Source organism: Nematolebias whitei, chromosome 22 (genome assembly GCF_014905685.2).
Source record: "Nematolebias whitei isolate Nwh7 chromosome 22, NemWhi1, whole genome shotgun sequence".
NCBI lineage: Eukaryota > Metazoa > Chordata > Actinopteri > Cyprinodontiformes > Rivulidae > Nematolebias > Nematolebias whitei.
The window spans coordinates 22,243,972-22,315,701 of NC_056519.1; the positions used below are offsets into that span (position 1 = coordinate 22,243,972).

The 71,730-nt window shown below is 41.2% G+C and overlaps 3 protein-coding genes and 1 long non-coding RNA gene across 4 annotated transcripts in view; 2 read left to right on the top strand and 2 right to left on the bottom strand.

Moving 5' to 3' along the window:
• Nucleotides 1-8,544: 8,544 nt before the first annotated feature.
• On the bottom strand, nt 8,545-37,934 carry pik3cg (phosphatidylinositol-4,5-bisphosphate 3-kinase, catalytic subunit gamma). Its single transcript, XM_037695666.1, has 24 exons — nt 37,929-37,934; nt 33,385-33,600; nt 33,104-33,275; nt 32,637-32,899; nt 29,838-29,924; nt 29,651-29,751; nt 29,372-29,541; nt 29,111-29,298; nt 27,965-28,072; nt 26,271-26,355; nt 25,768-26,191; nt 25,587-25,685; nt 25,383-25,518; nt 19,111-19,176; nt 18,774-18,917; nt 17,955-18,036; nt 17,776-17,879; nt 17,508-17,654; nt 17,338-17,428; nt 15,433-15,563; nt 12,351-12,462; nt 12,123-12,280; nt 9,064-9,145; nt 8,545-8,808 (listed from the first exon to the last, which is right to left on the bottom strand). Exons 2-24 carry the CDS (start codon nt 33,595-33,597, stop codon nt 8,609-8,611), a joined length of 3,363 nt encoding a protein of 1,120 aa, XP_037551594.1. The 5' UTR covers nt 33,598-33,600; nt 37,929-37,934; the 3' UTR covers nt 8,545-8,608.
• A 3,253-nt stretch (nt 37,935-41,187) lies between these two features.
• LOC119428024 lies at nt 41,188-42,690 on the top strand. The gene is made up of 3 exons (XR_005187682.1): nt 41,188-41,225; nt 42,142-42,229; nt 42,656-42,690. It is a non-coding gene; the product is annotated as an uncharacterized LOC119428024 (long non-coding RNA).
• A 707-nt stretch (nt 42,691-43,397) lies between these two features.
• Nucleotides 43,398-50,746, top strand: LOC119428540 (HMG box-containing protein 1-like). The gene is made up of 12 exons (XM_037696222.1): nt 43,398-43,476; nt 43,772-43,876; nt 44,000-44,204; nt 45,789-45,918; nt 46,006-46,117; nt 48,611-48,720; nt 48,807-48,963; nt 49,033-49,177; nt 49,974-50,084; nt 50,258-50,425; nt 50,513-50,654; nt 50,729-50,746. Exons 1-12 carry the CDS (start codon nt 43,398-43,400, stop codon nt 50,744-50,746), a joined length of 1,482 nt encoding a protein of 493 aa, XP_037552150.1.
• Nucleotides 50,747-58,609: 7,863 nt separating this feature from the next.
• Nucleotides 58,610-71,730, bottom strand: part of ptprz1b (protein tyrosine phosphatase receptor type Z1b) — a 58,597-nt gene continuing 45,476 nt past the window's right edge. Inside the window, exons 18-31 of the mRNA XM_037696223.1 lie at nt 66,570-66,666; nt 66,403-66,485; nt 66,200-66,334; nt 65,980-66,111; nt 65,732-65,889; nt 65,097-65,232; nt 64,817-64,963; nt 64,638-64,731; nt 64,010-64,083; nt 62,549-62,677; nt 62,316-62,468; nt 60,149-60,291; nt 59,938-60,073; nt 58,610-59,850 (exon numbers count right to left, since the gene is read on the bottom strand). Of these exons, the coding sequence (XP_037552151.1) occupies nt 59,707-59,850; nt 59,938-60,073; nt 60,149-60,291; nt 62,316-62,468; nt 62,549-62,677; nt 64,010-64,083; nt 64,638-64,731; nt 64,817-64,963; nt 65,097-65,232; nt 65,732-65,889; nt 65,980-66,111; nt 66,200-66,334; nt 66,403-66,485; nt 66,570-66,666 (1,761 nt within the window). The 3' untranslated portion in view covers nt 58,610-59,706. The remainder of the gene's footprint in view (nt 59,851-59,937; nt 60,074-60,148; nt 60,292-62,315; nt 62,469-62,548; nt 62,678-64,009; nt 64,084-64,637; nt 64,732-64,816; nt 64,964-65,096; nt 65,233-65,731; nt 65,890-65,979; nt 66,112-66,199; nt 66,335-66,402; nt 66,486-66,569; nt 66,667-71,730) is intronic.

The window sequence follows — 71,730 nt, forward strand, 5'->3', positions numbered from 1 at the left end:
TGGTTAACTGGACATCATTAACTTCACGCAGACTCTCTCACTGGTATATTTTCATCTTTAAATCACTTCTTGGTCTGCTGCCTTCATACATCTCCTACATGTCTCTGCGTGAGTGCAGCTACAGCGTGCGCTCTCAGGACATTATTACCTGCAGTGTTCCCTCAGTGAGGACTGAACTAGGCAAAAGGGTCATCTCCTACTCCGCTCCTGTTTCCTGGAATATCTTGTAAAACAATCTGAAGCTCTCGACCTTGACCTCTCTAAGTGGCTTCAAACATCTGTTAAGTTCATGGCAAGAAACAACGCAGACATGTTCCCGTTTTTAGTTTTCTACATCACTTTATAATGTAGCTGTTTTTGTTTTGGGTTTTTTAAATATAATTTTCAATTTATTTTTCAATTTATATGCTTTCTTTTATGATTGTCTACTGTTGTCATCACTCTTTGTTTAAAACAGGTCGGTCTTGTAAATGAGTCCTCAAGGCTCAATGTATATAACCTGTGTAAATAAAGGTTGAATGGAAAAAAACAAAAAAGTCCCGACACGACAAAGACAAAGGTGAATCTTAAAACAAGCCCATTCTCAAAACCTTCATGCTGCTTCAGAAATATTTACACCGCCATTTATTTCACATTATACTGTTCACAATTAATCTATGGTTATTTGAAAGAGCAGACAATGATAGCAATAGCTAGCGGTAACACTTCCAGTGTAGCGTGGGGCACTTCTGGCAGGAATTTAAAAAAAAAAAAAACCTAAGACAGGTTGACTATTTTTTATTCTAACAAAACTTCTTCGCATTTATTTCCCCTTAAATGATGCCACTGTTGTTAGGAAGATAAGACCCACAAATGTGGCACCATTGAAGGAACAACAGTTCCAACAAGAATTATTTTTTTTGTTGCCAAGATGAATAGTTACAGCAAAGAAACAATCAACCAAACACAAGTGTCCTTACTTTTTGTGCTGTTTATTTCTGCTTTAACATCCATGTCATGCAAACTGGGCAACAATGTAAAAGTTAAAATTATAGCAAATGCGTTAATTATGAAACTTTAAAGATTGGAGTTGTTTTAAGGTTACATCTGCGTTTAAAATGTGCTGCTCAGATAAGCCAATATTTGCATTTTAATTAAGTTGTCATGAACCAGAGGCCGGATCGCAAACAACAACAACAACCACTGAGAGGGTTAAAAGATTTATTGTGAAATAAAGTAAAACTCTGGAGTAGGTCCGGTTCTGGGCTGGTTCCGATCTTCTGATTGGTAGTTCGTGATTGGGTAGTGTTGTAGTGGCGGGCTGCCAGTAGAAGTAGAACTGATGTTAAGGTCCACTGGAACGGAGTCCAACAGGCTTGCAACTAAAAAGATAAAGGTTAGTAGATGCAGGGGGAAAGAGACTAATTGGGGAAATGAATCTGTGGGAATCAGATTCAGGGGTAAGGATAAGTCCGTGATACAGAATGAGCTTGACCTTTAATCCGTGATCCAAAAAACAGTCAGAAGGGAAAGGCAGAGTTCATACCGTGAAGTCAGTTGTTCAGCAGAAGTATCCAGTACGTGATCCAAAAAGAGAGTCAAAAAACAAGAGCATGAGTCGGTACCTGATCAGATGAGCAAAAGCAGACGAGGGCTGAGGCAAAAACGTGGTCGTGGTCAAGGCAAGGGTCATGAACGTGATGAGTCAATCAATGGAATGCTGGAAAGTCTACTGCTGATGAGACAGGATAGAGAATCTGGCCCAGACTGAGAGGAATGAGTGAGCTTAAGTACTGACTGGACCAGGTGGTGGAGCTGTGGGATAATGAGCGGTGACAGGTGACATGAGTTGAGTGATTACTGAGTGTGCAGCATGACAGAGGAGCTGACAGAGAGCAGAGCTATGACATAAGTCTGAACAAACTGCCAAAGCAAAATTTTGTCACAATTTTTTTAAAACCAGTATTTACAATTTCTTATCGTTCAAACATCATTTTTGGTTTCTGAGTTCTGCAGAGGTGTGAAATACTCTGCAGATGTGTCCAGGTGGCTGCAGTCCAAAGTTTATCTGCTCTAACAACACTTATAATAAATGGCAGAGAGCAGAGTGTTTTTGTTTATGCTACTCACCTGTTTTCAGCTTGTAGGAGCAAAACAACAACATCCTTGGTCCAAAGGAAAGTTCCTATATTCACCAGTTTAAATGTAAATGTGATCATGCTGATACCTCATGTGCGCTGCATGCAGCTCGCCTGGCATAAGGGTTGCCAGATAAACATAATTGTGTTTTTTACCCACTCCTTTTTTTGTCCACATGCGCACCAAACACAACACACCTCATCTCACAACACCCTGTGACAGTTTGGGTCATAAGACAGTGCAAACGTTAATTTATCTGGCAACACTACTTTTCTATCTTCTTTTTTTGTGTGTGTATGTATGTTTGCCCCAATAAACATAGAAAAACTAACATTTCCAGAGGTTGTAGGGCCTTGGTTGACCCAGGGGGAGTCCTGTTTCACCTGACACTGCTACCACCTAGTGCTACATCTGTGTTTCTTATGTTTACATGTATGGTGTCCCACTTCTTGTTCTGAAGTAGAGGGAGGTTGAAGTGGTTGTTATCTGATTATCTATAGCCATATTGTAAACCATGTAGCCCAGCTCTGTGCAGCTTTAGTGGTTCCTATAGACAGATCTCTGAAGAAGCTGCCACATCCATCATGGCCTCTTGTTGCTTCTCAGATTAATGTTCAAACCATGAGTTTTGGTGGACACCCCTCTCATGTTAGGTTTCCTATGATGGCGTCATCATTCTATATACCATATTTTTCGGCCTATAAGTCGTAGGTTTTTGCACAAATTGCACGCCCTGCTAATTATATACCAAAGCGACTTATGTTTTTTCCCATATTTATAAACCAATTTTTGCCTGAGATATTTTCATTCATTCTGACTGTCACTATCATTTTCAGCCACTAGATTGAACTCGAGTAGTATGGTATGCTGTTGTCATGTAATCGGTAAAAATGGCTATTAATGACACAATCGGCTTGCCATACAAAACCGCCTTCATCCGCCTGGAGCAACCGTCAAATCAATTTCATTTCGCTGCACCGCCCCAGAGAAATGCAGCTGATTTGATTATTAAAGTGCATTTATTAAGTAAAAGTTCAACTGAGACACACCTTTACTATAATGTCGAGCAAACAAATAATTGTTTTTGAGTGTTAATCATGTTAAAGTCCTCCCGTGCACGCTCCTGCGGCCTCCATTTGGCAGTCCATTGATTTTTGGCCCACATTTCTGGGTGGTCAGCGGTGACGCACAACAGATGCAACGTATACAGCGAAGCGACATATTTAAGTTTTTTTCCACTTTATTAGACATATTTGGACTGATGCGACTTATAGGGCGGTGTGACATGTACGGCAGAAAATACGGTACTAATAATGGATTTATTGGTGTTTCGTGCTTTGTAGGTCCTGACCTGGTTTGGTGGTGATGCTGGTTTTATGCAGCTGTTAGTTTTTCTAACAAGTGTTGGAAAAATAAAGAAGCAAAAAAGCACAAGAGCAGGCGCTCACTTCACACTTTCACTGACTGCAGGAGGAAAGCATTACATCTGTATTTAATGTCTTCAGGCCACTTAAAGACACCCACCATAAACAGAGTGAATCCCACCCACACACTATCAGATACACACAGAAACACATTTACCGTCGATTTGCACAAACGCCTCTCACAAGCCTCGACCTTTATCCCAACCTGGCACCTAAAGCCACAACACGAGCAGCTCTAATTAACCTCAAACCAGGTCCTAACCTGAAAATAACCCCGTGGAGATGTCAGGTCAGGACAAACACACACCTCCGAAGATGTTCAAATCCCCAAAACCGATGTTTAACACACACACACACACACACACAGGCAGTGATTTCCCTCGTCGTCTGATCTGGTTCACGTCTTCCTGGAGAGGAACTACAGATAATAAAGAAATTAATCGATTCTGGATGCTCCAGTTCCCTCCCACACCAACCACACAGTCCTGTCACGACTGAGGGAGGAATTCTCCAACAGCTGAAGCTCATTTCTGCAAAGAACTAAAGAGAATCTAACAAATCTATGGAAAAACGGCCTCTTTTTAGATGTCCAATAACCCTTACGGTCTGGAGATGCTAACTTTAGCCACATTGTTTCACCTGAGTCTGGAAACAGCTAAAGGTGAATTTTGATTTTTGATTTTCAGAACAGCAACACACTGAAACCAAACGTTTGTCTGACTGTGAGAGAGCAGCGTCAGTGTCAGGCTTCCACACACAGTCCATCAGCAAGGTAACAACTAACGTCATGGAAGGCCTCACAGGAGCGCGGTTTAATCCACATCCACCCTCCACACTGAACACATGCTGCAGTTTGCAGCGTGCAACGTTCTCTCACACCCACTCTCTGCAGGAGGAGACGGAGGGGCTGAGGAGGAGAAAGGAGGAGGTGGGAACTATGAAAGGAGGAGGCAGAAACCAGTGGAGGTAGACTGATGGGACGAGCTTGTATCACTGCGCCATCTTGTGGACAAAGTTCGTACTACTGTTGAAAATGCATGCAGGGTCAATTTAGAGAAAAATTAGAACCAGTAAAACCTGATAAACTGGTTTAACGTAAACCATTTGAATTTAGAACTCAGACAGGTGAAGTACTTAAACTTTTAGATTGAGTCAAAGTAACTAAAGTTACGTAATTTACTTTTATGTAGTTTATTTTGGACATTTCTAGGAATACGTAACTTCACTAAGTTATTGTCCCCCCCCCCCCCACACCACCACCACCAACCCCCTTGCAGAGCAGAGGTGGAAGTGGAAATACCCACCATCCATCCATACATCCATCCTTGCATGTTGTGAGTGTGATAACTTGAAAAATAAGTGACATACTGACTTCCATTTTGGTGCGTGTCTACATCTACGTGTAAGAAAGATTTATTTGAACAAGTGGGTTGCAACGTCGCAGCACAGTGGCTCAGTTGCTAGAGCTGTTGCCTCTCAGTGAGAAGGTTACCCTGGTTCAAATCTTGGTTCGGGGGCCTTTCTGGGTGGAGTTTGCATGTTCTCTCTGTGCATGCGTGGGTTTTCTCCAGGTACTCCCGTTTCCGTCCACATAAACATGCATGTTAGACTGATTGGTAACTCTAAATTGTCCCTAGGTGAGAGTGAATGGTTGTTTGTCTTGTCTCCGTGTCCCTGTGATGGACTGGAGACCGGGGTGTCCCCCGCCTCTCGCACAGTGACTGCTGGATGTGAGATCCAGTGACCCCTGTGACCAGAAAGGGAAGAAGCAGGTAAAGATAATGGATGGATGGATGGATGGATGAATGGATGGATGGATGGATGGATGGATGGATGGATGGATGGATGGATGGATGGATGGAAGACTTGGTTGCAACATCAAAATTCAAGATGGCCACCACCAATCAAACCAACCGCCCCAATCATGAGGAAAATATGCTTTATAGTTTTTCTATTGCATAAAAAATATATGTATATGGGTTTTTTTTCTCTTCTTCTTGTTCTTTCGGCTGCTCCCTGTGTTAGGGGCCGCCACAGGTCGCATGAAGACTTGACAGTTATTTTTACGCTGGATGTCCTTCCTGACACAACCACAGACACTGAGCTACCACAGCCCTCTGTGTGGAGCAGAGAGCTGCTGTCTAGGACACCCACAGGAGCGGATGGTGGGGGTTAAGGGCCTTGCTCAAGGGCCCAGAGTGGGACGAATGAGGGTGGGGACAGGTGTGGATGCTTCACCTACCCCACCCACATTTTTGATGTCGATACCAGGGTTCGAACTGGCGATCTTCCAGTCACAGGCCCACCTTGTCTAACCTCTGCGCCACCACTCCCCACTAGTGCCTAAAAATATAGTTTCCTTAAATGAGCGAGGTGGCCAAAGATTAATCTACGGAGGCCAAGGCCACCATTGGCCACCCCCTGGCTCCTCCACTGCACCTGGTGGTGGATACATCTCTCTCCATTCATCAGGATTGTCACTCTGTGATGCTTCGGACAAGAATAAAAATAATCATAATAATAATAATAATAATAATAATAAAACACCTGCCTCTGTTCTTCTCCAGTGTAACAACTACCCACTTGAATATCTTGAACCATTAAAGGTCTACTTCATTCTCTGTTCAGTTCCAGTCCAGAAAAACACTCGTCTTGAAAACTACAAACATTCACTGTTTGAATCCCTCAGCGACGGGGACATGGGCACACCGATTGTTTACGTAGTATAAACTGAAAAACTTTACATTGTAAACATTTTTTCTTTACCTAAATGTTGTTTAAGTAGTTTTCCTTTCGCTCATAATCTCCTACAGTCTAGAAGAGACGACGTGAACTCTGCTAACCCTTCAGGTTTGACTTCACGTGGTTTCAATAACTGGCAATGTTTCAGGGTTTTGTTTTTAAGTCACAAAAATGAAACGAACGTCTTTTTATAGAAATAATAAAAATCATTGCTTATACAGAGCACCACCTGATTTTATTTTATTAGTTTGTTATAGGTCATCAAAACTTAAAAATATCCCCAAAATGTAGTCACACGTAAAACATCGACGTTAATTCTACAAAATACGTATTTTAATAAAACTTATTTGTAGATTGAAGCTACTCCAACCTTTTCTAAATAATTGAAGTTTTACAACTTTATTATTTTACGAAGTGGTGCTGTTTACAGCGTAGACTTGTCGAACGGTCTTAAACAAACACAAAGAAAATGTTTTTCTGTAAACGTATTGTTTCGATTTAATAAAATGCATTAAGAAGCTTGGAAAGACTAAATGAAAAATAGTGAAGGAAAACAAAAAACTTTTAAGTAAAATTAAAAATATATCTTTTTAATTGCTCAAACTTGGACAGAACTCATTAATGAAAAAAACAAACATTTAGAAGAATTCACATCAAACTTCCAGTTTTATTTTTACATTTTACCTCATTTAAATGATTCAGCTTCTCCATTTTAAACCTAAACAAGGAGCTCATATATAAAATATATCACATCCAGATTTATTCAGTATTTTATTTAGTACTTCACAATAATGACCCCTTTGTAAAGGATTAAGTCATGCTTTATTAAACTGTTAATAACTGTTCATTAAAGCAGGCTCCTTATTTGAAAGATCAAATCACTTTTGTTCATTTTGGTCATTTATCGTTGCTTTATAATGCGTTAACAAGCTCATGAATAACCCGTTCATTAAGCGTGAATTAATCATTTAGAAAGGAACCTTTTCGTGAAGTGATACAAATTATTTCTCCAACATCTTTGACATTTAACCTTAATTAAATCTTTTCTGTTTTGATGTTCTGGAGCAGGAGAGTCCAGCACTAAACATGTGTCACAACAAATATGGCTGCAGCACCAAACGCGTCAGACTGTGCAAACAAAAGTCACTGTTGATGTGTGAATAAAGCATGACATTAAAGGGACAGTTCAGCTGTTTTAAAGTGTGATTCTGTAGAAAGATTATAAATAATTAATATCTTACTTGTTGTGGACAGATTAATGATAAAGTTAAATAGTGACAGGATTATCAAACTAATGTGAAACGTCTTAAAACGACTCCAGTCTTTCAGTTTAGAGCAGTTTCTGCAAACGTTATTTATTAACCCTTCAGAGTGCTGTTCCTTTTGAATGACTTATTTACAGTTCCTGCAGGAAGTGACCCCAGCTGCACCAGAGGAGGGACAAACACCTGCTGCTGCTGCGAGCACGTAAAAAGTTTGAACGCTATGTTAAAACCTGCGTAACGTGAAACTGACAGTAATGTAAAGAGTTAATCAAACTGCAGTTGTGTGAAGTGGCGCAAACAAGTTAGCTCATCAGTCCGCTCACAATTAAACTCCAATTCTCCAAAATGAGCTTGTTTAAGCAGCCATCTACAACAGGTAAGACATTCATTGTTTGTAATCTTTCTACAGAACCTTTAAAAAAAACAAACTGAACTATCCCGTTAAATCTCCTCAAGCTTTGAACATGAACCTTCAAGGTGGTTAAAAAAAAACTATTTGACGTCTGAACCAGTTTAACGGTTAAGACAGCAAGCTGTAGCAACGACCTTGTGTAACCTTTGACCTTGATTTGTGACCTTGAGGCTGTGGAAATAAAAAGATTAAACGACACTCCGTTCAGTTATTAAAAAAAAAAAAAAAAAAAAAATCTGTATCAAGCTTCATGAAACTATGTCGAGTAAATCAGAAGTTATGGTCCAGATAGGAGAACGTTTGCAGACGGACGGAGAAAACATCAAAACATCTGGAGGAGATTTCAAACTGCACCGTCTGATTTAGAGCCGGATAACTTTTTACAGTTATGATTTCATACTTTAAATTAACCGATTGATCTGAGTTTGGTTGAAATCTTTGACTTGGTTCATAAAGTGCAACAAAAACCTGTTTAGATTCAGTGGATTCATGTTTTATAAGTCTTAGCTATAAAATATACACAACGAAGTTTATTCCAGCAACGTGTGTGGGGGGTATAAAAAGCAACAAAAAGATTTTTATGTAGACTCCCCCCTCCCAGAAAGTCTAATAATTTAAGCTCTTGTGAGATGTTTTTAAAGGACGTCCTACGCGGAGCGTTTCTCCACGCCCTGTTTGATCCCCAGCACCAGGTGAACGAACCAGTTGATCTGAACCATCCAGCCTTTCTCCCTGCAGATCTCTATCTGGTCCAGCAGGTGGCGCTGCGCCTCGTCCTCGCTGCGGCCCACCGTCAGCGCCTCGCGGATGTACTCGATGTCCTCCTTGCTCGTCAGCTGCGGCATACCTGAGGTCAGGTGTTCACACGTCTCACTTTAGTTTTACATCAAACAGCAACTTCCTGTTTTGTTACAAACATGGTTTTTTTTTCATTCAACCTTTATCGATACAGCCTGGTCTCATTGAGCCTCAAGGACTCATTTACAAGAGAGACCTGTTCCAGACAGATCATATAAAGTACAGACAACAACAACAGTAAACAATAACAATAAACTACAGTTAAAATAAGAGTAGTGTACAAAACAATGTTGTGAAGTCGTACCGGTCATCAGCATCATGGAGAAAAGGATGATGAGGAGGTTGGTGTGGTGACGAAGGGCGAGGTAAGCCTTCACACACACGTCCTGGAATTAAACAACAACAAAAAAAGAAGGAACGGAAAGGTTTAGTTTTAATTTTATGACGGGAGTGTTGTTTCTTTTCAACGTTCTCATGAAAAACACACTGATCAGGTTTTATCGACACTTTCAGAAAGTGAATGGAGAACTTTCAGAGTTGATCCAACTCAAGATGGTGGATGTTTAGATCACAAACACAGGTTCATCGACACAAAAAATACAGTTTTAATAAAATGATTCGGCCATTTTCTGCTCTGTGAACGTGCGCTCTTCTCGTCTCCAAAGTGAGCTGCAGCTCCGACACACAACTCGGTGTCTAAATGACGCAGGGATCATGTTTTCTGGCCTATAAGTCGCACTTTTTTGCCTAATTTGCATGCGTGCCCTGCGACTTATTTATGTTTTTTCCATATTTAAAAAACAATTTTTGGCTGAGATCTGAGATTTCTGACTGAAAATATTGAACACTACCATTTTCAGCCGCTAGATGGCACTCAAGCAGTATGGAATGCTGATGTGTCATGTAATAGGTGAAAGTGGCCATTAATGACACAATCAGCTTGCCATAGTCTGCCACTTTCGTTCTGCTCCAGGAGCAACCGTCGAATCAGCTTCATTTCGCTGCACCGCCCCGGTGACATGCAGCTAATTTGACCATTGAAGTGCATTCATTAAGTAAAAGTTCAACCGAGACACACCTTTACTATAATGTCGAGCAAACAAATATTTGTTTTTAAGTGTTTATCTTGTTAATTTTGAAGAAATGCACAGCGACATGTCCCTGTGACAGAAATGAAGATGTTGAGGTTCTCCTTGGACAAGGATGGATAAGATTAGGAATGAGATCATCAGAGGTACAGCACAGGTTGAACAACTGGGAGATAAAGTTAGAGAGACCAGACTGAGATGGTTTGGACATGTCCAGAGGAGGGACAGTGGGTATACTGGTAGAAGGATGTTAGAAATGCAGCTGCCAGGGAAAAGACAAAGAGGAGATATATGGATGCAGTTAGAGAGGACATGGAGGTAGATGGAGTGAGGACAGAGATGGAGGAGGATGACTCCCTGTGGAGACCCATGAAGAAGGAAAAGTAAAAAAAAAGAAGTCATAATCACATCGTCATCATCATCATCATCACAATCACCACAATCATCCTCATCATCACCACCATCACCATCATCATCATCTCCATAACCACCGTTATTATTACCATCACTATCATCCCATCATCATCATCACTATCATTACCATCACTATCATCCCATCATCATCATCATCACTATCATCATCATCATCACCATCATCATCATCAGTATCGTCATCATCGTCATCTTTTACAGAAAGTCAAAAAGGACACAAACACCAGACAACAGTATTTTACCATATCACCTGGAATATTTATAAAATCTAAACTGAATTTTACATTTAAATCTTTTAACTTGTAAACTTTTTAAAAGAGTTTTTCATTTGATAAAAACACAAATGTTTTTAATTTATAAGTGCCATACAGGAAGCTTTTTAATTTCTTTTTAATTACGTTTTGCTGCGTTTTTGTTGAAATTTGTCAATATTTAAAAACGTTTCTATTAAATTGTTCTTTTTTTAATTCACGATATGAATGTATTTTAAGAAGTAAAGAAAGAAAAATTCAACATATGACTTTTTAAGACGAGGTAATGCAAAACATAATATTTAGACTGAATTTTAATATGTAATACAGAAGTGTATATTTAGATAAATATTTAGTCAAATATTTACTTCATTAAGTACAAATAATGCAATATTTCCAAACTAAATGTTTTCAGTTCTGTGTAAAATAATCCAACAGCCCTAATCTGATGACTGCGACCTCTCGCAGTACAAAATATAATTTTTAGTAATGTTTCTTAAGTTTTTCATTTGTCAACATCAAATGATCTCAGTTCAAAACTTTGGCATGAAAAGTGTCAAACTCAAGATCCGGGGGCCAAATATGGCCCCTACCAACATCTTATCTGGGTCCCAAAGGGATATTTTAAAAGTAAAATATTTATATTTCTTCTCATTTTAGAAAAAGCACCAATGTTAAACGAGAGCAATGAAGCTCTTGATAAGGAAATATAAAAAAAAAAAGATGTCAGACATCTGACTGGAATAAATGTAACATATTTTCCACCGTACACGTCACACCGCCCTATAAGTTGCATCAGTCTAAATATGTCTAATAAAAGTAGAAGATCCATAAATACTTTCACTTTGCCGTATATGTCACATCTATTATGTGTCGCTGTTGACAACCCGGAAATGTGGGCCGGTGTTGTGACAAAAATCAATTGTGTCATTAATAGCTGGTGAAGATTCTCAGTCATCCAGGACATGGTAGATTCAAAAAAGTTCAAGACAAAAATAATAAAGTGTAAAGTATAATAAATAAAGTTGTTTTTGTCTTGAATTTTTTTGAATTTGTCATTATAGCCACTTTTACCTATTACATGATACAACAGCATGCCCTACTACTCTGGTGCCATCTAGTGGCTAAAAATGGTAGTGTTCAATATTTTCAGTCAGAATGAATGAAAACGGTCATATCTTAGCCAAAACTTGGTTTATAAATATGGGAAAAAATCCATAAATACATCACTTTGTCCTATAAGTCGTAGGGCATGCAAATTATGCAAAAAAAATGCAAATTATAGGCCAAAAAATACGGTAGTTTGAGCCTTTCTGTAATCTTTTATTTTGATGCAGAAAAAGCATTAATGTTAAATGAGACCAATGAAGCTCTTCAAGAGGAACCTGAAATTTAAAAAAAAGATGTCAGGCATCTGACTGGAATAAATGTACTGACTGAAACTGGCCTGTGGTTTGACACCACTGCTTCAAGAAATGTACGGATTCTATTGTAAAAGACTGGGGGGGTGGGGTGGGGGGGGTGATATTTGTACAAAAATGGCTCAGTATTTTGTGTGTGCGCTGAAAATACATTAAAATAATAATGTGAACCTGAAACTTCTGGAAGTGGGGGCTGCTCTTCTTTCCCGACGTCCCCATGACGTACAGGAAGTCTGGTGTGAGCACGAAGGGGACCCACTCTTTACTGATGCCCATGAAGCTCTTGTAATTCCCCAGGATGTGGCCGAAGTCGATGTGAAACAGATTCCCTACGAAAACACGGAGGTTCATCAGATTCCTTCCAGCTTGTGTTCTGTTTCGGACCAGCAGAAAGATCACCTGATTCTGTGATCATGATGTTGTCGTTGTGACGATCCCCGATACCGAGCACGTACGTGGCCACGCAGTACCCCCCGCAGGAGTACAGAAACCTCTCCACAGCCTGCTGGAACTACACACAAACACACCACTGCTGTCAAAGAAACAGAAAAAGGTCAGACACAGTCACGAAAAGCTCATTTTTCCTTTACGTTTTGGTTAAAGGCCCAAGATAAAAATAAAACGGCTGACTTCGCAGGTGTGCCAGATAAATACACGAGTACTGAGGCAGGAAAAACCCGAGCCTCGCTTCCTTCCTGTCTGTCGCGCTGCTACTTCCTCCTGTTTGATAAACAAACCTGCTGCAGGAAGCAAAGCAACACATGGATTACAAAATGCAAATAATATGCTCAGCACCTTCGGTACGACCTCAGTTTATTGATTTAGTTCTGTGGAAAAGTTATGAGCAATAAATATCTTACCTGTTGTAGATGGATCTTTTTTTCTTTTTTTTTTTTTTTCTAGATGGCCTCCCTTCTCCCCTTACAGCCATCCTCTCCACACCATTATTATGAAATATTTATTCTAGTGATTATCTAGTGTAGGTTTTTTTTTTTTTAATAGGATAGAAAGAAAGAAAAGACAAAGTAAGACTCCAAAATATAAGAAATATACACAAAGAGAGCACACGGCAAAACACCCGGCCACTGTCTGTTCACCTGCAAAGAACATGACAAAACACAGCAACAAAATACATTTGTATAAAGAACTTAAAATATTCATGGCTTTGCAGTAAGTTCCCATAAATATATATGCCCATACCTACGCCTATATACATACATACATACATACACATGAATATACACTCACATACATATCTATATATCTACATATAAAGCCTACATAAGCATCCCTGCTTCTATTTGTGTGTGGTTGTGAGCATGCATAAGTGTATAAGGCTTCTCTAATAGAACATTTATTAGTAACTGTGAAGCAGCAGAGACCCGACCCCCAAGACCAGAGGCAGACGAAAAAGGGGGGACCAGAGTCCAAGACCCCAGGAGGGACCCCGACCGCGGAGCCCCCAGGGCCACCCACACAGGACGAACCACTCACCCACCCCCCAGATTGGACCACAGGGGAGAACCGGAAGATCCCCACCAGCGACCACATGCAGTGACCCCCCGGGGCCAACAGCGACAAACTCATAGGCCCCCGCCGGAACCCGCCGCACCGATGCAGTTCCAGGCCCGGGCACCGAGGACTCACACCACCCAGGCCAAGGCCCGACAGGGCCAGAGGACCCGAGCCCCACCAGGCAGACACCAGGCCGAGCTGACACACGCCCAGGCGCCCAGCCCCCGACACCAAGGGCCCCAAGCGCGCCGGCAGTCAAGGGCACACCCCACAAGGGGGCCGTGCGATGCCAAGCACCCCCAGTTGTATCAAAGAGTCCGAGTCTCGGCCCAACAAATACCCATTCATACACAGACACAATCACACAGTCCCAGCCTCATTCTCACACTCACTCACTCAAAGACATACAATAACGATACATTTCATTCCTATTCCCAATACGCACTCTATACCCCCCAGGTCCAAGACATGTACCCGCCCTCTACAGGGGGCAGCCCATGCCCAAACCCAGGAGGTAAACCCAATCATTCTCGAGCGGAGAGGAGCCAATATCCCAGGCCCGGCCCAGGTCACGCCCAGCCAACAGGACACCCCCCGGCACGAAGAGGTCACGCCACCGACCACCCCCACACACCGCCAACAACCAAGCACACGCCCCCAGCCGACCGCCCGCCAGGCCCCAGCAGCCACCCCGGGCAGTGGGCCAACCATGGCACCCAAGAGCCAAGCTCAGGGGGTCCAAACAACCCCAGGGAGAGCACAGAGCCAGCACCGCCCACGGCAACCCCCTAGACCCTGAACCCCCACATAGTCCTGGTCAACACCTTCGGTACAACCTCAGTTTATTGATTTAGTTCTGTGGAAAAGTTATGAGCTCTTTGACTAACAAGTCAAAATCAAAATCAAGACCAACATTTAGCTCATAAATCGGTTTAGATTTAAACCTTTTCATCAAACGGAGACATTTATGTCATCTAATCTTTCTTAACAGATAAAATATGATTTTGTTTCAACAAAGCTCAACTTCAAAAAGAGTCAGTCAGAGTCAGAGAGTCAGAGTTGACCCTTTAATTCAATTGAATATGTTTATGAATTGGATATTTAGACACAAACTCCAGATACACAACACATAGGAAATGTACTAAACTGCAGCAAGAGTCTAAGTGTGGTAATTCCTAACTTTATTATTATTATTATATTTAAAATAAAAAAATAAGCTCAAAACAGATGATTTTTTTCGTGTTTGCTAACCACGCTAGAAAATATAACTTGAAACTCTGATGGCTGCAACATGAACCAATAAAAGCTGGAAATGAAGCAAAACCAAGAAATGACTTCATAAGATGTCAAAAACACCACTAAAGCTGGTGATGGGTGAAGTTGTCAGAATTATGTAGAAAAGTCCTCCAAAGACTGAACTAGAGAAACACTGGACGGACCTGCTGCAGGACGATGAGGCTAACGAGACGAGAAGCCATGCTGCCATGTTGGAAAGATCTACGTGTAGCAACGTTAGCATTCTTAGTTGCTGCCAGAATGGCAACAGAATCATCAATATCTGATTAAAAAACTGTGTTTTGTCATTAATGTACTAATGATTGGAACCAGTGAAAAGAGTATGACTTTTTTTTTCCTAAGGAGTTCTGCATTCTGCAGAATTTACGTTGATGCGGCTTCAAAGACAACATGTTTGTCTGAACGCCATTTTTTGTTAATTATTAGCTTTGAAATCCTGGATTTCTGAATGTGATCAATAAGCTACAGAACATTTTATTAATTAGTTTATGTTTAGGTTCCAATAGAAAAAGTGGAAACAGCAGCACTGTGGGCTACATAGAAAGACCCTAAATTAAGGATCTCACACATTAATTTGCTCATTTTTTGCCAAAAAGCTCAAATAGCATTGTGTTTTTAAATCTACACATTAGACTGAACAGATGTGACGTTGTCAACATTTGAAACGCACCTTGTCCTCGCTGACACACTTGTCTCGGAGCCACTGATGGAGGATTTCATCCTTAAACGCACCGGTGCTTCCAACGACACTCTGCTGGATGTTTGCAATAGTGGTGGCATCCTTAACGATCTCGATCATGCCTACAAAATGTGACAAGACAAAAAGGAAGGTTAGGACATGACAAAACCCAAATCAACTATTGGAAATCTTTACTTAAAACAAGTACAATAAGAGTAGCACATTATAAACCCATCAACAACAGACTAGCAAATACCTGGTATAACATTTGACCTTGATGTGTGACCTTGAAGCTAGTGTATCAAGTTTCATTAAATTAGCTTGAGCGGATCAGAAGGTATGGACAGGACAAGGGAAAGTTTACAGATATACAGAGACTATACCACAGTGCTTCTTCCTTTGGACGGGCGTAGATAAAAACATTAAGTGAAGAACTTCAGAGTGACTTAACCCTGTGAGTTTCAACCTGCATTACAGCAACAAGTGTATCATAATACTAACAAATATTGTCACCAGTGGCAATTTTAGCCTCTTTCAAGCACCTCTACATTTTAACTCAACACCCCTGAAAAAAACAAAAAAACAAAACAAAAAAAACATCATTAGGATTTTGTAAGGTAACTCAGTTCTCAAACCTTAAATTCACTGAAATACTGAATAAATTTGGAATAAATGAATAATAAACTATGTACAAGCTATGATTTTTTGGCACGAGTCAGCTCCTTAGCGTCACCTGTCAATCAATCCGGTAGGCACGTCAGCAACTGACCAATCAGCGACCTCAATTTGTCCCAAAGGTAAACGCCTCTTACCTGGGGGAGGGGGAGGGTATTGGGATGTGTGAGAGAAGCGGAGCGTGCTCTATTCACACAAGGAGAGCTGTTGGTCAGGCTACTTCTTGTAGCTCTCTAAAATAATTATTGAACCAAGTGTTTACTTATGTACAGTAGGTCAACGTAGAAATGCAGACACCAGAATGAAGGAAATGGCATCTACTTCATTCAAAATTTTATGGGAGAGGAACCCCAGAGCCCCCCCCCCCCCCCCCCCCCCCCCCCCCCCCCCCCCGAGTCAGTTTCAGCTAAAACAAGAGAGCCAGCAGGTTGCTTTAAAAACATAGTTATTAGTTTGAAACAGATGTACGCAAAGATTAAAGGCTTACACAAAAACATAACCAGTTAAATTTAGTTTAGTTCCAAATATAATTATTTTGTTTTTAGTGACTTGCTGATTCAATAATTAGCCGAGCTTTGAGCCTCTGCATCAAACCTGGAGTGAGGTTTTTATTTCACCTGCTAACGTGCTAACTCTTGTAGCTTGTTGCACACTGCTTCAGAACAGCATTAAAAATGTAACAGTGATTTTGCCCAATAAGAGCTGACAAATCTTGGGGTTTTGTTGTTGCAGGGAAACATGTTGAATGCAGAAATATACTGTGGTTAGCTGAAGCTACTCAGAAGAACGCTGTTTAAGCTGCTGTTTGTCAACCGAACTGGATGACATTTTGTTAAAAATGACGGCATATTTCAACCCTGGATATTAAGTAAAAATGAAGTATGAGCACTAAACAACTTAGCTAACTTAGCTGAAGATGCTTAAACTGAGTTGTTCAAGCTGAAAGAAACAAAAACCAGCTTAAAGATTTAAAAAGCAAAACACTAGCTAAAAGCCCAAATTAGGAAGTGTTAGTGAAAAGCTAAATATAACGAAGAAAAAATAAGCTAACTAAATGTCTCAAATCTGGAAAAGGCTAAATAAAGGCAGAAAGTAGCCAAATGCTAGCTAGAAGGAGCAAAACAAAAAAAGCAAAGCAACACCCGAGCTTATGAAGGACAACAAACCAACTCATTAATCCATCTCAAAGTGTTTAACTTGGAGTTATCCGGTGCAGCCGACCTATTCTGTTGCCGGTGGAGATGCAGCCGTACGGCAAGAGGCACAGATCCAGCGACTCCGTCTCCCAGATGGACTCCATGATGAGCAGAATCTGAAACGAATAAAAAGAAGTGCGTTCCTTCCATTGGTTGCTACTTCAACCCAGGAGACGGCTGTGTGTTGCCGCTGACCTGCAGGATGAGCATATCCTGTCTGAGGTCGTCGCCGTCTTTGAAAATGATGCCGATGGGGTCTTTGGACAGAGTGGTGGGGTCGGCCTTTTTGAACTGCAGCCACAGTGGTTTCTTCTTGGACGCCATCACTTTGCACTGCTCAATCTGCATGAGCATGAGCAGCGTTAAATTTGAAACGCAGCGCTGTACACTCGAGCTTCTTATGACAAATGGGTCTAATGGACCTCTTGTCTTCAATTCTGTGTTCATCGTGTTGGTTTCTCACCAGCAGGGCTCCAGCTCTCAGACCTGGATCATAAGGAACTCGAAAACTCTCAGGTAGACCGGACGTTTGCAGAGTCTCCAGTTTCTGTCGCAACTGAAACACCACTAGCAATGACACAACACACACACGTTCAGCTTTAATCAGACATATAGTCTGTGTAAGTCTCCAGTACTTCTCACCTTGAGCCGTGACGTCATATTTGTCAGCAGACATGGCCTTGATCTCCCTAGTGACTTTCTGCAGAGCCTCAGTCATCTCCACCTGAAGAGCATCGGGTTATTTCAGTGACTTATTTGTTTTATTCAAAACATTTCCTCATTTCTATTTACAAATATACCATAAAACCCAGCTTCTTCACTCTTGTCACAAAGATAAGTGCCAAAAATTGACGGGCAGCCAAATGGCGGCCGCGGGAGCGTGCACGGGAGGACTTTAACAAGAATTTAACAAGATTAACACTTAAAAACAATTATTTGTTTGCTCGAAATTATAGCAAAGGTGTGTCTCAGTTGAAATTTTCCTTAATAAATGCACTTTAATGGTCAAATCAGCTGCATTTCTCCTGGGCGACGTGGTGAAATGCAGCTGATTTGATGTTTGCTCCAGGAGTTACGGAGCGAGACGAAGGTGGCTGCTGTGGCAAGCCAAGTCTCCCATTAATAACCACTTTTACCTATTAATGAGACACTTGGCTTGCCATATCTCTAGTGGCTGAAGATGGTAGTGTTCAATATTTTCCATGTCAGAATGAATGAAATCATCAGATCGCAGCCAAAAATTGGGTTATAAATATGGGAAAAACATAAATAAGTCGCTTTGGTGTATAAGTCACAGTGCTTGTTAATTTATGCAAAAAGGTGTGACTTATACAGCTAAATATACCATACATCTAACCAGTCTCCTATGTGGGGGTGTGGCTGTGAAGCATGCTCAGTTCTAGATCAACTATCATTTACAGACTATTGCCACTTTTTCAGCACCTTCTCCTCAGCCATCACCTGTTTCCTGAAGTCCTGCAGCATGTCCTCACCGCAGCCTCTGAGGTAGGCCTCCAACAGGACAGCGTACCTCTGCTGGTAGTGCATGGACTGGGCGATCTCGCTCCGCAAGAACCAGAAGAGAAAATGACCAATGCGCTTACTCTGGGGATAAAAGGGACAAAAAAGAAGAGCAATTTTAAGCTTCTTTGAGACTAAATGCGAGTTTTAACCTGTAACTTATAAGAGGCACAGAAATAATTGTTATATCAGTCATTGAAATCTATTAAAAAGTTCAAAATATCTCGACTTTGAAACAAGTTACGGGCAGGAACAAAGAAGAAGAAATTCTGCTTACCCTCAGAGCTCTCTTCAGCAGGAACCTGACCAGGGCGCTGTCATGGTACGGCTCAAACTTGACGGCCTGCAGGAGGAGATACAAGCACACACAGTTACACGTATCTTCTTATTAGAACTCTATACTGGCTTTATTTCACTGTGGAACACATAAGTCAAGTAATAATCTAATCCTTAGTCATAAGCAATTTATATAATCCTAACATTAACTTGAATAAACATCTCGACTAAACCTTTGTGAGGCAGGCTAACAAAGATCTGTTAGGAAATTTTTGGTCAAAGTTTATGGATGTTTTTAACTACTACAGCTGAGAATGTTAACTCTGCCCATGAACCATATGTTTGGGTTAGCAAAGAGAGCTCTATGAGGAGCTGGGTGAAGCTGCAACATGCAGTTGTTGCTTCAAGGACACCTCTGAGCCTGTGAGCTTAGCTGAACTGATAAGAGTATAAAAACAAGCCACACACTGCCCGTGGCAGACTGTCATGACTGGTCTTTGTGTGTACTTCCTGTATATCTGTGTAACCTGTCCTGAAAATCTGACCTTGCAAGTAAAATACTAGTTAAAAACCTTCTCCTGATGTCGAGTGCGAAACCTTCTGAGTAAGTAAGATAAAGCGAGAATATTTTTCTCCAACAAGACCCTAACGGCTCTCCATTGTGAAGTGAGTGAGTTTAAACTGCAGGTGAATTCAATTCAGTTCATAAATACTTTATTAATCCCAAATGGAAATTAAATTATCCTCGTTTCATTAAGAGATGTTATAGATACTGATGGCTGTAGGCAAGAAGGATCTCTTGTAAAGGTCTGTCCCACAGTGGAGCAGAAAAAACTGGCCACAGATGCCGTCCGATCCATCCACCCAGACTCGGCTGGCCTCTTGGTTCACCAGGCTGCAGGACCGCCCGAATACTGGGCAGAAAACCTCCCAGCAGCCTGCCGAGCTCCTCGTCGCTGCAGACAACCAACTGCCGGCAGGTAGATGGGAATGCATCCACAGCACCTCCTTTTCAACTCATTTGAGATTTGGGAATGTAGTTGAGATATTATTTGAGCTTTTGAGATGTTAAATTAGCTGCTCCCAGTTGTAAAAACCACCTTGTTGTCATGGTTACGTATAGGAATGCACAATATATACGGTACACAGTAAATGGTGAATGGACTGTACTTATATAGCGCCTTTCTATCTTATTTCAAGATACTCAAAGCGCTTTACACTACAATCTGTGTCCTCATTTACCCATTCATACAGCACTCTACTAGATCTCGACAAAGCTAATTGAACAAATCATTCTAAAGAGACTAATCAGTGCTTTATCACATTCATACACCAATAGGACATACATCGGAGGCTATGAGGGGTTCAGTGTCTTGCCCAGGGACACTTCGGCATGTGACTGCTGGTGGATTCAAACCCCCAACTCTCGTATTGGAGGACGACTGCTCTAACCACTCAGCCACAGCTGCCCAACTCAGTCACAGCCGCCCAGTAAGGCTATCGCCTTATCAGTACAAACGATAGACATTTAGCCTATGATAGAGATCTGTATTCTACCAGCTAACCGCAATAATGCTGTGTCTGATGTAAAATCAGAGTTGTCAAATTTAATTGTTACTTTTTTTGAGTTGAAAACTGTGCGTAAGCGGTGTTAAAGTCTTTTCTTCGAGGGCTAAGTAGCGAAGCTACAAGCCAACTACGGCCGGCTTGCCGTACTCCTATTCGGACGCAGGCGCAAAATGCTGTGTTCCGTCGAAAGTTTATTTTGTCGTAAGTTCGTTGGTCAGCTTTAGAGAGCACATTTGAGCTAACACAAAAAAAAAAAGAAGAAGAAAGGGTTAAACCTGCTCTCTGATCTGTGAAAAGAACGCTGCGTTGTGTGATTTTACTGCGAGACCTCTGGTCAAAGCCACAGAGGAAACTGGTCGCCATTTTGTGTCAGCTCTCCTTAAAGCAGAAGGAGACTAGAGGGTTGGAGGGTGAAGAGTTTTCAGTGTAAAATGCTGCTCTGTTGCTGTTCATTTCTTAAGTGAGAAGACTGGAAACTGTTGAGTTAACAACATTATTTTGTTTAAAACATATGGCTAAAACTACATTTGATATCTTTTGCACTGTTTTTGCACTACAAAAAAGAAGCCTAATACTTGATTTGTTTATTATTTAAACCATCTCTGGACCTAGTAGTGGAATTTTCTTAATTGAGATTTTTGCGGTATAGCAGTTTTCAAAATAAATGATGGCAAAAGGACGCCCTTTATTTATTTATTTTTTCCATTCCTATTGCAAGTTTTATACCAAAACATATTGTGATATATATCGTTACTGCCACCCATCATAATACATATTGTGATATGAATTCTGTGCCATATCACACATCCCTAGTTACACATCATAACAAATGTCCAAAAGTAAACAAGTTTCAGTAAAAATTTAGGTCCAGGTCAGAATCTAGATAAGTGGTTCTCAAACTGGGGTCCCCAGACCCCCGGGGGTCCGCGAGCTGGTGCTTTGGGGTCCACAACAACAAAACAAAAACAAACAAAAAAAGACTTTTTTTAATTTATTTTTATTTTTTTTACAAGCACGTAGATGTTTAATAACCTGTTAAAATTAGGGCTGGACAATAATTCGATAGATATATATATATTTTTTTCAATATCGATATATATTTTGCGATATACTTTTATTCAATAACGGTGATATGAGTTTTAAGCACATTTTCAATATTTCGATATACACTACGCTATGATTACAGTGTTTCACTGACGCATTTCTTTTTCTGTTCGGGTTGAAGCGGTCGCTTCAGTTTCAACCCGAACAGAAAAAGCCGCGACAAAACTACGTAAGTGCGTGGTAACGAGTTAGTGGTAGCAGGCTTGGCTAAAGCTCCAACGCTCTGTAAGTTTTTGCTTCAAAATGAGTGCCCATGACTGTCAGAATGTGACTGAACAAGCTTTCACAAGCGAAGAGAAAGAAGATGGCATGATTGAGAAGAGACAAAAGATTAATTTGGCGATATGGAAGTGGTTCGGCTTTCTAAGAGCCGATAAACTGCGAGTGTGCTGCAAAATGTGCCGGAGAGTCGTTCCAACTAGCGGTGGGAACATCTAACTTGTTCCACCATCTGACAAGTTTCCACTCTATAGAATATGCTGAGAGTCAGAAGATGAAGCACAATAAAAGTTTGAGCCAACGTGTCCCTGAAACATCAGCCCCAGCTGTATCAAATCCTTCTTCGTTCTTCTGACAGTGCTAGCTAGCTGGCTGAAGAAAAAAATGGGAGCCGATTACCTGGTCTCACCGTAATTTATACGGACCAGGGGTGAGGCCCACACAGCAGGTGGGCGTGGCCTAAAGTTTTCAGTGCTGCGCGCGAAGGGATAAACCCACTAGCGATAGCCTTAAAGGGCGAAGCCTATACGAAATAGAAGCAGAAGTTTGCTGCATGGGTTGTTAGGTTATGTTGCTGTTTAAAGTTAAAACTATTAATTTGGACAAAGTTGAAGGTTTTATGTTATTTGATGGTGATTTCAAATTTCTTTGAAGGATAAATACAAATAAAAGGTGAACATTAATTTATTTCTACAGTTTGAAACGTTTTTCTGAGGCCTTTATATTGTTCATATCGATATCAAATTATATCGTCATCGACCGAAATTAAGAAATATATCATGATTAAAGTTTGGGCCATATTGTCCAGCCGTATAAAATACACTAAAATGCAGGAAATCACATCTACTTTATTAAAAAAAAAAATTGAGAGAGGGCCCTCAGAGGGCCTGTATATCTTTTTAGCTTTATATTTATAATGGTTTCCTTGTAGCTTTAAATGCATCTTTAACCTAATTATTTATATTTGAAGTGTTGTCAGACTCAAAGATCTGACGTTATTTAAACAGTGATGAATCCTCAGCATCAGGTTACCGTATTACCAAAACAATTTTTAATGAGAAAGAGTGTCAGCTGACAACAACAGTCTCACGCCCAAGACAGAGCCTTTGTTAACACTTATTGAGTGTGTGAAAGGTGCCGACCCCTGGATTATACAAAATGAACTTCATGAGTCTCACAAGAGCTGAAATGTCACAGTTGACCTGAAACAGACGGGGGTTCGATGATACTGGACACATAAAACAGAGCTTATTGTGATCACCAGTGCTATCCACATGGTGAGCAAAAGAAGCAATAAATGGATTAAATGTTCGTGTATCAGGTCTAGGTTGAAATGTAATCTGACCGGCCTTTTTTTATTTTCTTATTATACTTTATTTACATCTGCTTTAAATACATATATAGAAAAAGTATAGTTCTGTTTTGCAAGATAACTGCTAAGTGTTTATATTAAAATACATAAAGGTTTGAACGAGTCCAAATTAAGTGACTGCCACTTTTTCAGTATTTTCGTTTTGTAGCCAATATTAAAGTGTACGCTGTTGAAAAAGAGAAGGACGCACCTATTACCTGCTGAGTCAGTGGAAAGCCTTTGCAAAGCAGGTGATCGTTCTTTGGAAAAAATCCAAATAAGTAATTAGACTAAAAAAAAAAATGCAAGATATTCATAGATGGAATAACAACCTCCACGTTTGAATAAAGTACATGGCATGCAGTGACAACAACATGAAAGATATGTCATTTTCCTGTCACGGCAAAGGCTCCTTTGTTAGCCTCAGCTGATAGTTCTCGCTTATGCAAATCTGACCACAGAGTCACATATAATAGAAACACAGCAAGATCATCACGCACGTGTCTGACTGCTGTTCTCATGGGTTTGCGAAGAATCATAACCATGAATCAGGTGGGAAAAGGGGTCTAAATAAAAAAAAAAAACCTGTGCTTTGTGTCACCATAAGGTGTGATATTAGTTTTAAATTCATTAAGATATTGACCAGTGGATGAAAAACTGCTTTCTGGTCGCCAAGTCAACTGGCTTGTTCAGTTATATTTAATATTGTGACAATTTACAATATATTTTTATCTTTTTAATTTCCCTGAAGGAATCTTCCCAAGGGATCAATAAAGTTTCATCTAATCCAATCTCATTTAATACTGACATAATGATGTTTTATCACCTTAGTCAACCTAATTCAATATGGCCGCCACAGCCAATTGACCTTAGGAAACAAATGACTAAGTCAGTCCATTTTACGGATATCGAGTTAAAATTTGGTGTGGTAGTTGCCAAGCATGGTCCTCAAGAGTTACCCTGAGCACATGTAAAACATCTTCGAGTGTCTGTGACGTGCATATCCTACAAATTAGAGCTCAACCGATATATCGGTAAGGCCGATATTTTAGGCTGACATGGGCGTCTGGGGATCTGTCGTTTCGGCAATAATTGTCCCGTTATGCACCAATATAAACACTTCTAATTCTCACCCCTACAATGCTGGGGTAAACGCTCCACTCGCTGTCTACTTAGATTCTTAGGGGTGGACAAAGCTCAGAAAGTTTCAGCCATTATATCGGTTACCAGTATCCCCCGCTGCTAACGCTGCTAACAAGATCCTCCACCTACACACATGGTACGGACCCGTTGGGTTCCGCGGGGAAACCTGGGATGTTCTCTGTGTGCCAGACCAAGTTCTGGACTGCGGTCTGTGAAAGCAGCTGCTGTGGTCCTTATTACCATCAAGCTGCTGACTGGACCTGCTAACAAGACCTGCTAAGCTGCTAACAAGACCATGCCGCTAGCAGAACAGAACCATGCTGCTGAAAGAACATCACTGCTAACCGAATCACACAGTGGATGCATTTTTTTTTTCACATTTGAAATAAACTGAAGTGAATTGAACTTTGGCGCCTTGTTTTTTTTAGTATTTTAGTAGTATTTTTTTAATATATCCTGATGCATGCTCAATAATCCAGGTAGAAAAATCTAAAAAAAAAAAAAGTTAAATCTGGTCCTCTGGACATTCAAAAAAAAATTTGTAGAAATGTTTCGTCTTTCATCCATAGGACTCAAGTCTATTTCTCTTTTGGCATAATATGACAAAAACAACTCAACTAAAGATGGCTGCCTCAGTTGATCAACCTATGCCGTTCATTGGTGATGCTTTAACAAATGATTATCAGTTTATCGCTTCACATTTTTCAATATTCTTGTTGGCCGATAAACGAAAATCTAATTAAAAGGTGCAACATTTGTCTAAACTTTGAAAAACAGAACAAGTCTTTGAAAGTGGAAGAACGATCAAACCAACCAGAAGCACTCAAATGGAAGCGCTTCCGCTTGTTGTACCAGATTAAAAACGATAAATAAATACAAAGACAGACCTGGACAAGCTGGAGAAGATATCGGAGCACGTCATCGTCCTCCAGCGTCTCCAACTTCCTGACAGCCATCGAACGAACGTGAGCGTCCGAGTAGTGGCAGTCCAGCAGCTGCATCGCCAGACCAACATCCAAACCGCTGAAGAGAAGGGATAAGATGAAGCTAAAGAGAAACTACAAACAGATACATACGGTTAAAGACGGTACCTGGTGTCCCACGCGCTGCTGCGCTCTAACAGACAATGCATCGCCAGAACGTCTTCCTGTTTCCCCCACCTGACTGAGCCCAGCAGCTTGGGGTAAGCCCTACAGAAAATTGTTAAAATTAACACCCAGAAATAAATGCATTAAAATTTGTTGCCTATTTTCTTTTTGGACAAGTTTGCACCTGGGGTCACGCATACACTCGTGCCTGAAGTGCCACAGCAGCTCCTTGTCCTCAGGACTGAGTGGATGTAAGGGGTCAGTAGACACAATCGCCTCAAACTGCTTCTTCAGGTGGTTTGGCATTTCTCTCTGACCCCGCTCGCCTCCCTCGGCCTCCTCAGCCCCACAATCCCTGCCCATGTCCCTGCTTTTGGGCAGCACCACAGGGTAGCAATACTTGTCCAGCAAAATGGCGACAGCCATGGACGAGGCCTTGTCTGGGTTGGTGGCTGACGTCAGCTTGTCCGCATTGATGCTGCTGCTGCTCTCCTCGCTCTTCTCGGGCATCTTCCACATGTGGAGGATGAACTCGCCTTGGCGGAGCAGAGAACGGTGGTCGACAAGTAGCAGGTTGACGTAGTACAGGAGGCGGTTCTTGGTCTTCCCTAACAAAACAGAGAGGAACAATTAAACCAGTCGTCTGAAAGGTTTCCACATGGGTGACGATACTTGAAGAGATTTTACCTTCAAGGCAGCCAGTTCCTGCTGTGTTATCATGGTAGGAGCCACTTTTGGCATTTGGCAGCTGGGGTTGTTTCCCACAAATCACCTGATAGATAAATATAAATAAAACTTTGTGTGATAGATTGGACAGTGCATGAATTACACCTCATTTACAGCTTTGCTACTTTAGACCAACACAGTTGAGCCGATTTCAACCAATAAAGTCACTTTGGCCTTGGCAGTTCCTGAGGAATATACACAACCGTAAACTTTCTTCAAACTTGTTCAAGCAAAGCAAATGTGAAGAAGTGGCTGGATTTGGTTGAAACTTTCAGAAAATTCTTGAAGTTTAAAGTGATCAAGTTTTGGTCAAAAACAAATTGGACCAACTAATTTGTGTCCTACACAAGATCCTACAAATTACCGTAATTTGCAGACTATAAGCCGCTACTTTTTTCACACTCTTTGAACACCACGGCTTAAACAATACTGTGGATAATTTATGGATTTTTTTTTATTTTTTTTTGACAGGCTAAGGAGCTTCATGCCGCCAAAACATTTAGCCTCGTCAAACCTGGACGCTCACATAGCTGACCAATACACATTTCTCTTTGGGGGTGGGTCCTTGTGACTCAATGAGACTACCTGTATAAATAAAGGTTAAAAAAATCTGACCAATGAAATTACCGAACAGGTCACAGTAGACCAATGAAACTTGGACAGTGTTGAAACTTGAAACTTGGTTTCATTGGTCTACTGGGGAGGTCCCTCCTCTCTCCATTCTCTCCTCCCCTCCTATTGTGCCCCCAGGGAGGGGGCGTAACCCTTCCCAAATGGTTTTGTTAAAGGAAACACTCAAATCATTTGTTCAAACTTCAGACAATCATTCAGGGATGGTAATATTTATCTTTGATTTGAACTATTATATAGAACTTGGTGAAAGATGAGGTTGTCCAATTACTTTTCAGCCTAAATTTCTAAACAATTTATCAATACGTACTGGCAAAGTCAGTACTAGGAGATATAAGGCCCTGCTCTGTAAACTACCCTACCGTAGCCTTAATTACCAGAGCATACAATTCTGATTGGTCTAGCTTCACTCCTTATTAAAACCCTTAAAATTACAGTTGAAGTCAACACTTTATTCACATCTTAACATTTTTTGTGTACGAGTAACGTACTTGGCCAATCTAATGTTCTTCCACTGCCCTTGATGCCCATACCTAGTTTATGATTTGATGATAAGCCATCCGACAAGAGTCTCATCAGCCGTATTATATTCGTCCATTACGGACTGTTTTTAGTCTCTTCATAACAGTTGTGGCTAAATATACTCCCGACAATCATTTTTAAAGTTAAACTGATTTCTGTAGACCTTCTCAAGTCCCCTCACTTGGTGCCCCATCCCTATCTTTGGAAAGAAGCCAAAGCATATAAAACGTGTTGCGAGTGCCATAATGACAAATGGAAGAGAGGGAACATTTTAGATTTACCTCAGTATTCAACAATATTACAACAGCATTACTAGTACTAGTAAGGCAAAAATTAAACAAAACTGTATCTCTAATCTAAATACTCAAACTCCCGATCTGGTCGACAACTGCTGACACTAATGTAGCGCTAAGCTAGTGCGCAACACAGACCACCTCGAAGAGATGAGCGCCCTGCCAAGTGACCTAGAGGAAACACTGATACTGAACTTATCCAGAAGGTACCTGCAGGTTGAGGCGTGCTCCTTTAGGCAAGTCCTTGATCTTTATGTTAAACTCCAACCAGCAGTTCCACAGAACTTCTTCGTTGAACGTTTTTGAAGAGGTCCTCTCCTAAAAGATTTCACTCAGGGTCAAACTCTAGGGTTTACAATCTGCTCAGTGTATGTCTGGACACAATTACATTTATGAAAAAAAAATAATAATCTGCTTTACAGTGAAAACTTTTATGTTCTTTAGAAAACGATGTGCCACCTGTGATACTATTTAGGACTTCTTTATGTAACATTTACTGCAGTTTCATTCTGTTGCCACTGCTCCAGTAAAAAATAAAGTCCATCCATGGATAAGTCCATCACAGGGACACATAGAGACAATCAACCATTCACTCTCTCTCAACTAGGGACAATTCAGAGTTACCAATCAGTCTAACGCGCATGTTTTTGGTCTGTGGGAGGAAACCAGAGTACCTGGAGAAAACCCACACATGCACGGAGAGAACATGCAAACTCCACCCAGAAAGGTCTCGGTCTGAGATTTGAACTAACGACTTTCTTGCTAAGAGGCAGCAGGTCTACCAACTGAGCCACCGTGCCACGTGATATTAAAGGTATTCAACAGGAAAAATACAGGGTGGCTTTTGGTTTCTTGGAAACGTATTTATTTATTTTTTAACTAATGAGGGTTTGTATGGGGCGGCACGATGGCGCAGTTGGTAGAGCTGCCGCCTCTCAGTGAGCAGGTCACTATGGTTCAAATCCCAGTTCGGGCACCTTTCTAGATGGAGTTTCCATGTTCTCTCTGTGCATGCGTGGGTTTTCTCCAGGTACTCCAGTTTCCTCCCACAGACCAAAAACATGCATGTTAGACTGACTGGTAACTCTAAATTGTCTCTAAGTGTGAGTGAGAGAGTGAATGGTTGTTTGTCTCATTTGTCTCTATGTGTCCTCGTGATGGACTGGAGACCTGTCCAAGGTGTCCCCCACCTCTCACACTGATGGCTGGACAAGTGACCCCTGCAATCCGAAACGAAAGATGCGGTAAAGATGATAGATGGATGGGTTTGTATATTTATTAAAACATTTCTAAATCTAAAATTTGAACTTCAGACGTTTTTATTTGCGTTTTACTTAAGTGACATGTTGATATAACCTGAGCTAGAAGCTGCTGCCCGTGAAAGATGCTGGCCTCTACGAAGACAGTAAAGTCTGGGACTTTAGGGAGGGTTGGGATGTCGATACCCAGCACTTTCACTCTGAACTTCCTGTTACAGTCCCACATGGAGATAGTGAACACTCGCTCGTGGTCCTTTTCAGCGATGGTCAACTGCTCATGAGTGCCTATGACAAACAAGACATTAGGTAAGACTGACAGTTGGTCAAATTTAATATACTTGGGCAGCACTGGAGATACCTGCAACTCCAGTGCAATCATCCACTTGGGCCCAGTCCTCCTTCTGGACCAGATCCAGTTCAGGATCAAGCAGCGTTTCCAGCACCAGGTGGATCTCCTCACCATTTTTTAAGCACTGACGGATCCAGTTAAAGTTCTGAAGAGGTTTCTCTCCATACAGGTACTCCTCCCTGCATGACAAGACACTGACTCTGTGACTTTCCAATAAAGAAGTTTGACTCTTCTATTCAGAACCATCCATAAAATATAATCCAATCGGAGTTTTTGTGTATGTCGTACCTGCCACACACACGCAGCACAAAGTCCGACTCGCACACGTTGTCAGGGATTCCCAGCAAAACCCTTTTATTTGCAGTTTTGGCCAAAAAATTTGCCAACACCTAAAGAAGAGGAATCTGTATTGGTACAATAGGCTAACAGGAAGTAGCAACACATAAAACTTAAGATCACTGCTACATTAGCCTACTTCAGAAGGTGTATCATCTATGGAGACCTTGATGGTATGACTGGAAGTGCTGACATGGATCACGACCAGGATGTAACCATTATTCACCTGAGAGAAGCAAAAGTCAGACAGTACTACCACATTATACAGACTTCGACAAATCATTATACAACAATCTATAACAATGGCCCAGAGAAGCAAAGACCTTGCATAACCTTTGACCTTGGTTTTTGATCATCACCCAAGAGCTGGGGTGATGAAAGAATTATGCAACACTGTTTAATGGTGGTACATGTGGATGAAATTTTGTTAATTACCTCGAGCAGATCAGAAATTATGAGCGGGAGAAGAGAAAGTTTTAATATGTACCGTATTTTACGGCGTATAAGTCGTATATGACAGAAAAAGCATCATGAAGAGGAAAAAAAACATATACAAGTCACTTCGACGTATAAGTCACATTTATTGGCAGCATGACGGCTCAGTGGTTAGCACTGTTGCCTCACAGCAAGAAGGTCCTGGGTTCAATCCCAGGTTGGAACTGGGTTCTTTCTGTGTGGTGTTTGCATGTTCTCTCTGTGCATGTGTGGGTTTTCTCCGGGTACTCTGGTTTCTTCCCACAAACCAAAAACATGTATGTTAGTCTGCCTTCAGGCCCAGGCCTCTCTTGCAAAATAGATCTGTGATTTCAATGGGATTTGCCCAGTTAAATAAAGGTTAATATTATGCGTCACCGCTGACCCGTCGCGTTGATTATTCAGGCTTTATTTTGCCTAGGTGGCACAGCGCCATCCATCCAACCAACCATCCATCCATCACGGCCGGAGCCGCGAGCTCTCCAGCTGAGTGAAGCGAGCGCACACAGGACGACTTGCTGTTGCAGTTTTTCGAAATTTAAAGCATCAGTCAAAAATTGTGTTATGAATATGGGAAAAAATATATACAAGTCACTTCGGCGTACAAGTCGCAGGACTGACAAATCTATTCAAAAAATTGTGACTTATACACCGGAAAATACGGTACATAGAGACGCAAGGACGGAGACTTTACCATAACACGTCTGCCTTTCAGCGGACGTATGATACAAAGGATGAGTGATTAAAACATTGATACAATACTGAGGGACTTAATTACATCATGTTTGTCTCGTGCATATACAGACTTGTACAACATGAGATTTACGTTTTTATTACTCCTTACTTTATATTAACTCAGTCAATACCTTAATAGAGTGAGGCGTTTTTCCAAAATTTATATTTTTCTACACAGATAATGTACATAATATGAGATTTATGTGGAAGAAAGTGTATATTTGAATTTTTATTTATTTATTTATTTATTTATTTATTTATTTATGTACGAAAGACTGAGGTTTTAGTTTTTGGACCTGAGCACCTTAGGAATGAAATTTTCAGTCTTTCGTCTCCTTAGATGGCATTAATCTGTCCTCCAGCTCTAATGTTAAAAATCTTGGTGTTATTTTGATCAGGACATGTCTTTTATCCCCCACATTAAATCTTTACTAGAACCACCTTCTTCCACCTGCGTAATATCGCTAAAATTAGAAACATCTCATCTAAAAATGACGCAGAAAAACTGGTCCATGCATTTGTCAGGTCTAGACTGGACTATTGCAATGGTTTATTATCTGGGTGTCCAAATACTTCTTTAAAACGTCTTCAGTTGATCCAAAATGCTGCTGCCAGAGTCTTAACTGGAGTTAGTGGGAGAGATCATATCTCTCCAGTTTTGGCTTCTCTCCATTGGCTCCCTGTCAAATCCAGAATATAATTCAAAGTCTTACTTCTAACCTACAAAGCTCTCAACAACCTAGCCCCATCTTATCAAAGCAAATATGTTCTTGTTTTATATATGGCACATTGATTTTATTGTTTTATAACACCTTTATTTAATTTGCATTTCATTGTTGTTTATTGTTGTCTGTCTAAAACAGGTTTCTCTTGTAAATGAGTCTTTGTGACTCATTGACACTAACCTGTATAAATAAAGGATGAATGAAAAAAAAATCTTATATTACAGATCTTATTGTTCCATATTTTCCTAACAGGGCACTTCACTCTCCGACTGGAGGCTTACTTGCGGTTTCTAGAGTTGCCAAAGGCAGAACAGGAGGAAGATCTTCCAGTTCTCAGGCTCCTCTCTTGTGGAACCAACTTCCAGTTTCTATGCATGAGGCTGACACATTGTCCAGTTTTAAGACTGGGCTTAAGACTTTCCTTTCTGATAAATCCTATAGTTGGCTTGGGTTTACTGAGCAACCCCTTAGTTATGCTGCTATAGGCTTTGACTACTGGAGGACAAAATGACCACATTTCTTCACTCTGTACTCTGCTCTACTTGTTTGTGTTTGTAATTATTTCTGTTGTTAACTTTTTTTTGTATCTTTCTTCCTACTTCCTATAGAAAGTTCACCTGGACCTGCCATTCTGTGTTTGTCTGTTTCTCCTTTCTGTCCTTTCGAACCCCACCTGGTCAAAATAGATGGCCACTCATCCTGTGCCTTTTTCTGCTGGAGGTTTCTTCTTGTTAAAAGGGAGTTTTTCCTTTCCACTGTCTCCTTTGTGCTCGCTCAGGATGGGAGACTGTGACGAAGTGAAGATTCAACACAATCTGCTGCTTCCATCAATAACTTTTACTAATTTATTTTATGTATGCGAATGTTTCTGTTCAGTGCCCTGAGATGACTTCTGTTGTGACTTGACGCTTTATAAATAAACTGAATTGAATTGAAAGACGACCAATATGAGATTGCTGCAGCAATCAGTTTATAAAACGAAGGTTCAGTTAACATGGACACACCTTGGAGAGAAGGTGCTCAGGCAGTGGTTTGCAGGTGACCCAGGGGTCCATGGAGTAAAGCTTTGGGTCACGGTCGGACAGCTCGATGCGCCGCGGCGTCAGCAGCTTCCTGCGAGTGAACTCCAGCTCATCGTCATGGACGTTGCTGACATCAGTCGCGTCGTAGCCAATTAGGTAGTTCAGGTAGCGCTGATACTGCTGGGACTCATCTGTGGACTGAGGTCGAGGCACCAGCTGGATCCGCCCTACATCCTTCTTTAGGGCTAATCAAATAAAAAACATCTTTGCTTTAAAAGGGATGGTTTGGAGAAGAACCACTTGTGAGAGAACAAATAAAAAGGAAAGATTTCGTAATGTTATCACTCAGTCATCTACAGACAGTTCAGAAGCACTCCACTGGCCTTTTCATGCCATCAATGAACACAAGCTCATTGTCTGACTCCAGGGAGCAGTGGTAGTACTGGTACCTCTCCAGTAGCGTATGCAGTCTAGAGTCTGGAAGACCTGGTGCTTGTCGTAAATCTCACAGATGGTGCCTTTCTTCTGGTAGAGGAGGATGCAGTGGTCAGGAGAGAACCGCTGGTAGAAGTCAGGACAGAGGTTTAACGTCACCGCCTTCATCCAAACCTGAGCCTTCACCTGAAAAACAAAACGACAAATGGTGTCTTTCATTTAATCATTGGGGCTTATGTTCAGAAAAATGACTAACATTTATTTTTTTTTGATAAATTGTTAAAACAATAATAACCTGTTCTACGGTCCAGTTCCCAGCCACCTCCAGCAGCAGAGAGTTGGAGCCGTTCCCTCCACGCCCCATCTTGGGCAGCACAAACTCTACTGTGACCTTATCCATGGAGGTAGAGGAGGAAGAGGTGATGCCTTTCTTTCTCCTCCTCCTCCGGTATTCTTCTCGTGGCACTTCACGCTCTTCGTCGCTCACCTGGATCTGTTGCCGGTCCATTGCCTAGCTTGGACACAACACAGCGTTAATTACTAACATGTAACTGTGCAGATATCTGGTCCGTTCCTGCAAGGAACAATAAATACAAAGTGCTACATTCATGAGAAACAAAGAATATGGCAAGACGGCTCAAACTACCTTTCCATTTTGAGAGCATTTTGAAGAATTCTATTGCTGGACAATTTTTTCACCATAGTACATTTGCTTGTGGAGTGAGTAGGGGGTGGGGGTCCCAGCACAGCTGCCAGGTAAGCGACACAGCCCTTGGCACCTTCTCATCTCCTAGGTTGCTGCACCATGGAAGGCAAGGGAGGCCAGTGGAGACATTGAGTTTGAGAGAAGGTTGTAGCACAGCACAGTCCAGAGCCCGCCATTAGCCATAGTCCTGATAAGAGGTGTTTGTTTATCAGTCAGCTCGGTTGAGCTCTGTCACAGGTCCACAACCTTGGGGAAGGGAGGGGGTGGGGAGGTGGACAGAGTGTCTTTGTTTCCATATCATCCAAGGAGAAATTGAGATAGTCCGCCTTCCAAGGCCAGGTCCAGATTCAGATATCAACATTGTTTTGAGTCAGGCTGAACTCGTGAATTTCCATGTCCACCTCAACAGTCTCGCTAGCACATTATTGCGCATGAACTTAGATGTTTTGAACCACTTTGGCTATGGCTGCCTCAGAGGAGTCAACGGGGGAGAGGGTGGACTCCAGAAACCATCTTATCACCATCAAACTGGTTGGCCCAGAAAAAAAAAAAAATCTGTATGCCTCTTTTATGATTGTCCACTGTTGTCATCATTCTTTGTTGAAATCAGGTCTCTCTTGTAAATGAGTCCTCGAGGCTCAATGGGATTAACCCGTCTAAATAAAGGTTGAATGGCCCACTATTTGAGTGTGCTATTAATGGGACTGAGTTTGTTACAGCTCCTCGGACTAAAGAAGTCTTTTGGATGAAAGACGAAACGTTTCAACACAAAGAAACCGTCCAGAGGACCTGACTTAACTTTGTTGGATTCAACATTATCTTCATGTGCTCGTAAGTACGATGCAGAATTCAGTTTTGAATCAATAAGAGCAGAAAACCCTCTCCATAACATTACACCAAACATGCATGCTGTTCTTGTTGCAAGAAAACTACTTTTCATTTGTCTGTACGGAGCACAAGGTCACAGAAGATCTGGTGTTGGCCCATGTGTTCATAACCAAACTGCGTTTTTCTCTAAAGTGTGTTTTGAACAGCAAAACAAGTTTTTAAAGTACTACTACCAGTAACTTTGGTATACCTTGCTAAACAGCTGCCAGAAAGAAAATTTTTAAGAAAATGACAAGTTTTGTCATAACTGGACATTCAGTATACTGCATGCCCTAAGAAATGTCCAAAACACTTAGAGCTACTATACCAGTCGGCAAGTTAAGACTTAAAACTGATGACAAGACTATTATAAAAAGACTGAACAATTATGACTGGTTCGGAAAATGAGAAAAGATTAGCAAACGATGATGGTGAGTCAACCATCAAACTGGTAGATTCACTATGTAAAGGTGCTGTTTATAAGACTGAGTTTGTTGTGGCTCCTTGGACTGATGAAGTCCTTAGGATGAAAGATGAAATGCTTCAACAAGAAGAAACTGTCCAGAGGACCTGACTTAGCTTTGCTGGATTTTTTTTTTTTTTTTTTTTTACCTGGATTATTGAGCAAGAACTTTGAGGTGAAAATGTTAAGTTTCTAAAGTTGTATCTAAACAAACAAGCGCCTCACTTATCAAGCACGGCGGTGGAGGGCTCATGATATGTGTTTGTTTTACAGACTTTTGAAAACCTTCCAGTCATTAAGGCATGCATGAAAATGAGACCCTCTGTTCAACATCTTGGATTTTGCGCAGATTGGCCCAATTTAAGCTTCAATTAGGTCCTTTTCCAACATTGTGGAGGAAATTCTGGCTCACCCCTTTTTTCTCTTTGCTTAACCAAACTGAGCTTTGCAGACAAAAGTTTCGGTGCAGCTCTCTTACATGCGAGTTTAAGCTTTTCCACAGACGACTTCTTCTTCTTTTGACTTTTCCCTCTTCAGGGCTCACTACAGCGAGTCATCCTCCTCCATCTCACTCTGTCCTCTGCATCCTCTGTCCTCACTCCAACTACCTCCATGTCCTCTCCAACTGCATCCAAATATCTTCTCTTTTTCCTGGCAGCTGCATTTCTAACATCCTTCTACCAATTTACCCACTGTTCCACCTCTGGACATGTCCAAACCATCTCAGTCTGGTCTCTCTAACTTTATCTCCCAGTTGTTCAACCTGTGCTGTACCTCTGATGATCTCATTCCTAATCGTATCCATCCATGTCACTCCTAAGGAGAACCTCAACATCTTCATTTCTGCCACTTCCAGTTCTTTATCTTGTCTCCAGACCATACAACATAGCTGGTCTCACCTCTGTCTTGTAAACGTTCCACAGACTGATTTTACAACATATACATTAGGGGTGCAACGATTGCAGTTTTCTGGCCAATCATCGATTTCTAAAAAGTCTGACCTGCCGATTCTGATTTTGTCCGATACCGATTTTGTTTTATAAGTGACACTGTCAGGTCACAATGCGCATTAAATTTTCCAATCTTATTTTATTGAAAAACATACCCTTGAGCAATATCTTAGAAACAATTAGGGATGGGGCCGATCCGATCCAGTATCAGGCTCCGATACCAGCATAATTTACGTACCGGATTTTTCCGATCCATGATGCAAGTTGGCTTCAAACTACGGAATGGATTTCCTGAACGGAGGCGTGTCTCATGAACCCAGCGTAATAAGACCTGGAATTAAGGAAATTAAGGAAATCGGGCCGCTGCACCCCTAATATACATGATTTATATATACACATCTTGCTTAACTCTGAATGCCAGAAAACACCTTGTAACCACTACCTTCCTACTGGCCATTGACTATGGTGACATTATTTACATGAATGCCCCTGCCAGCTGCTTGCAGATGTTGGATGCTGTCTACCATGGCACACTAAGATTCATAACTGGTTGTAACTACTGTACCCATCACTGCACCAGTGCACCCTGTACTCCTTGATCAGTTGGTCATCATTATCTACACGTAGGCTGTCACACTGGTTCATGTTCATCTATAAATCCCTCCTTGGTCTGCTACCTGCTTATATCTCCTCCCACATGTCACGCCGTCAGTGCAGTTACAGCGTGCGCTCCTGGACATCATTACCTGCAGCGTCCCCTCAGTGCGGACTGAACTTAGCAAAAAGGCCTTTTCCTACTCAGCTCCTGGAACACCTTGCAACAGGAACTGAAGTTGTCCATCTTGATTTCTTTAAGGGGTTTCAAACATTTGATAATGTCAATAGAAATATCAAAGCAAATATGTTCTTGTTTTTAGTATTTCACCCTGTTTATTGTTTTATACATTACTCTTATTTTAGCTACATTTTTACTGTGGTTTATTGTTGTCATTGTTTACTGTTATTGCTGTCTGTACTTTATATGTTCAGTCTGGAACAGGTCTCTGTTGTAAATGAGTTCTCGTGGCTCAGTGAGACCAGACTGATGTTTGATTTAACTGATGTCAAGAGTGATTTTTTTTTTTTTTCTTTCTGTTGTTCACACTTATTTGGGCATTTAACAGAGAAGCAGGAGTGATTTTGTGTGAACTTGAGATTTAGCCTTTAAAATGTTAACTATGACTGCAGTTTTCTAAATATGGCAAACTTTGCACAGGCACACTTTTAAAAAGTCGTCAAACTAAAACACGAAAAACATGTTTATTTACTTTCCATGACACAATTTTGCCAAAACAGAATCATTTCTGTTATATTTACTGTTAAAACAGGAAGTTTAATGACTTACTCTTGATTCATGTTCATAGAAATCAGGTTAAAAATCCTGATAGAACTATATATAAATACTAAAAGTAAATATCCAGTTGAAGTCAAACATTACTTTTGCATAGTGTGGGTTTAATGGGACATTCCTGAACATATTAAAGTGCTTTTGAAACTTTTTGTGGCACTAAAAACAGCTGTCTGAACAAAAATAAGTTAAGTGGAGTTTCCCTTCTGCTTCTTTAGAGTCAGCAGAGGAAGCGACGAAAAGCAGGAAGTAGTTAAACCAGTGGATGTAGCTGAAAACAGTTTTATATCTGTCAAACACGTCCTTTAATACAAGTTGTTTTAAAGTTAACACTAAAGGAAACAGCTCTGAGAGAAGCAAACACACGCCCGGAGTCACAACAGAAGCAGCCTGGTGTAACGGGACTGCTGCCATAATAATCGGAAGGAATTAGTCAAATACACAAAAAGCTTTTATTTTGACTCACCAATGAACAGAGACGGCAACGAAACCCGGAGCCCCGCGAGAAAATGTCGGCATTTATGCTGAAGAAGAGGACGTTCAAGCTGAGCTCAAATCTGTTGCGACAGCACAGAGGCGACAAACTGCAGCCCCTCGGCTGAAGCGTCACCTTCACCGTTACTCGACAAGTTTTCTAGTAACAGCGCAAACAACGAGGTTTCCGGTTTCAAAATAAAACACCGGAAGTCGACAACAAAACGGAAGCTTATCCTGGTGCGTGCTCAGTTTGTTTGTTTGTTTGTCATTTTTATTCATTTCATATTTAAAACGCAAAACCAATTTAGAAACCAAATGAAAAAAAAAAAACACGTCACAAAATGAAAGGTAGCAGAAGAAGAAAAAAATCTTATCATATCTGCCCCTTGTTTGAAACAAAATCAATTCAAACAATAATCATCTATAAGTAATATAACACAATAAATAACTCATCACAATTTTACGTATTTATATGTATCTTTCCAAAATTTTTATCTTAATCATTTTCTTAAATATAGGCAATGACTTTACTTTTTTACATCGTTCATACATCTCAGTAATGTATGAAACATCAAAACGCTCTAAATGAAATAAATAAAGCATTATGAAATTTAAAAAAAATGGCTTATTTCACAATGGCTCATTTAATTCATAATACCATACCATTTTATTTATAGAGCAGTTAAAACAGCGGCAAGGCCAACCAAAAATGCTGTACAGACAGAACAACAGGTAACACACAAAGCAATATACAAAATGAGGTAAATCAGAATATAGACATAAAAATAATGCAGATAATGACGACAAACCAGTGTGGAGCATACAGGTTCAAAACACAGATCATCTGGTGTTGAAAGCTACTGAATAGTAGTGAGTTTTTAAACAGGACTTGAAAACCGAGAGGGAGGGGGCCTGTCTGACAAGCAGAGGTAACTCGTTCCAAAGTCTTGGTCCTGCTACAGAGAAGGCCCTGTCACCTCTGCGCTTAAGACGAGTTCCTGAAACTGTGAGGAGCAACTGGTCCGCTGACCTCAGGGAACGTGGAAGGACATACGGTTGTAGCAGATCAGTGAGATTGGAGGGGGCAGAGCTGTTCAATGATTTATAGACATTCAAGAGTATTTTGAACTAGATTCAAAGGTGAACTGGTAGCCAGTGCAGGGAGGCCAAGACTGGTGTAATATGCTCTCTCTTGCCTGTACTGGTTAAAAATTGGGCTGCCGCATTCTGGACCAGTTGTAGTCGTGCTATGGAGGTCTAACTGATACCAAACAGGAGCGAGATGCAGTAATCGAGTCTGGATGTTATGAATGCATGTATTACTGTCTCCAGGTTATTTTTGGACAATATGGGCTTAAGCTTAGACAGCCGCCTCAGCTGGAACAAACAGCATTTAACAATCATGTTTACCGGTACCTGACTGTTAAGTTTCATGAAAGAGTCCATTATCTCTCCCAGATTTGTGACTCTTTGTTTTTTTAACAGGACTAGAGCAGAAAGGTTGATGCAATGGTTGATGATTGAGTCGTTGGGAGGGAACAGCATGACTTCAGATTTCTTCTCATTGAAACTTAAGAAATTTAAAGCCATCCAGTCTCTGATGTCAGCCAGACAGTCAAGCAGAGGTTGAGTAGAGTGTGTACCATTGTGTCTTGAGGAGAAGTAAATTTGACAGTCATTGGCGTAGAAGTGAAAGAGTATGTTGTGTTTCCGGAAAATAGCACCAAGTGGCAGCAGGTGTAAAGAAAATAGCAGGGGACTGAGGATGGATCCCTGCGGCCCCCCCCCCCCCCCCCCATTTAAGTGCTGCCGATGCTGAACTAAAATCTTTGATGGTGACACAAAAGGACCTGTCAGCTAGATAGGATCTAAACCATTTGAGGGCTGACACTGTGATGCCCACCCACTGCTCCAACCTAGCAATGAGGATGTTGTGGTCGATAGTGTCAAAAGCAGATGTAAGGTCCAGTAAGACAAGGAGCACAGAATCACCAGCGTCTGTGGATAGGAAGTGTTTATGCGTGCTCATCTGCTCACACAGACTCATGTTCATGCTGCTGTTCGACGTAATGTTTGTATGCTGTTAGTGCTTAGTGTATTATTTAGCTGTATAGTAGAATCCTGGCCTGATGATGTTGATCTTCTGTGCTGGGCCATCCTTTTGGCCAGTGGCTGTTTTGTTTCCCCGATGTAAGACTGATCACCCTCCTGACACTGAACAGCATACACAATATTACTCTGTTTGTGCCGAGGGACTGGATCTTTGGGATGAACCAGTCTTTGCCGCAATGTATTTGGGGGTTTAAAAGCCACTGGGACGTTATGTTTAGAAAATAAACGTCTCAGCTTCTCTGATACTCCCTCAACTTCTGCGGTCTACTCTCGTCTCCAGGCCAGCGGTCACTTGTTCAGCGATGAAGATGTTCACATCCTGGACAGAGAGAAACGATGGTTTGAGAGAGGAGTAAAGGAGGCCATCTTTGTGAAAAGAAATCGTCCATCATTAAACAGGGGTGGAGGCCTCCGGGTTAAACTGTCCCCCTCTTACAATGCTGTTATTGCTAGTATCACTCCACCCCCTGTGAATAGTAAACAGCCATCTGTGTGCTAATGATCCATTGTTAGGCTGATGGTCCTTCTTGACCATGTGAGCAGCTGGTTTTGGTTGTCAGCATCAAACTGGTTGATCCACTCTAAGAAGGTGCTATTTAAGAGACTGAGCTGAATACAGCACCTCAGACTGAGGAAGTCTCTCGGATGAGAGATGAAACGTTTCTACTTTTTTTTTGCTTTGTTTTGTTTTTTTGAATGTCCAGAGGACCAGATTGAACTTTTTTGGACTTTCTTTTTGTAGTTCTGAACTATGACCACTAGAGAGCAGTAGAATAATGCTGTGTGCTTCAAAATTTTTATACAGTACATTAATTTGAGTCCATTTGCAAGGAATGTAGTTTTTCGTACACTTCTGTATATACTAACACTTTTTTTTTCAATTAATATACAGTACTTATAATAATTAGTGTCCCTAAAGGGTATATTGTGCTCATCTGTTCCAAACACTTATGTTTAAAGATGTGTTTTTCTTATTTATGTTGAACTATTTATTTAACCAGTTCAACCCACGCAGTTTCATCATTTAGCTGGTCAAAACAAAGAGAAGAGTTCGCTCCTGAGTAACCAATAGGAACGCGACTCGCCTTTGATTGACACTCACGCGGACCAATAGGATAAGTTTGAACACTGTGTTTACAACAACCCCCTTTTTCCGTACAAGGCGACTGTTTTGGTGAGTCAAGAAAAGTTCATTGAAGTCATTGACTTAATTTCAAGCGTTGAATTTAAGACTTGAGTCCGCAGGTGTAATTATTTGTCTTAAATCTCGGCTCAGGAGTGAAAACATGAAGCTGACAGCGCTTGTGTTTTGCTGTAAAGGCAGTTTCGCAGCGCTTCATTGTTGTTGACGTTTGTTTTGTTGAAATGCCTTCTGCGCAACAGGTCGTATCATTTTATTTTTTTTTACTATTTAATGGCATTTTCACCATCCAGAACTTGTTCTTGACCCTTAGTCGTTCTTTATAAGTCAGACTGAAACGCTTTTGGTAGTTTTGTTCTTAACATAAAACGAGAGTACTTTGTTTCGTGACAAACATTTCCTTTGAAGAAGAAAAGGTAAAATAATGTCGGCAGCTGTTGCATTCAATGACCGTCGACCGTGTCACATTCTTCTACTTGTATAAAGTGATTTACTTTGAGTTTAGTCGGGTTCGACTCCACTTTTTAACCAGATAATCACCGTGCTCGGTATTGAATGAATGGGCCTTTTGTGCGCATGCGCATTGGCTCAAAGGTTTATAAACAAGACTCGGGTCACCTGATTAGAAAAGATTAGATAAGAGTGACGTGGGCTCTTACTTTCGTGTCTAAGTGTTTTAAATTTAACATTTCCGTGTTTTTTTTCTATTTCTAATAAACACCAACTGAGTTGTGATGTACAAAAAGTCTAAATGTGTCAGAGTTTGGAGGGATGTGTCCGCTCTAGTTATCTGTACATCCCAGCTCTGAAAGATGCGAGTGGGTGACGTCATGCTGATGCAAGCGTTTGATTTAAGCCTTATTTCCTTGTAAAATAGGAATAACCCCTTAAAACAAATACATGTTAAACATGTAGTTTAAAACCTGCACATCGACTGTGTGTGTTTCAGGTGGACAACATGGTGTGGGAGACAACTCTGCTGACAAGAGACCCCACAAGTCCCAACATGCAGGAGGCTGAGCAGACTGAACAGAGAGGTAACTGAGGATTCTGTTGTTCATACTGCGCTTTAGGATTATTTGCTTCACAGCTGTTTATTGTAACGTCATCTCTGCAGCGTCCATTGTCTTTAAACTTCACGTGATCATTTTGTACTTCAGGTTTTCCTCAGATTGCGTTGTGTTCAACTCCAAGGCAAACCTGAAACTTTTTTCTTTTTTTTAACAAACACACACTTCATATTATACAGTTAAGAATAAATTTGTTGTTTTAACCTGTGACGTGACTAACCTCGTTAAATATAGTTTGAATAAATTAAATTCAGTCTATTTATATGGCACCAAATCACAACACAAGTCGTCTCAGAGCACTAAACAAAAACATTTGCATGCATATAAAATCAGTTAATAACATTATTTCTCTAAGGAGCCAACAGATCACTTTGAGTTTTCACTTCCTCACAGTCTCCCATCCTAAGCAAGCACAGAGGCAACTGTGGAAAGGAAAAACTCCCTCCTGAGGAAGAAACCTCCAACAGAACCAGGCTCAGGACAAGCGGCCATCTGCTTCGACCGGTTGGGTTTGAGAAGACAGGAAGGAGCAAACGAACTCACAATGATAGGTCCAGGATGGAGGCCATCAGGTTTACTCTGGGAGGAAAAAAGACATAAATCACTTGTCAAGCAAAGAGGGTCATCCAGGTTTTTATGTCTTTAAGACATGCTTGTAATCTAAGTAGCCGATTGGATTCATTGAGTTTAATGGACAAATATAACTGTGTATCATCAGCATAACAATGAAAATGTATCCCATGCTGTTTAATACCTTTATCTAATGGAATCATATAAAGTAAAAAGTATTGGTCCAAGCACTGAACCCTGAGGAACTCCATTGCTAAGTTTGGCGTAAGAAGAAAATTCATTATTTATATTTACAAACTGGAATCCAAAAGGGAAATAAAAAATAAAATAAATAAATTGACGTGGTAATTCAAGTGTTTTGAATTGGGGTTTTGCAGCAGATATGTGATAATATCTTACCTGCTGTAGATAGTTATTTGAACCACCTCCGTTTAGAGAAACAGAGCCGTTAGCTTGTTATTCTGATTCTCATAACGAGCTAATGACGAGCTTAAGGGAAACCCAGATCAAAGTGGATTGCTGCCATCTTGAAACGAGTCTAAGTTGAAAAAAATTTATAGCGAACATGCTAAAGCCCCATTTGAACCTTAACATCACAATCAGTTTTGCATTACGTGTTTATTTGCAAGTTGCAGCAGCTAGCGGTAGCACTTCCGGTGCAGCCTCAAGCACTTTCTGCAGGAGTAATCATTTAATGTAAAAAGTCCAGTAATGTATGAAACACTAAAAAAACTTTTAGGATCAGAGTTGTTGTTTTTTTAATTTTATGTGTGTGGCTTCACTCAGACTAGCCGTTAGCTCATCAGTTTGCTCAAAATTAAAGATGCTAATGATTAATAAAGAATTGACAAAACCAAACTTGTAAAGTGGCCCGACTATCACTTTAATGAAGACGAATCACTCTGTAAAGCTCCTGTTGTTGTTTGTCGTCTCCTTCAGGAACAATAAATACACACGGCGCCCAGTCCCATGATCCTCTGCGGTGTGACGAACACTTCCTCTCTTCCCTTGGCGGCCCCACCAGTGACAGTTACATGGAATACGGTGTGTAATAAAATCAGGAACACAGTAATGACTGAGGGCTTCAGCTTTAATGATTTATTTTAATATTTATGATTATTAATGCTGAGTCAGCATCTTCAGCGCCTATTTGTTTTCCTCTCCCAGACGATCTTCCAGATCTGCAGGAGGTTCAAGAAGAACCGGCAGCTCTGTCCGTGTACAAGGTGGAGGTCGGCGTGTCGCACCAGGAGCGTCACGATCACACACAGACACACAGGCCCCCGCCTCCAGACACACTGTGGCTCACACAGCTGGCGCACATCGCCACCGGGCCTCAGAGCCCACTGCTGCAGGACCCTGCTCACAGCAGGTGGGTGGTCTTTGTACACCTCATGTCACCAAATAACAACAGGTACCAACAAAAACCTGATCATTTCAATTACACACTATTGAGCGCACCTGAATATAAGCCACGCACAATAAATTTAAAATAAAAAATGTGCACATATAGGCCACACTTGTCTATAAGCTGTGATATTTACGCAGAATTTTTTAAAAACTTTTAATTAAGTACTATAGAGTGGCAGCACACAGCTACTGACAGAAGTGCAGCTCTTGTTGTAGATCCAGAATCAACCACCAGGTGGCGTTTTATTTAACTGTTCAACAGAGTAGACTTGTGTTCGGGCCTAATAAATCCGACCTGGCCCAGACCTAGCCCGTAGTCTCCCCCGTAATTCGAGGGCCGAACTCGAAAAAAATAAACTTTTTTTTTTTTTAATTAAGCTTTTACTGCTTTTGTAAGCAAATCAGTTTGACATGATAGTTTTAAAAGCATAAAGAAAGGAAGCTATAAGATTTATTTTTATTAACAAGTCACCAAATGGATATTAACATTCAAAACAAATGGCCTAAAAAAAAAATCAACTCTGAATAAAGAGAGGCTATTACACAGATGAACAAAATATTTTTAGAGCAAAATCATGTGGAAAACTATAGAACAAAACAGTTTTCATTTAGATATAAAAGAAAGCCGTGCGAAATTAAGCTGAGTCATGCTGTCGGCTGGTGACGGAGCGATTTAACTTACGACAGAATAAAACTGGTGTGTGCATGAAAAGTACATTGAAAAGGCTTAAATTCTACAACAGTGCTTATGCTAATACTTTAATAAACAAAATATCTATAACAAACAACAGACAGCGGGTAAAGATGGAAGGAAGGAAACTAATATTGCACAATCTTGAAATGCAACAACAACAGGAGTAATGAAGAACAATGATCCAAAATTCTAAATGTATTTAAAAAGCTGTCAAGAAGTTCTTGTGTTCTCCTTACATGGTTCGTCATGTAAAAACAAGAGCATCGCGGGCCTGAGCGTGCACGTGACACGCATCAGTGTCGTCATTTTAAGTTTGTTTGAATGAGGTTACAGGAAAAGTGCGGTGCCCACCCATTAATCACATTAAAGCGGCCAAGCCCGGCCATAATCCGGGTCGGTCCGGGCCGGGTGTTGCGTTCGTGTTAGAAATGACAGCTCTAATGAACCCCACAGGTCTTCATGACAGCTTCTTCCCTCACTCGTGGTTACTCTACTGAATGGTCGTAACAACAGAACGATGCTAAACAGCTAATGGAAATGATTAACAACGAACATAAATTTTACCCATAATCCCTCCCTGAGGCCATGTGACCGCTTGTCAACCGCAGCAGAATGCTACAGTACGTACCGTAATACTTTGCAGATTTTCAGGCATTTTACTCAGAATTTAAGTCCAAGTACAAACATTTTTTATTTGCTCCAAACACTTTGATCCTCCAGAATATCCAGCTGTTTTTCTTCGCGGAACATTTGGTGTAATAAATAAAATGTTCCTTTGAGCCACTCGAGGGATTCTGTGGTGAATCCAGGAATCACCGCTCCTCTTACCGTCTGTCTCTTTGTGTGTTTTAGCTTCTCTTCAGTCAGCGCCCCGAGCCGCAGCAGGAGTGATCTCCACTCCTACGCTCGGCCTCCTCCTGCGCTCCCCAGCAGCTCCACGTCTCCCCCCCGCGCTCCTGGCAGGGAGCGCCGACGCAGCAGGGTAGAGCTCAGACTGATTTGACGCTTTAAAACCCGTTCCTCTTCAGGCTTTGCGTTTGCGATCCTGGCGTTTGGTTGTTGTTTGCAGACGAGCAGCGAGTGTGGTTCTGCCGTCTCAACGAGGTCGTCTGTGTCCGACGACGAGGACATGGGCTGGAGTTTCTCCTGGCCTCCTACAGCCTGGAACTGTTTCCTCAAAGGTAGAAACCTTCAGGTTCAGACGAAGCACTGAATGAAAGGAAAAACACGGAAGAATGTTTCTTTTCTAGACCAGCTTCTAACTTGTTTAACATTTGATTGACTTATTTTAACACTTTGATTAAAATGTTTCTTCTTCTTAAAACCAGTTAGATGCAACTTTATGTTTCTTGGACTGAACAAACTGTTTGAGTTCGTGCGTGTTTAAAGTGACTTTAAGAGTTTAGTTTTTCTAGTTCACAGACACATCTGGAGTCTTGTCTTCTTGAAAGTCCTATTTATTTTTATGTGTTTTTATTAAAACATTAGTGTTAGCCAGGGGAAGTGTGTGTGTGTGTGTGTGTGGGTGGGGGGGGGGGTGTTCATGGAGTAAGTCCAGCAGGATGTCCCACATCTACTGTATTTTTTGCCCTATAAGTCGCTTTTTTTTTCTCATAATTTGCATGTCCTGCGACTTATACGAAAGCAACGTATTTATGTTTTTTCTCATATTTATAAACCAATTTTTGCTGAGATATGACCATTTCCATTCGTTCTGAATGAAATGTTTGAACACTACCATTTTCAGCCACTAGATGGCACCAGAGTAGTATAGCATGCTGTTGTATCACGTACCGTATTTTTCGTTGTCTAAGTCGCAATTTCTTTGCCTACTTTGCATGCCCTGCCACTTATACGACGAAGCGACATATTTATGGATTTTTTTTCCATATTTTTAGACCAATTTTTGGCTGATATATGACTGTTTCCATTTATTCTGACTGAAATAATGGAGCAGTACCATTTTCGTCCGCTAGGGGCACTAGAGGGCCCACTAGGCTTTTGACGACTACCGGTATACCTGTAGGTGTACCCCATTATTTATTTATTCCAGACCCGCTAAAATCCCATCAGCCCATGCCAAAAACGTCACATTGAGTAGGAGGAAAGAGAGACAACACAACAAGGATTGAGAAAACGCAGAGAAAGAGAAATTCATATTCTGCTGAGTTAGCAGTAAGCTTGTTGGAGACTGGAGGAAGACGGAGGTCACCCTAACGGCCATGAAGTGGTCGAAGAGGGTGAACCGTGGGAGTAATCGAGGTGGGCAGCTCTGGAGGAAAAGGTGAAGACGTGGGCGCTGGAGGAGCGAGCTTCTGGCAGAGGGCTGCGCACGGTGCAGCTACGTCTCCACGCCCTGACGGTTGCCAAGGCGCTTGACATCACAGAGTTTGCGGGTGGACCGTCGGGGTGTTTCAGTTTCATGCGCCGGCACAGTCTCTCCATCAGAGCGCGGACCTCCATGTGCCAAAAGCTGCCGGCAGATTTTACGGAGAAGGCGGAGAGTTTCCGCGCCTTTGTGGACAGGCAGGTGCAGGAGCACAGCATGTCGCCTGACCTCATCATTGATATGGATGAAGTTCCATTAACGTTTGATATCCCAATGGGACGGAGTGTGGCGCAGAAAGGGGGGGAAAAAGCGTGACCATCCTCACCACGGGTCACGACAAGTGCCACTTCACTGCGGTGCTGGCATGCTGCGCAGATGGATCAAAGCTGCCGCCCGTGGTGATTTTTAAGCGTAAAACCATGCCGATGGAGGAGTTTCCTCCGCGCGTGGTTGTGACGGTTAATGAGAAGGATGGACACAGACATGATGAGCGTGTGGCTCACAAAGTGCTACACGAAGCGGCCAGGTGGATTTTTTTTATTTAAGAGCAAAAAAAACCAAAACCCAACTATATCCTTGCCGTCATCCTTGACAAGGCTTGACAAACGTGCTGCAGCCTCTGGACAGTTCTGTGAACCGGAGCTTCAAAGCAGCTCTGCCTTTGGGAACAGTGGATGGTGGACACAGCTTCACGGCTACGGGACGGATGCTGGCAGAACTCTTCGCCAGCGACACAGAGGATGAAGAATTCAACGGGTTTGAATTTAAAAAAAGAAGAAGGTGTTTCTGTCATCATTATGGGCGGGTGGGTTAATGTTAAGGCCGCTTCATTTCACCGGCTTCGTTTTGCCACGTTTTTACCGCAGCAAAACTATTTTTTGAATTTCAGCTGATTTGACCATTACAGTGCATTTATTAAGGAAAAGTTCAACTGAGACACACCTTTGCTATAATTTTGAGCAAACAAGTAATTGTTTTTAAGTGTTAATCTTGTTAAAGTCCTCCCGTGCACGCTCCTGCGGCCGCCGTTCGGCAGCCGATCCATTTTTGGCACAACACCGGCCAGCATTTCCGGGTTGTCAGCGGTGACTCGTAACATAAGCGACACATCAGCAGCGACGCATTATAGATGCAACTTATACGGCGAAGCAACATATTTATGGATTTTTCCACTTTATTGGACATAATTGGACTGATGTGACTTGTAGGGCGGAGCAACACGTACGGTGAAAAATACGGTACATTGAATCCCCTGAATGTTCATCCTGCAGCAGCGGGGTTTTAATACGCTCGTGTTCACAGTAACGTGGAGATGTGAGCACCTGATCTCCGTTTCTGTCTTCAGGAACTCGTCTGCGCTTCCACAGCGGCTCAAACATGGCGTGGCAGGACGTGGAGGACTTGGAGGCTGGTGGAAAGGACTGTGCTGACGAGGAGTGGTCGAGATTTCTGAAGGTACGATGAAGTTTTAGTCCAGTCTCCGTCAGTGGTTCTGATCCAACAAAGTCCTGAATCAGCAGTCAAACCGGTCTCTTGTGCAGAGCTATGGCTCCGAGGGTCTGCAGCTGGTGGAGCATGAAGAGACAGTGTTGTCTGGTCAGACTGTCCTGCAGTTAACCTTTGACCCCGGGGTGTTTGGACATACCCCCGTCACGGCCCGGTGCCAACTGGACCACCCCTTCTACGTCAAAAACAAAGGTAGGAGTGAGGCTGAGGAGAAGACCCCATTCTCTGTTTTCTCTCTAACACTCGCCTTCCTTCTGTCAGGGTGGTCCTCGTTTTACCCAAGCTGGACCGTGGTGCATTATGGGATACCGTGTTATGAAACTGAAGTAGGAGATGTGTGCCTGCCTCCTGGGCACAGAGATGCAAAGCACACAGATGATTCACTGGTTTTTGACACATTTAAAAGGTAAAGTTGTTTTAAAGTTTTGTCTTTTATTTGGTTTATTAAACATCAAAAATCACACAACATGTTCTGAAGCTTTCAGTTCTGTGTAAAGGTTGTAAACAATCAGTAGCTTACCTGTTGTAGATAGCTCAATGAACCACCTCAGTTTAAACTGGTATCATAATTTCTGGACTATTGAGCACACCATAAGCCACGCCCACTAATTTTAAAAAGAAAAATGATTTTGTACATAAATAAGCTGCACTTGTCTATAAGCTGTGGGTGTGCACGTTGTAACATGAGATATTTACACAGAAAGAAAAAAATTTAAATTAAGTTCCAGTAACAAACACAAATACGTACAGGAAACGTTTTTTCTGAACAGTGCTGGTAACACGGCTGGTTAACAAAAAAAAAAACCAGTAGCCTATTAGGAGGTCATCGAACGCTATCTTCATCTTCCTCCTGTGCACTGCGCTCATGAGCTTGTGCTGTCCTCTTCATCACGTTTCCCCCCCTCCCTGGGGGCACAATGGGGAGGGGAGGAGAGAACGGGAGAATGGATTTCTCCAGTGGACCAATAAAACCAATTTACATTGGTCCACTGAGTCATCCAGTTGACATTAAATGCATCCACAATGGAAAGACCAAAGAGTGGCAGCAGCTAGCTGTAGCACCTCTGGTGCAGCCTGGGTCACTCCAGAAGAACAGCGTAACGTGGAAACCATGGCGATGGACGTGTTTTGTCACACGAGATGAGATCTGAACTTTGCTTGTTCCACCATAAAAACCGTGCTCATCGAGTGAATCTTTGCAGCTACGACTTCACTCCTCTGGACTCGTCTGCCGTTTACATGTTGAGCAGCATGGCGAGACGCCGGCGCGCCTCACAGTCCAGCGGGGGAGCCGCTTCCCCCGAGAGAGCCACGTTCCAAGGTCTGGCACCTCAAAATATAAATGAACGTTTTCTAATGCAGTTAGGACGCTGAAGACAGAGAGAAGTGGACTTTCTATCCAGGAGGTAGATTTATAAATTGGAGGCATCCTCCAGAGTGTGACGCGAACCTGTTTACAACTCACCGCAGATAGCCACAGTTCCAGCCATTCCCAGTCCAGACATCACAAGCCAACAAAGAACCAGTTGGTCAGAGCACAGGGAGGCGGCGGCGCCACGCCCAGCAGGTGCAAGAGACCGATGAACGCCTTCATGCTGTTCGCCAAGAAGTTCAGGGTGGAGTACACGCAGATGTATCCGGGCAAGGACAACAGGTGGGTGTGTGAGCCCTGAGGCCGTTTACTGTGTGGCCACGTGCGCTAATGTGTGTGTGTGTGTGTGTGTGTGTGTGTGTGGTGCAGAGCCATCAGCGTCCTCCTCGGGGAGCAGTGGAAGAAGATGCGAAGCGAGGAGCGGCTCGTGTTCACGCTGCAGGCCAAAGCGCTCGCCGACGAGCAGAAGAGGCTCAACCCCGACTGCTGGAAGCGCAAACGCACGAACTCTGTAAGAACACACACACACACACACACGTGCACGCTCCAGTTTATCGTCTGATTCACGTCTTCTTTGTCCGACAGGGATCTCAGGGACATTAAGGCTCCAGAAAGGAGCCCACAGGAGAACACACACGTCCTCTCCCACTTGTTCAGAAAAAAACCGTGCAGAGTTTGTTTTTTTTAAACTTTGATCCGGTCCAGCTTTTCCTCCGCAGCTCCTTTTCCTCTCCTCCGAGGTGCCGCCAGCTGTGGACCCAGCGGAGCAGGTCGTGGAGCGTTCATCCCGTCACACGTGAGATCCTGGTTCGTCAGGTTCTCTCTCTTATGCTTGAATCAGGTGGAGGTTGTGGTGCTGCAGCGTTTTTAGCCAAAGTATTTAACGTAGCCGTTTCTTAAAACTTGTACGTCCTAAACAGAAACACAATATATGAAATTGTATTTTCTTACCTGCGTTACTCAGTGTTGAACAGAACTATTTAACTTTGCTTTAATCAAACTGACCTCAGAGCCCTCGGCTGGTGAGCAGATAAAAGTTCAGGTCTTTTCAAGTAGGGTCCTGCGGAGAGATTAAAAACAAACATCTTACCTGCTGCAGGTACGTGTTTTTCAACAACCTTAGATTAAAAGCAAACATTTAGTTCTGACTGGACTGATGAGCTCACGGCAGCTGCAGCCGTAAAACGACCCCAAACTTGAAGCTAATTTAATTTGAACCTTTACAATGTTGTTTAACATTATGGAGTTATAGCGCTACTGCTAGCTGCTGCTTACACTTTCAAATAACCATCAAATATATGTAAATCACTATTGTGCAACATTGGCAGCAATGGGAAGGTTTATAAAAATGATGTTTGCATAAATTAAGAGATGTTTTAAGAGTAGCGGTTCTCTTTGGGCCCCTCTCGGACTAAATAGCTCATATTCAGGTCTCTGTTGTAAACGAGTCCTCGTGGCTCAATGGACTAACGTGTTTAAATAAAGGTTGAATGAATGAATCAATCCGGTCAAACCTAAACTATTTCTCAGACTGAGGCTTTCGTAAGAGCTATCTGCAACAGGTAAGATGTGAATTGTTCATGACCTTTACACAAACCCCTCTTGAAATGCTTGAACTGTCACTTTAAGGACCGATCTTTCCTCGTGGAGTTTTCGTGCAACGTTCGGCGCCGCTCTGTTCAGACTTCACAGCGTCGCTCATGTTTGCAGACGATGTCCTGGTAATCGCTGCCACCTGGCGATTATTCGGGGGCCAGTGAACGCATCGTGGTGCGTTTGGTCACCACTGACGGAGAAAGACTTTTGGAATCGGGTTGAATTTCCTGTTGGGAGAACAACCAAAGATGCTTTCTACTTGAAAACGTTACATCCAGTTTAAACGTATGGGTTCTTTTATTCGCCGTGTTTAAAGTTTGAGTCAGAGGGGAGAGGGCGCTAAAGGTTTTTTTTTTTTTAAATTAGCTTCCAGTTGTGAAAATAAAACCTTGGTCTGTTCAGCTCCACGTCCACTGAACAGCCACAACGTGGACTTTTAAATGATCTGTATTAATGTAGAAATGATCACTCTGCGTGTGTTTACATGCACCTTTAAAGGACTTTCAAACATTCTGCTCTGCTCTGATTGGTCAGCACCGGTGGTCCGATCCCAGCTACCGCCCAGCATCAGCGCTGGTTGATTTCTACATTTTAATTCAATATTTACCGTATTTTTTTTGGACTATAAGGTGAATTTAAAATCCTTTAATTTTCTTAAAAACCGACAGCGAGCTTTATAATCAGATGTATGTATTCTGGTTGTGTTTACCGACCTCAAACCAGTTTTATGTGGTTACTGTGACTGAGTTGAATAAAGTTGGACTTATCTGTTTAGTGTCACTTAATGCGCCGTATAGTCCAAAAAATACGGTAATTGGACAATGTTTTGACATCACCTGAAATAAATAAAAAAAAATCATGAATATAACAAACGTTAGTGTTTTGTACAACTAAAAACATTTAATCAGTTAAAAATACATATTTCAACCGTGAACGCTCCGTTCAGAACAGGAAGTTTCATTAATTTGTCTTATTAAACAAAAATAAACTGATTAGGCCTATATGAGTTTGTAATTCTAACGTTGAATTTCTGGGGCACATTAATAACCCTAATAAAAAAGCAAGTATATTATACTAAGTTTCAGTTTTTTTTAAATCTAAACCCCAGTACAGTAAATACTTTGTACCTTCATTTCAATATAATTATGTGTATAATACTGAAATTAAAGCTAGTTTTGTGTTTGCTATGAGACGTGTGAGGAGAAGAGGTGCAAGTTTCACATTTACTTTAATAAATGAGGTTAAATCTACGGAAGCCTGTTACTGCCACCCCAGTAAAAAAAAAAAAACTATTTTAATTATTCTAGTAAGTTTATTGTTCAAATATCTTTTTCACGTTTGTCAGTATCTTGCAGTACATGTTTTGTTAACCTTGGTTTACATTACTACAATGTACCTACTTATGCTTTAATGTGAATTTCTTTTATGTTTGAGCTATATGCTTTCACGTTTTTATAAGAACATTCATTATGATTGAGTTATTTTTTAGAACGTGGTATGTTTTTATTGGAAAGTGAAAACGTTTTACATGACGACATTGCGAGAATATGAAAATATTGCATTGCAAAGTAAAACGGATATAACTGAAACAATCTTTTTACAAGGTTTTTATTGGGTTGCAGCAATATGCTTCCATACTTATGTTTTAAAAAAGTACTAAAATGAGTAATTTATGCAATACTTTTGAGACAAATACCATACATATGTAAAAAAGTACTAAAATTAGTAATTTATGCAATACTTTTGAGACAAATACTGCAAGAAATGCAAAAAAAACCATCAGATTTTTAAAATTATTTTGCTCTTTGTGTTTACGCTTGTTCAGTGTTTGCAACAAAAAGTAAAAAAAAAAAAGTCTGATTACACAAAGAAAACCTAAAGCTATTGTTGACTTCATTAGGGGGCGAACATGAATGAGTAATTTGGGGAAATAATTTGCATTAAAACATTTCAACCAGCTGTAGTGGTCAAATATTTTCTACAACAGTGATCTGGCCAATCACAGCCACTGTTAGCAAAATAAACCAGCCTAATGAAAAATATGTAAAGTACAATTACTTGAAATAACTCGTGAATGTAAACACACGCAGCTTTTGGACTTTCACATGTGTAAACTCAGCTCTGAGTCTTTGAAAACCTTCATTGATAAATAAATCCTCATTTTAAGCCAAGCTCGTCTCCCTGCGTAAAGAGGTTTATACTTAATGCACTATATACACTTTATCTTCTGTGACTGCTACAATAGAATGTTCAATGACAAATATGCATATGACTATACAGGATTATAAATATTTTTTGGTTTGACGTAATCTTTGATAACTTTTGGTGGTTGTGATTTGGATTATTTGTCTTAGCCGTGATGTCAAGTAAAGGTCATTCAGGCAGGACGCTGCCATACCATGTATTCCTGCAAAAATAAAAGCACAATAAATCACTCTTTCTCAGTCTGTTTCTTTAAGATAAGCTAAGATGTATTTTTGTGTACACACATGTATACAGGTGCTGGTCATAAAATTAGAACATCATGAAACAGTTCATTTATTTCAGTAATTCCATTCAAAAGGAGAAACTTGTATATTATATTCATTCATTACACAGACTGATATATTTCAAATGTTTATTTATTTTAACGTTCATGATTATAACTGACAACTAATGAAAACCCCAAAGTCAGTATCTCAGAAAATTAGAACATTACTTAAAACCAATAAAAAAAATAATTTTCTAGAAATGTTGGCCATCTGAAAAGTATGAGCATGTACATCACTCAATATTTAGTTGGGGCTCCTTTTACCTGGATTACTGCAGCAATGCAGCGTGGCATGGAGTGGATCAGTCTGTGGCGCTGCTCAGGTGTTATGAGAGCCCAGATTGATCTGATAGTGGCCTCAGCTCTTCTGAATTGTTGGGTCTGATGTATCACATCTTCCTCTTCACCATACACCATAGATTTTCTATGGGGTTAAGGTCAGGCAAGTTATCCATATACATATATACACATATCCATACATATATACACATTCAATTCAAAAATACTTTATTAATCCCAAAGGGAAATTATTTGTTCTTGTAACTCGTTATTTCATTAAGAGATGTTATAGATGCTGATGGCTGTAGACAGGAAGGATCTCTTGTAAAGTCCATCCCACAGTGGATCCTAAGAAACTGGCTGCAGATGCCGTCCGATCCATCCACCCAGACTCGGCTGGCCTCTTGGTTCCCCTGGGCTGTAGGACCACCCGCATGCCGGGTAACACACACACACACAGAGTAATCCCTCAGTACTTTGCAGTTCGACCTTCACGGACTCACCGTTTCTTGTGTTTTCAACGCAAGACTGTACACGACCTATCGGCTGATTGATGGAAGGCGACCAATCAGAGCGTTATGCTGTATCCCGGGCGCTGATTGGCTCAGTAACATTAGATCAGTCCGTCTGCTCTCTTTCACTGTGCTCTTTTACAGCGTTTAGAGCATTGCAAGAGTGTGGGAAGGGTTTATAAAGCCTTAAAAATATATAAATACTAAAATAAATATAACTCCTCTTCGCAGATTTTCACCTTTCACAGTAGTGTCTGGAACATAACCTCTTTTGTTGTGAGGGACAACTGTATATATATTACGGTGGCCGTTTTGGCAATCCAGTTTTCTAAATGACTTTCTTACACCCAGATGCAGCCACATACTAAAAACAAGTCACTTGCTTTTCTAGTTCTGTTGTTCACAACGTGCACGTGACAGACTTGACGGATGGCATTTCCAATTCCCCCTTTTCGCTCCGCGACGACGGACAATACTTCAGTATCACTTCTTTAGAACATTTGTAAATCACCAGCAAAGCGACATTGTTCAAGATAAATTTCAGAAGAAAAACAACTTGCTGACCAATCAGCTCATACCATAATAATGAAAGTTAGTGATCCATAACTGTGCCAACGCTCCGTGTGCACGGCTACTGTATCGTTTCGTGTTGCGTCTAACAGGCGTTGCCATTGCTTCCCTCGTCCGTTTCATTAGAGCTGTACTCCGTTGTGTTCCTGGCATACATACATGTTAATACAGTGTTGCTCACAAGGTCATGTGTTTGATATGGCATACATTTTGCAGTGTTGCAGTCACGTGGCGCTGTAAGAAAATCAAGAGTCTACAACAGTGTCTTTTTGGTGCTGGTCCTGTATCCATCTAAGATCAACATTACATTTTTATTCCAAAAACCTGGAGCTGGAAGAAATGGACGTTTGTCGTTCTTGTGGGATGTTTGAACCTCACTTGAAAAAGCGAACAATAAGACAATTAAAGATCACCTTGTAGGGGTGGCCGTTGGAATCAAACCTTAAACATGTGATCACATGGGCTCTGTGCTACCCTTTGGAGTATGTGTTGTGAATACTACCAGCTATTACCACACCAAATTATAGAGCAATATGTATAAATATGGAGTTTTTGTCATTTTTGAGTCATCTAAAAATCAGCCTTCTTGAAGTAGGTTGACGATTCTCTCAATGATTTCTTTTTGGAAGTGTCATTAAAAATCAGAGCTCCGAATATATGTTGATGACTCTCGGCTACTACTATACAGTATTTTACATCAAAATCTGTACAGAGAGAGCACCAGAAGAAGAGCCAGAAGATGGTGGGTGAGACGGCGGCTGTAGGGATGGCGCCATCTTGTGGGCCTTCTCTGTCTGTGCACCCTTGCGTCATCAATCCTGATTGATTTCTCCTTCTGTTCTCAGCTGTTTGTGATCTCGTCCCGTCTTGTCTGTGTATTTAAGCCTGTCAGTGAGTCTTGTCCTTTGTCTCGTCGTCGTTGGGTATTGTCCTGTCAGTCTGATCTGTTCCTCGTTCCCTGTTTTTGTAAGTTGCTGCCACGTCAGCCTTTTTGATTTATTATTAAAGAGTATTTATTTTTGCATCCTGACTCTTTCCCTGCTCAAATGGGTTCACTCCTGCCCTGACGTGTCTGAAACCCCGACAGCGGATACATTTGAGACTTCAAGTCGGCCTCTTTCTCAGAATTACAAGAAGATGCTGTGGACGCCACGCATCTGTTACATAACATCACAGGCAACACGATGGATCAGTGGTTAGCACTGACGGCTAACAGCAAGACAGTCTTGCATTTTTATTTCCAGTCTGGACCCGTGTTCTTTCTGTGAAGTTTGCATGTTCTCGTGTTTGTGTAGATTTTCTCCCACAGCCCCAAAACCTGCAGGTTGGGCTGCCTTCAGGCCTCGCTAAAAAGACGTCTGATGTTTACGGGATTTGCCTGATTTAATAAAAGTTAATAATCACTTGTACAAAAACAAAACTGTCACGTCATGCTTACAACTTCCCACCGTTTGATTCAAAACACTATATTTAACACAAAAAGCATTATAAACCCAACATTTATGTAAACGAAACTTGTTACATGCTTTGACCAACAGACGAGGCAGAAAACTAAATATCTACTGCACTGCTGTATCCAAAAGAGCTAGAAGGAAAACGGAGAAATTGGAAACAATTGTTTTATTTTGTTTACATATTACACTCCCCAGCTTTTGACTGGAGACATAAATCTGTTACAGATAAAAAGATATTCAGAGCAATCAGTTAAAACTATTCAAGATCAATATGTTCAGGCTAAATTGATCAAATAGAATCCACAGTTATGTTTGTGTCAATGACTAGAAAATCACCTCGTATAGTAAAATAGAAAATATATCGCGGTACAGTAGAAACATACAGTACTTTTGGCGTTCTGAACAGGAACAGTCGTATCAGGTGATTCAGTCTGGACCGAAAATGCTTAAAAGGCGAACATCTCACCGGAATGATAGTTTCTTTTTCTTATATTAAAGGGGAATAGTTAAATGTATTTTGATATTTCTCCCCCCGTCATTGTTCAAACCTCATTTTACAAGAAATAAAACATTTGTTTTGTGAGCTCCACAGGACAGTGATCCAGAGTTTGGTGCGTTGAGTTGAACGAACAGTGATGTGGTTTACAAAAGGCACTGACAAGGAGACATGAACTAAATCAGTTCAAAATCACAAAAGCAATGCTGGTTATCATAAATATTATTCTAAATAAGAGTAATGTGAATTTAAATCTCAGCTGGTGTGTGTTGTTAACACCATTAAGCTATTCTACTTTGATTTGTTCATTTCCACAGAAATTTCTTGAAAGGAATTAAAAACAACAATAATAATCTAAAAGTAACTAAAAGGGCAATCGAAGAAAAAGTCTCCTTAAATATGAGTAAAAAGTTATTTTCGGCTCTTGTTTACGGCGTTGTTAAAGAAACGTCTTTATAGAAGGTTAAAGAAATTTTAACAGTAGCTTCATTGTTTGGGTTTCTAGGGTACAAAGTGACCGTGAGCATGCGTTAAAAAGGTCGCTACGTCTTTATTTTGCGTCAGTATCTCCCGTCTGCACCAAAAACAAATTAAAAAATTAATTTGGAAAGTGTTTTTTTTTTTATAAACGTTTTTTTTTTTTCTTCAACCAAAACAAGTGTGACCACGAGGTGCAAACGTGACAGAAAACCTGTTAAAAACAATAATTACTGGGAGTACCGTAATTCCCAGACTACAAGCTGCTACTTTTTTCACACGGTTTGAACCCGCTAATTTATGTTTTTTTAATGTTTTGACGGTCTAACGAGCTTCCTGCCACCAAAAGTATTTAGAAAGCGAGACCGAGGACGTGATGAAGTTTTTCCTGAGGCCGTTCAATTCTGTCACTGAAGAAGACGACTTTAATGGTTTAGTGCACAGGAGGAAGATAAAGAAAGTGATCAGTACTTTTCCTGGTAAGCTACTGTAGTTTTTTTTTTTTTTTTTACCAGCCGTTTTAAAGGTTGGGAAAATAAAAACACTTACTGTACGTATTTAATTACAAGTTTTAAAAAAAAACTTTGTGTAAATATATCATGTTACAACGTGAAAACCCGCAGTTTATATATTTACAAATTATTATTATTTATTTAGTGTGCGCAGCTGATATTCAAGTGTGCTCTATAGTCCGGAAATTACGGTAGACCGTACGGGGTCAAAGGCTTTAAAAGGACATAAAACGGTTAAAACAGGAAAGTCAGTCCAGCTGTTGTCTTTGCCGAGCACCTGCAGCTAACGGCTTCATTCATGTTAATGAACCCGGCGCAGAGGCTGCCATTAACAAAAGGTCTGCATTAACAGATGTTTACTTACAGATCGGGTTTAACTGCTCTTTATTTCACGTGTGTAAAGTGTTTGTTTAAGCATTTAGACACCGTTATTACTAGAGACAGGAGCAGAACCCAGAAGTTGAAGCCACAAAAGACAAGCACCCCTGGTACACACCATACTGCTCCATGTAAACTATCAGGACATTTTATTATTAAAAAAAAAAAAAAAACATAACTCTAGTAATTTTGATTTGATAATGATTTTTTTTGTGACTGTTGGTGAGTAATAAATGAGATGTTTGTATCGAGGGGACGCCCCCTCATCCCTCGTGTGCCGACTCTTAAAATGGCACCCGAACCACTGGACGCTTTGGCTTCAGTTTTTGAACAACGGGAGAAGATGAAGATGCTTTTTTACACAGTGGCGCCAAATGACGAGCATCCAAACCAGCACCTAACCTACTGGCCAACAACCTCTTCATGATTTATGGCCATCGTCTGTTTTACAGTTTAGCGTAACAAAATGAACTGGGATGAAGACTTGAGGTGAACTTACCATGTCTGGGATATTTACGTTCCCATCAGTTTATTGAATCAGTAAAGATGTAGCTCACCCGCGACGCTCTAATTCTTTTCTAATGGAACTTCTAATGAAGATGATTAACAGAAAGAAATGTGGGTTGTTCCTTCTCACAGATAATCCAGCGGGTGACGAACATACGTATTAAAGCATTAGGATGCTCACCCCCACAGCTGTGAACGTCACAGCGTGTGAAGTGTGTGTCTTTGTGCGACGACGTGCGCGCGCTCGTGCGTCTACATGAGGGACTCCAGGCTCTCTGTGATGTTGGACTGTCCCAGTGGTACTGATCCGTTTGTCTCTGGACTCTGCAGGGCTCTCTGGTCCTCCTGGCTGCTCACCAGGCTCAGCACGGCTCGGTACAGATATTGGTACTGCTCCTGTTGGATGGGGGGGGGGGGGGGTGAATCACACGTTCACTACAACGTTTGTGTCCAAACCCACGAGTCTCTGTTGGAGTCACTTACAACATCGTTAAAAACTCCCGGCCTCATGAGGTTGGTCATCCGTGCCACCAGGTAGACGTCTACCGCTCCTTCCTTCTCCAGCTGACAGAACAGGGTGGAGAGGGCACAGAACAGCCCCGATGTAGCCCCCCCCAAACTGCACGCAAACACAAACATAACGTCACAGACATGGGAGCTAATTTCCCAGAATTCCTCTCTGGGTTACACTCACGGATCGTGGACGACTACGGGTCCGTGTGCGTGTCTGCTGTGCTCTCTGACTGCGCTGACGAGATCAAAGCTGTTTCTGATGGGACTGTCTGGATTGGGCCAGCAGGGGGCGCTAAACTGGCGCACGTTGAACACGCAGTCGTCCTTTAAAGAAGAGCACACGACTCGGAAAAATATATTTGTAGCTGAATATTTCATCTGTATTAAACTACAGCACAAAAAGTAAGGAAGCCTGTTTGATTTGTTGTAACTTCTTATACCGTCGGATAATCTGCTTATTTCTAATTAATGGTGCCACATTTGTTAGGGGAATGAATTTGTGGGTTGCATCCATAAAAATATTGTGATCTCTTCTCTGCCTGTTCAAAACAATTGAATCTGCTACTCATGACAGGAAGGTGCTGCACTGGTGTGGCTGCGTATGGTTCTTCCACATGCTACTCAAGCTTGTGCCAGTTTGTTCATTGTTAAATTGACAGTATGTTTTGTTTTTATAGATTTCAATCATCCAATCCAAACAAGAGTCAATAAGAAAATAAAGTTGTTTGGTATTGACAGAGAAAACTTTGTTTTTTTATGGGTACAACACACAAACTGCTGCAGCTCAACACTAGGGGTGGGCGATACGGCTCAAATATAATATCGTGATATTTCAGATCATTCTGACGATAACGATAAATTTTGTGATATAACAAAACAAAAAAATTAACAGAAATCACAGTTATTCATTTGACAATATTAACGTTGCTTTACAGTATTATTTAAAAACAAAACAAAAAAACAACAACAAAGGTTAATTTTACTGAAATTACTTTATTTAGTAAAGTATTCAGTCTCAAAGTATAAAAATAAAAATGATCCTTCTGTTATTTGGATTGAAAAATAATTATTTAGAAATAAAATGACCGAAGTCCCATTTAAAATCGACAGCATTGAAATTCATAGAGTTCATGAAATAAAAGTTTTGGGCGTCGTTATTGATGAGAAGCTGACATGGAAACCTCAAATAAATTACTTCAGAATAAAAATAGCTAAATCAAATGCATTACTGTAAAAAGAAAAAGTTTTTGAATGATATATTGTATAATGTTATGATTGTTCCATATTTAATCTACTGTACTGAAGTTTGGGGAAAAGGATGAAAAACAATTACAAATCCCATTTTTATTTGACAAAAAAGACCTATAAGAATTATTAATGGGAAGGGCTACGGTCACCCAACAAATAGATTATTTCATCAGTTGAAATTATTAAAATTTTATGATTTGGTTGAATATAGTATTTTACAAGTCATGTATAAAGCTCATAAAAAATATTAACCCTATATTATTCAATTAAAATGTGTTAAAAAAAAAGAGTCATTATAACCTTAAGGGAATGTAAATGTTTGTAAAACCTCCATTTAGAACTAGTCTGAAGGAGCTGTGTTGTAATTCAGGGATTAGGATTATGGAATTACCTTGATATCAACATAAACATTTCTAAAACAATTTATATGTTTAAAAAGATGATTACGTTAAAGTCGTTAGGAAAGTATGATGCCATGTGAAGAATGCCTGATGTTTATTTAACATTTTTTCGGTCACAGAGATTACATTTATTTTAAAGTCTGCACAAAATGTAGCTCAATAAATCCACCACAAAAACTAAAGTGCAGGTCCCAAAATATCTAAATAAATTAAAGCTTAAGATCTGTTGAGCATAAACGTAACAAACAATAAAATATATGTCGTCTTTAAATGAGCTATAACTTCCAGAACTTGTAACAAGTTGATCACCTGACCCTGAAGCTCGTGGAGTTTCTTCTTCCTCTGTTCCTGCAGGAATGATCCATTTCTCTGATGCTCTGTCTCTGATCACCTCACTCTGTTCTTGCTCCATGGACTGTGGAACTCAAGAGACGCAGCCGAGCCGTGCATTGTTTGTTTGTAGCTTTTTAGCTAGCTAGTATTGCGCACAGCAAGCTTTTCTTACCTGTATTACCGTGAACGATATGATGTGACCCAGCCCTACTCGACACATTTTCCTAACAAACGAAGCACCATTAAATGGGAAATAAACACTTTCCATTGGTATAAGATTTACTGCCAAGAAGCTTTGTTATAATAAGAAACTATTCAGCCAAACACAACCCTGCTTAGTTCGCATGCTGTTGGTTTAAGTGTTACCTGAGAAGACTTCAGTGTAAAGTCCTGCAGCAAAAGGCTCTCATCGTTGGGTAAGTGTACATGCTCCTCCCCACAGCAAGAAGCAGTGAGACCATCAAAGCTCAGTGGAAGTTCTTTACTTGGCCAGAAGACACAACAATCCCCCTGTTCACTCTAAAAAAACATGGGAAATAGATGAGATTATGCAGATTGATTATACGTTGTGGATGAAGTGGAGTGTGTCGAAGTTCTACCTGACTGTGTGCATCTGGCAGACAGACAACTGTGTGGGTTTTGTGTTCCCAGATCATTCTCCAGAAATCTTCCACCGTGCTGCTCAGAGGAGTCTGACTCACAATGAACTCCTTACTGCAGTGGTAGCCCTGGACAAACAAACGTGTAATTGTTTTTAAAGGAAACAAGTGGTGCACCGATGTCCCCCGTCACTGACGGGTTTGAACAGTGAATGTTCGTAGTGTTTGAGACGAGTGTTTCTCTGGACTGGAATTGAACAGGGAATGAAGTAAACCTTAATGTTTTTGATATTAAAGTGGGCAGGAGCTGCACTGGGGAGAAGAACAGACGTAGTTTCTCTTGTTCGAGGCGGCACAGTGACGGATCCTGGCGAGTGGAGGGAGCAACTTTATCCACAATCAGGTGCAGTGGTGGAGCCAGAGGGTGGCTAATGGTGGCCTTGGCCATTATAGATTAATCTTTGGCCACCCCTGGTCATTTGAGGAAACTATACTTTTAAGCAATATAAAAATTAGAAAGCATAGTGTCCTCAAATTAAGGGGTGACTGATATATATATATATATATATATATATATATATATATATATATATATATATATAACCAACATTCATGATAGTGGTGGTGGCCTTTTTTATGTTTAAAAACAGCCACACCAAAAATCATGTTGGCCCATTATTAAGTCCACAACATGCACATATGGACAGACTTAAGAGTATTTCCAATTCCCCCTTTATCTTTGTGACGGGGGACAATTAAAGGAGCAATATGAAATATGTAGTGACATCTAGCATCTAAATGCAGAATACAACTTATGAAACATCTGGTTTTACTGTTCTCTCCTAAATGTGTCAAAGAAACTATGGTGGTCACTAAAACCCAAAGGGAAGTCGATTTTAGAACCAGTTCTTGGTTTGTTTGTTCTGAGCTACAGTAAAGAGATTCAATTAAAAAAAATATTAATTTGTAATTTGTAAATATGTTAAGCACTCCGAAGAAATTATCTAATGTGTGTATAATTTGATTACATTGTGTGTCCAGATGTTTTACTGTACAGATGTTTTACTGCTCCTGCTAGTCTTTCAACAAGACTACACTCATCCACACGCATGTCCATGAACCGTCTGCCATGGTGACGTCTTCCTGAGGCCAGCCAGGCTGCCCCGTCCTTACTGAACATGCGAGGGATCAGTTAAAACTTCACCACTCATCAAGGACCTGGCACGGCCTGAGGGGGGGGAGGTGGGGGGGTCATACCCTGCTGACATGAAGCAGCAGCAACTCATCTGATATTTTAATACGGTCACAGCACCTTTCAACACATGACGTTTTATTTCGTTTTCACCACTCGTCTGAGTGTTTAAAGCTTTTTGTCAGTCAGCGTTTATTACATCTCAACCCCCCCCCCCCCCCCCCCACGTTACACATCACAACTTTAGCAGCAGTAGAAAGTGCACTCACCAGAACGTAGGAGGCATTGATGTAACCCGTGGAGTTTGTTTCTGAAGCTGTCAGAGAAACTCTTGATCTCTCCACTGCACAAAAACACAGAAATATGTTGATGAAATAAAATAAGAGATAAATATTTATTAGCCTCAACAGCTAACATCCACAACAAATCTACATTTACTGAAGTCTTTCCCAAATACATTGTATTTGGAGAGAGCAATGAGCACATGACACTCAAGTAGAGGTTTTGTGATACACAGCGTTGCTTAGTGAGACGTCGTCGAACTGAAAGTTGCCAAACTCGCGTATTAAATGTGCAACTTGTGACCATTTTTTAATTCCGTTTGCTGTTTTGTGCTTGGCTTCAGGTAATGAGTTATTTGTTTCTGTGAGAGAATTTGTCAACACCAGCTCATGCGTCTACAGAATCTTTAAAAGCCTTAAAATGTTTCCGCGTTCTTTTTAAAACTAGAAGCAATTTGATTAAAATGGCTTAGATTGGGATTATATGCCTGTGAACGCAACATCAGCTGCAATGAAGTGTACAGCCCAGTTCCACTACGTTCCAGAAACAAAACTAGACATCAAGAATAAATATAAACTCAGTCTACCATGTTGGATTTGGTCCAGTCTTACATACCAGGCATCAGCGCTCTCGCTCGGTTCCTCTCAGCGTTGCCATCTTTCAGGGCAGTGCTGTAATCTGCGTGCTTCGCCTGCCGCTGACTTATTAACTAAAACATGAGAAAAAGAGATCGTTTCAAAACATTCAGTCAGAATAACAAGATTAAAAATGGGAGTAATTAAACTGTTAAACACCTTTAACTGTTTGTCCATGCGCGTCCTGCCGGTGGGACCAGGCGTCAGGAGGCCTGACACATACGTGTGGAGGAGCTCAGAGGTCACCAACGTGTCCCGGCTCAATATGGCCTCTGCCAGAGCGTCATGGATGAAGACGTACTGCTCCTGGTAGACAGGAGACAAAGGACCATGTTATCATGTTGAACACTTTTGAAAAGGGGAATCCTAAATGTTCAGAATTAGACTCGAGTAGAGTCCGAGTACTGGATGTCAGCAAGACCCAGACGTGTTTGTTTACCTCTGTCTGGACCAAGAAGTTTCTCTGTGTCCGGACGTGTTTTAGAAAGCCAAGAACATTCACCGTTCCCTGATCCTGGATCTGCTGCAGCATGCTGTCTATCACTATGTAGGTGCCAGTTCTTCCTACGCCAGCGCTAGAACACAAACACACCACAAATAATTTTAATAATAAATAAACAAAAGAATAAAACAAAGACACTTTCCCAATATGAGTCTCAAATCAAAAATATGAATCCAAAACAACACAAAAATATGTTAACTCATCTACTTTTTGTACTTTCCCACTTGTTCAAAGCAAGAAAATAATTTCCCATTTTTTGTCTGATAGTAAAAAACAAAGCTGAGACACTTTTAGACCAGTTCAAAGACAAAAATATTTTTTAAACCATTGTGACATCCCAACATTAGCATGTTCAATAACTCTGCAGCCTGTTGTGGTAACTGATATGGTGACATCATTTGCCTACATTTGGTACTAAAAATGACTAACTTTACAGTGACTCGTTATTTTTGAAGCAGAAGAGCAGTGGTCTTAAACTGGAGCCTTGCGGAACAACAATTATGCAAATTTGAAATGCTGATTTCATTCCATTTACTTTGACTTTGTTTTAATGTGTGAACTGAATTATTTACCTGCAGTGGACCAAGACAGGTCCCATTTCTTGTGTTCGGGCCTGAGAGGATGCTCTGATGAAGGACAGCACAGGCAATGTGTACTCTGGGACGCCCATGTCCGGCCACTGGGTGTAGTGGTAATGAAGGACTGTGTGTTCAATTTTCCTCTGAGGCACCTGAAGGACAAATAAGACTCATCTCTACCCCAAACTGAATGATTTGTTCTTTGTATTCATAGAGACAAGAAGCATGCGCAGATGATGTACCTTATTTGTCGTATCCCTGATTGTGAACGTCCGTAGTGTGTAATAAGCAAGGGTCTTTGTGCTTTTCAGGGTCACCAGGTAAGAACCGTATTCCTCTTGGCTCTCCTCAGGCCAGTACTGGTCACATTTTGTCTGTCCAGAAAAAATATTCTGAAGATAAAAATCCTGAAGTCCAACGTCATGTATGACCAGCACTGAGGGCTGTGTTGCCAGTTCTTACCCGTCCTTTCTCCTTCAGATTGGTGATCATGACAATGACTCCAATGTTCTGCTGCCAGATCATCCTCCAGAAGTCCTCCCTGCTTGATTTCAGGGGCCCCTGAGCTGCGATGTATGCCCTCGTTCTCTCGTAACCCTGAAAAGAAACCATCATATCGCACACCGTATAGCAACATGAACAAAAAGTGGAGGAGAAGCCCTCACATCCACAAAGTTAGCGTTGATGTAGTCCCCGCATCTCCCGTCTCGGTCCAAACTGTTGGAGAGCTTCACTCTGCTGTGGTCATCTGGAAAAGGAAAAAGGTGATGAGCCACGTTTCTGTACATTATCTCAGTTAAATAAAGAACAGCAACACTGAGCAGACGCTTACAGGCCAGTATGTTAATGTAGCGGTTCTTGCTTTTGTTGTCGGGATGATTTGAGCTGTCGGCAGTGATGCCCATGTCGACCGTGCACGTCTGAACCTCCTGAAACACACAAGCAGCAGCAGGGTTAACGCCAAAAACAGGCATGCTTGGGACATTTAGAAGTGGTGCTCTATACAACAAGCATCTTACATGTTGTAGAAATCTCTGAGGTTGGAAAATAAAGAGTTAAAAGTCTAAGAAAAGTGACGAGCTAAAGGCTAGTCTGCTTCCTGCCATTGTAATGTCAATGTCATTTAATGTATATAGCACGTCTAAAAACAACACTGTTGACCAACGTGCTTCACAAACAGGAAATCAGCAATAAAACAAATGAAAGATGAAACATTCAAAACCACAAGAATAATAAAAAAAGCTAAGAACAAACTAAAACAAGGAAATAGCACACCTCTGATGGAGCTCAAACTGAACTTGAATTCAAAGTCAGTATAAAGAAGTGAGTTTTTAGGCAGGATTTAAAGGACTGTACACACTCTGCAGAACAAATATCAATGGGCAGGAAGTTCCAGGGTCTGGGGGTCACCACAGCTAAAGCTTGATATGCTCTACGCTTTAATTTAGCCCTCGGCTGCACTAAAAAAGTGTCCGACTGGAGGATCTCTGTGATCTGTTTGGATTCTAAAAGATCTAATAAATAATTGGGTGTCAAGCCATTTTCAACTTTAAAAGTAAATAAAAGAATCTTAAAATCAATACGAAGGTGAACAAGCAGCGAGTGTAAATCAGCTAAAACAGGAGTGATGCCTTCTGGTTCCTGTTGAAAGACGAGCAGCTTTGTAAATTAACGAGTTTAAACTAAACTACGGTAAACGCTCGTCGACAAATTTTATACGGCAGTCTATAGCAGTGGGCCAGACAAAACAAGGTCTTGTGTATCATTTGAACTTGATTAGTCATGAAAATAGTACACAACGCTCCATGTAGTGATGATGTGTACGTGTACGAAGTTTCAGTTCATTTTTTCTCACTGGCTCTGGAACAAGGCCTCCCTGTTCTCCTGCTTTTTTGCTCTCTGTGCATCGGAGCTCCTATTTTTACACATCTTCCGAAATGAAAACAACTGTTATGGATCTGATCAACTGGACTTTCGACGCAAATGACAAAAACTTTTCAACAAAGGGACAGGGTCCTGGAGAACCTCCATCTGCTCGGACGACACGTGCAGCTGGATATTTCTCTGGAGAAATGGAATGTGATGTGTCTATCTCTGCTGTCGATCGAGGACGCCGAAATCGCTTATAATTGGATTTATGATAACAAGTTTCCTGTTTTTGGAATAGTCTGGATCCTGGTTTATCAGCATACAAAGAAGACAGCCGCAGCTAATTTGGACCTCGTCAGGCTGCTGCCTATGTGAAGGTTTGGTTCGTGCTTTGAGGACTCAAAATCAGCTGACTTACGAGCTAAACTGTAAGATGGAAGAGATTTAAATCGCATGCCACCTGTGGCTTTGGGATTCATCAGCATGAAAACGACCTTGAAGAGGCTCGTAAGCACAGACCAGTAGAATGCACCCTAATCTGGCCATTTTGGACCTTGGAAGTATCATTACAGACCCAAGGCTGACAAGAAAAAACAGTCTGCCTGAATAAATCAACAATGTGGCTTATCTGAATCTGACTCCCTGGTTGGCCTCGAAAACAGGCCGACATCAAATTTCTCCTGGGAAATGTGTAAACTAAGGAAAGCTTCGTCTATCGCAACCCCCAACTTCTGTGAAGGCTTGTCAGAACTGTGCCTGCTGACCCTCATCTTATCAGGACAATGGTCTATCTGCTAGTGCTTCATCGACCGCCTCGTTTGTAAATGTATATGTAACGTGTTCATTAATGTGCTGCTAGCAGTTTTTTTTATGTCTTAAATTGTGTCCGGTTAGGACAAGGTGTGAAGAGATCTTTTTTTTTTTTTTGTAATGCCACTATCCTCTCCTCATGGCTTTGTCCCTTTTTCTATCTAAAAAAATGTATTCTGAAAAGCATAAGAAGGCCGCGCTATCACAGCAGCAGCTACGTACACTCCGCTCATCTTTCGGAGGACTGTGCTGACATATTCTCGTATCTCGGTACAATGACAATAAAGCTTATTATTCTGATTAAATTATCTTGAGCAGATCCAAAGTTTTGGGTGGGACAAGAGAACGTATACGGACACATGGGGTGCAGCCTTTAACATGTGTATAAAAACTATTTCATTCAAAGACTGCAGTGTATTTTGCACAACATGGTTCTTTACCAACATTCTGTTTGTTAGTAAGTCAAATAGCAGCTAGCTGTCGTAGAAATCATTTCAAAGCTCCCACAGTGAGCTGACTAAAGCTGATCACGTATTTAACTCCAAAATGGAACAAAAATCACAGTTTTTGCTTTGTTTTGCTTTTGTTTTTTTGAATGTCCAGAGGACCAGATTGAACTTTTTTGGATTTTTCTACCTGGATTATTGAGCATGCATCAAGATAAAAATCACAGTCATTACAAATACAGATGTATGTTTGGTAAACCGGGAGTTTGGAGTTGAAATTATTTTCTTCAAGACAACAAAGCAGCACCTCTGCAGCAGACGGATGGTGTCTTACCTCACAGGACTCTTTGACAATCTAATGGAGGGTGGTGAGGATGCAGAAAGCACGACGATGGTGGTGGATGGTGAGAGGAGTGGGACAGAGGGACACGATGACAGACAGACAGACAGACAGACAGGGAGTCAGTGCAGGTTCTGAAGTCTGGGTACCGAGTGGGAAACACTTTCCCATCTGAGCTGTGGTGTAAACAGCAATGATGTAATCCTCTACCAAACTGGTGAAATATGAAGGCACCATTTTCAGTGTGCAAAACTTAAGATTGGTGGGTTTGATAAAAATTTAACAGCTGTAAAAAAAACAAAAAAACAGTGGAGGTTTGCAGCTGCGGCTATGAAAAACGCAACAGCAGCAACAAAGCAGGTGGAACTACATCTAAGCCAATGAAACCTAAGAAAAAAATTAAAGACTGATAGAAAATTAATCAAAAAGAGCAACAAAAAAATAAAACTATTAGAAGTTAAACATGATATTCATCTAGTTGAATAAATTATTGATCAGTTTTTTGCTTGACACGATTCTAGCAATTTCTGATTGATCCTCAAAAACTAAAGAGTAAACTTAACAGCGTCAAGGGCAGGAAGTTGTGACCAGACAAATAAAAGATCAGTAATTTAAACAACTATATTTAAGTGAAACCAGATGTTTACACACATTGTAGACAAAGACATTTTTTTTCTCAAAGCCTAACGTTAAATCAGACTAAACCTTTTCTCTCTAAGGTCAGTTAGGATTTACAAATTATTTCTATTTGCTGAAACAATAACTTTTAATTCACTATTTCAAAGTTGCATGTTTACATACCGTATTTTCCGGCGTATAAGTTGCACCTTTTTGATAAATGTGCAAGTCCTGCGACTTGTACACTGAAGTGACTAATATACGGGGGGGGGGGGGGGGGGGGGGGGGGGGGGGGGGGGGGGGTGCTTGGCTGCAGGAGAGACTGGTGCACGTCACAAAATCGATGGTCTCATCAAAGAAAACTATTATGAAGAAAAGTTGAAGCACTTTCTCAAGACATCGACCAGGAAGTTAAAGCTTGGACACAAATGTGTCTTCAGGTGGACAATGACTCCCAGCATGCTGCTACATTAGTGACAAAGTGGCTAAAGGACAACAAAGTCAGTGTTTTGGAGCGGCCATGACAAAGTTCTGATCTCAATCTCACAGGACATTTGAGTGCAGAGCTAAAAGGGCGTGTGTGAGCGAGGAGCCTTCCCACCTGACTCAGTTCCACCAGTTCTGTCATGAGGAACTGGCCAAAATTCCAGCAAGATGATGTGAGAAGTTTGTGAAAGGAAACCTAAAACCTTTAACATGAGTTGTACAGTGGGCAGCACGGTGGCGCAACTGGTAGAGCTGCTGCCTCTCAGCGAGCAGGTCCCTGGTTCAAACCCCAGTCCAGGGGCCTTTCTGGGTGGAGTTTGCATGTTCTCTCCGTGCATGCGTGGGTTTTCTCCGGGTGTTCCGGTTTCCTCCCACAGACCAAAAACATGCATGTTAGGCTGATTGGTAACTCTAAATTGCTCCTAGGTGTGAGTGAGAGAGTGAATGGTTGTTTGTCTCGTTTGTGTCTATGTGGCCCTGTGATGGACTTGCGACCCGTCCAGGGTGTACCCCGCCCCTCGCACAGTGATTGCTGGACATGAGCACCGGCGACCCCCGTGACCCAAAATGGAATAAGCGGGTAAAGATAATGGATGGATGGATGGAGTTGTACAGTTTAAAAGAAGCGCTGTGTACTATGTACTTAAAGTAATGAAGAATTCTCTCATTATTCAGACGTTTAACAAACAGAAATAACTTTGGGAATCCTAACTGACCTCAAACAGGAAGGGTTTACAGTAGTCCCTCGGTACTTCAGTGTTTGACTTTCGCAGACTAACTGTCTCGCTGGTTTTCAACGTAAGATTGTAGACGACACACGACTGGCTGGTTGATGGAAGGTGACCAACCACAGCGTTGTGCTCTGTATCCCGGGCGCTGATTGGCTCAGTAACCGTAGCATCAGTCTGTCTGCTCTCTTTCACTGTGCTCTTTAAGAGCAGGGTCTGGAACGCAACCTTCACGATAAGTGAAGGACTACTGTAGTCTGATTTATAGGCATACTTTGAGAGAAAAAAGTGTCTTTTCATGCATAGTACATGGATATATTGTTTGATTTTTTTTGCATATTATGGGTCTTTTTCTGCCAGATTTAGTTTGTGTTAGATTTATTGGCACAAACCTAATTCCACAAGGAAGACAAAAACACACTGGCAACAATGGGAATCGGTTCCCTCTGTGTGCGTGTGTGTGCCCTGCTTAGAGACACATAAACATGCAGAGGTCTCTATTATTCAAACCGATTAATGAGCCTGAACAAACACCATTAGTGTTTTCCATCTTTTGTTACAAGTCTTGTTTCCAGCTCCATGTATTTACATCTTTTGAGTTTAGTTCTGAAATGAGCTGAACTGCCATAATTAGTGCCCAAACACCCTGCTTGCCCACCAATGTATCCCCCGCTGCACATAAACACTGGACCGAAT

Excerpts from the sequence above, each read along its gene's own strand:
- pik3cg (XM_037695666.1), bottom strand. The coding sequence starts at position 33,597 with ATGGACCGGCAACAGATCCAGGTGAGCGACGAAGAGCGTGAAGTGCCA. Across the intron at positions 25,686-25,767 it reads GAGTGTATGCGTGACCCCAG|GGCTTACCCCAAGCTGCTGG; the intron begins GTGCAAACTTGT and ends AATTTTCTGTAG. Across the intron at positions 18,037-18,773 it reads TGCAGGACTTCAGGAAACAG|GTGGAGATGACTGAGGCTCT; the intron begins GTGATGGCTGAG and ends GATGCTCTTCAG.
- LOC119428540 (XM_037696222.1), top strand. The coding sequence starts at position 43,398 with ATGCTAAAGCCCCATTTGAACCTTAACATCACAATCAGTTTTGCATTA. Across the intron at positions 43,477-43,771 it reads GCAAGTTGCAGCAGCTAGCG|GAACAATAAATACACACGGC; the intron begins GTAGCACTTCCG and ends CGTCTCCTTCAG. Across the intron at positions 50,426-50,512 it reads TATCCGGGCAAGGACAACAG|AGCCATCAGCGTCCTCCTCG; the intron begins GTGGGTGTGTGA and ends TGTGTGGTGCAG.